Source organism: Saccoglossus kowalevskii, chromosome 21, assembly GCF_978046115.1.
Source record: "Saccoglossus kowalevskii chromosome 21, keSacKowa6.1, whole genome shotgun sequence".
In the NCBI taxonomy this organism is placed as follows: Eukaryota; Metazoa; Hemichordata; class Enteropneusta; family Harrimaniidae; genus Saccoglossus; species Saccoglossus kowalevskii.
This window is the reverse complement of record NC_140661.1, coordinates 17,408,093-17,480,181: the sequence shown is the minus strand read 5'-3', so window position 1 is coordinate 17,480,181 and position 72,089 is coordinate 17,408,093. Positions and strand designations below refer to the sequence as shown.

At 36.3% G+C, this 72,089-nt stretch overlaps 2 protein-coding genes and 1 long non-coding RNA gene across 3 annotated transcripts in view; 2 read left to right on the top strand and 1 right to left on the bottom strand.

The window, feature by feature from the left end:
- Positions 1 to 22,844: 22,844 nt before the first annotated feature.
- Positions 22,845 to 27,336, top strand: LOC102806259 (zonadhesin-like). The gene is made up of 8 exons (XM_006822819.3): positions 22,845 to 22,946; positions 23,579 to 23,597; positions 23,970 to 24,113; positions 24,240 to 24,381; positions 24,605 to 24,669; positions 24,904 to 25,148; positions 26,663 to 26,949; positions 27,076 to 27,336. The coding sequence occupies exons 1-8, from the start codon at positions 22,887 to 22,889 to the stop codon at positions 27,083 to 27,085; spliced, it is 972 nt and encodes a 323-aa protein (XP_006822882.1). The 5' UTR covers positions 22,845 to 22,886; the 3' UTR covers positions 27,086 to 27,336.
- A 27,426-nt stretch (positions 27,337 to 54,762) lies between these two features.
- LOC100366872 (uncharacterized protein F54H12.2-like) lies at positions 54,763 to 55,938 on the top strand. Its single transcript, XM_006821495.1, has one exon. It carries the CDS (start codon positions 54,763 to 54,765, stop codon positions 55,936 to 55,938), a length of 1,176 nt encoding a protein of 391 aa, XP_006821558.1.
- A 15,594-nt stretch (positions 55,939 to 71,532) lies between these two features.
- LOC146729672 (uncharacterized) overlaps positions 71,533 to 72,089 on the bottom strand; it is a 936-nt gene continuing 379 nt past the window's right edge. Inside the window, exon 2 of the long non-coding RNA XR_014928072.1 lies at positions 71,533 to 71,706. This is a non-coding gene — a long non-coding RNA (uncharacterized LOC146729672). The remainder of the gene's footprint in view (positions 71,707 to 72,089) is intronic.

The window sequence follows — 72,089 nt, the reverse complement described above, 5'->3', positions numbered from 1 at the left end:
ATAAATTATATCACAGTAATTTCCAACTCCTGGCTATATGTCGCACAAATTAAGCTGAACATAGACTGCAGGTCCCATATGGGTACAAGTTATAGGTCCTGTCCCAATATGTTTTAAAGGTAAGTGAACTGTTACCTTTATTAATTAAAGCATCACTTGATATTCTCTGCTTGTCATATTAGATCTGTTGAATTCTTCTAAAAGATTCCTCTCATTAGTATATATATATACTATTTTTATAGAGGAATCTTTCCAAATAAAAAACAATCTCAAATTTAAACACATAAGAAGTAGTCACTAAACCATGTACGTTCACACTCAAGCAAGAGAATAGACATGTTGGTGAACTAGCCTTGCACTGTGTTTTATTGTTTGCAGTCTGTAAAATACCATTTTTTTCACAAATAAAAAAACGAACTGCAGACCTCACTTATTTATATTTTTGAGTAGACCAGTCAAGTTTCAACATACAAAAATAAACATAATATTTCTATTTAATTTATTTTATTTTATAGTATTGTCACTGAATTCTTTAAAATAAATTTACCATTTACAAATTAATGTGTTGGACACTATATAAACTTAATATTTTACAATCCATATCCCTATATTCGAGTCTGTTTCAAGTCATTCGAAAAAATAATTTTAAAGGCATAACATTACAACGACTAGATTTGGTGTCACAGTTTGCCCCCAATTCATATTGAAATACTGCCAGCAATAATTAATAAAGCTTGTTCAGAATACCATTTATTCCCGACACAATACTCAGTGGCTAGTTCTCAGCATCTACAACAGTAAATAAAGACACAGAAATCATTTTGAATTAATGAAGATATACACTCACCTGAAAACTTACTATGGGATAACTTTTAACTTGTTCCTATAGATTTTGTAGCCTAGGCGCAGTGAATATATGTACGATGTATGTCCGAGGTAGTGATTTTGCTTTAGTTCTGAAATTAAAATAAAATATTAAAATTAATGCATTAATATTACAAGCAGTGAATATCTAGTTATGCTTTAATTAATGAAGGTATACAATTCACTCACCTGAAAACATACTATGGCATGACTTGTAACTTGTTCCTATATATTTTGTAGCCTAGGCGCTGTGAATAGTTGTGCGATATATGATTTCTTAGCTAGTGATTGAGATTTAGTTCTGAAATTACAATAACATATTAAAATGAATTCATGACATCTGTTCTATTTTTATAGAAGAACCTTGCCAAATAAAAGAAATTCTAAAATTTAAAAACATAAGAGATAGTCACTAAAGCATGTACTTTCACACTCAAGCAAGGGAATAGACATGTTGGTGAACTAGTTGCACTTCTGAGTGTTTTATTATTTACACTCTGTAAAATACCAGTTATTTTCACAAATAAAACAATTAAAAAAAAAGAACTTTTTTAGTGGGCAATCCATGTTTCCACCTACAAAAATACACATAATATTTCTATTTAATTTATTTTACTTAAAAAAAAGTCTTTTAGAAGCATAACAATGCAACGACTAGATTTGGTGTCACAGTTTGCTACCAATTCATACTGGAATATTGCCAGCAATAATTAATAAAGCTTGTTCAGAAAACCATTTCTTCCCGTCATCATATTCAATGGCTAGTTCTCAGGATCTACAACAGTAAATAAGTAAACAGAAATCATTTTGATGCCATGTTTTTAGACGACACTGCCATATCGCACAGGTATTCAACACCGCCATATCGAATTTGGTTTTGGACGATACCATTTCAAGCTGCAGGGTGTCTAAACAATGACTCAACAAACAATAAACACATCTTCCACCCACCACACAAATTTTAGCCACAATTGAACATCCAAGAAAGCAACAAATATCAGGCTGCATCTTGAAAACAACGAGATACCATGAAAACATGAAATCCTCCACCCCTCCCAGTGCACCCTACAGCATTCATAGTTCCTATACTCATTTGCATCTATGTACAACAAGCTTAGCCAATAGATGCACCTGAATCATCAAACTTTTGACCAACCACTCATTCTAAATATTGTTGAGTGAGGGCGCTATTTACTAATGAGAGGAATCTTTTAAACGACTTAAACAGATTTAACATTACAAGCAGTGAATATCTAGTTATGCTTTAATTAATGAAGGTATACAATTCACTCACCTGAAAACATACTATGGCATGACTTTTAACTTGTTCCTATAGATTTTGTAGCCTAGGCGCAGTGAATAGTTGTGCGATATATAATTTCATAGGTAGTGATTGAGATTTAGTTCTGAAATTACAATAAAATATTAAAATGAATTCCTTACATAATATTACAAGCAGTGAATATCTAGTTAAGCTTTAATTAATGAAGGTATACAATTCACTCACCTGAAAACATACTATGGGATGACTTTTAACTTGTTCCTACAGATTTTGTAGCCTAGGCACAGTGAATACATGTACGATAAATGTCTCAGGTAGTGATTGAGCTTCAGTTCTGCAATTAAAATAAAATATTTAAATTAATTCATTACAACATTACAAGCAATGAATATCTAGTTATGCTTTAATTAATGAAGGTATACAATTCACTCAACTGTAAACATACTATGGCATGACTTATAAGTTGTAGCCATAGAGGGGGGGGGGTCAGTCTAGCCAAAGTTTAAATATTTTAAAATATGATTTCTCAGGTAGTGATTGAGCTTTAGTTCTGAAATTAAAATAAAATATTAAAATTAATTCATTACAACATTACAAGCAGTGAATATCTAGTTATGCTTTAATTAATGAAGGTATACAATTCACTCACCTGTAAACATAGTATGGCATGACTTTTAACTTGTTCCAATAGATTTTGTAGCCTAGGCGCAGTGAATACATGTACAATATATGTCTGAAGTAGTGATTTTGCTTTAGTTCTGAAATTAAAGTAAAATATTAAATTTAATATACCTTCATTAATTAAAGCATAACTAGATATTCACTGCTTGTAATATTAATGAATTAATTTTAATATTTTATTTTAATTTCAGAACTACAGCTAAGCACTACCTGAGAAATCATATTTTAAAAGATTTCAACTGTGGCTAGACTGACCCCCCCCCCCCTATGGCTACAAGTTATAAGTCATGCCATAGTATGTTTTCAGGTGAGTGAATTGTATACCTTCATTAATTAAAGCATAACTAGACGAGATCCATATATATATCATGTTTAAAGTAAACATTTGAATTTTGAATTATCTTACTTTCTAATTTGTTTTGAAACGAAAAATTATTGGCTTTTGGATGACAAGCAAACATAGAAATAACTTTCTTGTGCTAAAGGCATGGGAGGCACGAATTACAATAAGAATTACAGTATATATTAGAAGCACATATTCAATTCACATAAAGCAAAAATTGTATTTATTGCATGGAAAATCATTTAAAAATGTCACATTTTGTCTTTGTCTGCGATATTAGAGTTATGCATAGTAATTAGGCCACATGACCATATATGGACACGTAGTATATCACTCATATATTTCCTGTCCACTGCCTTTATCATAGCAATGGTTGCATGTCTTCATTTGCAACAATGTTCAAAGCTTATGTATATTAAGAACTAATTTATACAAGGTTGTGATTATTATACATGGTTTTCAGCCCGAAAGTGGTCAGATCAGGGAACTATAAAAAAACACTTATGTGTCAATTTAGTACTCAAGATATCTGTGTAACACTTATAAATTGGTTAATTAATGCAAAATAGGTAGTCAGTAAACACATAATTTAAACTTAAACTATGTGTGGTTTATTCCAGAGAACCTATGTATCAAGTTTCATTGACAAATTTTCAATCTTGCATTCAATTCATGACGAAAATGTGAATTATTTCGGGTATTTGCTGTTTAATTTAATTTAATGCAAAGCCACACCAAAGATTTAACTTTTCCTCAACACGTTTCCCATGGACGTCGTCAGCTGATTCGCATATCTTGTTCACTTTCATATAATGTTTTCCTAGTTTATATATTATTCATTGAATTGTTATTTAGGTTTTGCTACTTATTTCTGTTTTTGGTGTATGTTCGTTAATCATCGTATTAAATTAATCTTCTTAAAACAAGACATGACATGGCATGTCACAGCCCCCGAACAGAAAATAATTCAAAACTGATATTGAACTGGGTTTGTGTCAGAGTGAATTTATCCAATATGAGCTGTACTAAAGATCCCTGCACCAACTTTGAACAAAACTGGATAACATATCTGAGACAAAGCTGGTGACGGCTAGAAAAAGTTTTTTTTCTAGATTTTTGAGGACAAAACAAGCCATGAATGACACTGCCTTCGCTTGTTGTCATCTGAAAGTTGCATGGACATAAAGTGATTTCTATGACATTTTCAAGTTTATAGCACTCTTCATCCGGGTCAGCATTATTCTCAGCAAAAAAAACACAATAAACCAGTACAACAGGTAAAATGACAAGGAAGTATACAAATCAGTATGTGTAAGCGTCAGTGTTGTGTCTGTTTGGATAAACTAGTTTGTGGCCCTGGATTAGTTTCAATATCTCTAGTATGGACAAGAGTACCTCTCATATGACATTGATACAAATAAAGTGCAAAAATCCAGAAAAAATATTATCAAGTTTTTATTATCATATATTAATATTAAAAAATCGTGTGAAATTTTATGTACAGCGAATTTATGCTTTGGTTGACAGCACTTCTCAACTTAATAATACAATTGTCAGACATGAAGCGAATAATGTGTTTTTGTAATACATGCATTTCCAGTGGCTTTGCTTTCTGAGAATAAAAATCTGGCTCTGCAGATGCAAAACAAACAAAAAAAAAACATTTAGTCCAAAGTAAGCAGAGGATGTAGCATATGTGCTTCTATTGGCTGTTAAATTTAATTAAAAAAAAATTGTGTACAGAGTCATTTTAGTACAAAAAATATTACTTAATATATTTATACCAGCCAGAAAAAAATTGCAGTTCTCACCGCGATATTTTAAACATGTTCTAGTCTAGGATGAATTAATTCACAAGTATGTTTCCACTCTCAATATTCACGGGATTCTGCAAAAAATATATGCAAAAAGCCAGACTACTTGTGTTTTCAATCTCATTAAAATCTGACCAGATACACGCAGGAAATTTCACTCAAGCTGAATAGAATGTATGCCAAGATATCTAGAATTGATATAGAATTGCATAACAAGCAGCCAGTCTGCTGAGATAGCTCCTCTGTTAGCAATGCACATTTCAATTAAAGAACATTAGATATCATTAGAAAATGAACAATATGTATAATATCAAAGCAATGGGACTTGCTGTTTTCAACAAGAATTCAAAAATATCACTTTTCACCAAAAATGCCAAAAATAATCATCAAAATTAGCTAATTGAAGATATCACCACGAAATTAACAAGTCTGAAAGAGGTACACATGTAGTACATGTACCTATATATGTAATATAAAAACAATCGGACTTGCGGTTTTCAACAATAAGTCGAAAATATCACCTTTTACCAAAAATGACAACAATATTGGGCAAAATTAGAGAATTGAAGATATCATCATGAAATGAACAAATCTGAGAGAGGTCCACATGTAGTACCTATATATGTAATATCAAAGCAATTTGACTTGTGGTTTTCAACAAGACGTCGAAAATATCACTCTTTACCAAAAATGACAAAAATATTCACCAAAATTAGAGAATTCAAGATATCATTACAAAATGAACAAATCTGAGAGAGGTCCACATGGAGTATCTATATATGTAATATCAAACAATCGGACTTGCGGTTTTTAACGAGAAATCGAAAATATCACTTGTTACCGAAAATGACAAAAATATTCACCAAAATTAAAGAATCAAATATATCATCACGAAATGAACAAATCTTAGAGAGGTCCACATGGAGTACCTATATATGTAATATCAAACAATCGGACTTGCGGTTTTTAACGAGAAGTCGAAAATGACAAAAATATTCACCAAAATTAAAGAATTAAATATATCATCACGAAATGAACAAATCTTAGAGAGGTCCACATGGAGTACCTATATATGTAATATCAAACAATCGGACTTGCGGTTTTTAACGAGAAGTCGAAAATGACAAAAATATTCACCAAAATTAAAGAATTAAATATATCATCACGAAATGAACAAATATGAGAGAGGTCCACGGGTAGTACCTATATATGTAATATCAAAGCAATCGGACTTGCCGTTTTTAACAAGAAGTTGATAATATCAAAATAACATAAATATTTATCAAAATTAGAGAATTTGAGATTTTGACATGAAATGAACAAAACTGGGAAAGAACCATCCAAGGTACTTGCATATCAAATTTGAAAAAAATCTGACTTGCGGTTTCGAAGAAGGTGTTGAAATTGTAAAGTTGACGACGACGGACATCGACGAAGGACGATTACGGACAATCAGTTATATGAACAGCTCCGCTCCGGCTAATTTGCATATTTATTTGCATACTAATTAACATATTGTAGTTGTTTAAATAAAGATTTACTGTATACAGTAAAACAAATTTAGAAAATTGAAATGGATATATTGCCAAAATTAGTTAATTATGTGAACTGTTTACAATCATATACAATAATATCTGGAGTTTAAACAAAAATTATGACTATTAAGTCAACATCATTAAAATTGAGGATTACTTGAATTTGACCCCCTCCCTAATCTTGTTTCTCTGCTCCCCCTAATACCTTCGCGCATGTGCTGGAAAAAGACAAGGCCGCGGTTAAGAACTATCCATCTAAAAATTTATTTTCCTGGTCATAATGGAGATTAATTAAGGTAGCTAAACATTGAAATTTCCACCCTGACTTAGTCAGTAGGAAAATAAGTAGCTGCTTGGAAAAAATGTGTCTCTGTTGACATAAGTTCAATTTACCGATAAATGTCAACACTGGTAGGACTAGGTAGTCATTCATGCTAAATGGATGTATCGGTCAAAGGTGTAGTAATTTCTCTGGCACTCTGATATCACTTTTACTTCAAAGTTAATTTAAAAGTGATGATAGATTCATTGATATTGAATTACAGTTACTTCTCAATTTCATCATTGCTTTCAAGCAGTCACGGTTGGCTGAATTTGACTTGTGTTTTCTTGATAATTCTAGTGCAATACGTCGTCACTAAACCAAGTTTCACACTTCCTTTTAACCTGCTAGCAAGTGCCAATGAACATCGGAAATAGCAATCGTGCATAACAGATTCACACTCAAATTATTAGATTTGATTATTCAAGGTGAGAGTTCTTTAGCGTTGCGGTCAGCTGATTAGCATTGTGTGCAAGCTCTCAGAGTAGCAACATATTTTTTACTTCGGCTATCGTGTGATCAGTGAATTACGTAAATAAACCAACACTTTCAATGAGTACATGCCGACCCAAATAAACTTGTTTATGGCTGTTTATGAATAGCTGTGGAAATCATAGACAATTGTAAATCCAAGCAACAATACCCAACTATAATCCAAACAATCAATGTCAAATGGCAATATTTACAAATCCGAGAACACACAGGGGACACACAAACAAAACAAACGGCACACTGTCAAATCGGTGAGAGAGATACATGGACATCAAGGCACAAACCAAGAGTTGATGTCAGGTGTCTCGAAAAGAGTGAGCACACCCTGCTCCACATGTGGCACCCGCCATATATCTCTCTGAGTCACAATCGTGAATTTTAGGTCATCCTCGTGCAAGACAATTGACATCCAGCGCTTCTATTACCAGCTGTTTCATAGAAACATGATACTTGTCCACCAGCTGATGATACTTGCCATAGAACTTTTTAAATGACAAGATCAGTCGTGCTCTTATAAACACTTGACTTAATAGTTTAAAGCAGAGAAGACGATGTCGTTGTAAAAAATCAGAATACATACTACATGTTCTGCCATAACGGATAAGCTGAGATATGTAAACGCCATAAGCAGGGGAAAGAGATATAATGCTGTTAAGGTTTGGAAAATTGATCATAGTGAAATTATTTCTTTTGTCATAAAGTATGGTAGAAAGATGACCATTGTTGTCAAATTCGAGGTAGATGTCAAGGTATGAGGCCGAGGAAGCTGATTCTGTAGTTTCTTTAATGTCTAGTTCTGTGGGATATATCAATGGGAGAGAATCACAAAAGTTAGGATTGTTGATGGAAAGGACATCATCAATATATCTAAATGTAAAATTAAAAGATTTAGTCGGCCAGCAAGGGAGCACAGTTGGTTCCCATTGGAATACCAATAATTTGTTGAAATATATGTCCTCCAAACTTAACAAATATATTATCTATCAAAAATTGAAGCATGAGGACAATGTCTTTTTCACTGTAAAAAGTGATGGCATTAGTTTCATTCTTGACAAATAAGTGGAATTGTAGTTTAGAACAATATATTTATATCGCTGAGAACCATTCTCATGAAAAAATGCTTGATGAACAATATCTATCAATCGTGATTTCAATTTACCATGTGGTATTGTCGTATATAACGTAGAAAAGTCGAATGTTTTAATAGACTTTATTTCAGATAATGATCTAGATCTGAGTTTTTCCAGAAGTACTAGAATTGTGCAATATCCACATGTGATTTACGCCACTCCTTGAGAAGACAATGTCACAGTACTTTTGAATTCCTTCTTTAATGGCAGACAGTATTGTAGTGAATGTTTTAGACAATTCTTTAGTTGAAAAATTAGAAGAAGCAACAACGAATCTTTCCTTGTATACAAGCGGGGAAAGTCATCATTCTCAACTTTGGCAGGCATTTTAAGAGAAACCATGAAAGACTTGTGATTCGCCTGGATTTCTTCCTCAGTCAAAGTGGTTTGTCTATAAGTAGGATTACCAGATGTATGTATTAACCCTAGTTCCTGAATAAGCCTTGTGTAGTAATACGACTTACAGATACAAATAATGTTGTTGGAAGCTTTATCTGCAGGAACAACAACATACCTGTCATGAATAGAAGACAAACATTTCAGCGCATTAGGATCTTTAAATACTGACATAGGTTTTCTATTCACAGAATATTTTAATTTTTGAATGCGTTTCAGTATCAATGATCTAATTGACTTAACCCATTCAGAAAGACTGTCAAGCTCGACTTTCTAAATTTTTGTCCACTTCCGAGCATATTCTTCAACAGAATAATGTGCGGGAATCAAAAATGGCGATAATGAGTTTGAGCGTTTGAGTCAGGCAAGCATGGCCGTTTCTCAGAGCAGTATTGCGGCGACACCACCACAACGTTTGAATGAGAGAGCACTTGAAGCCTCTTATATCATGAGAGAAACTTTCAATTCCCACAATACATAATCAGTTCTTACAACAATAATAGAAAGGCAGTTTTTTCTGGCAAAGCTCTCAGTAGGATAGCAAAAGTTTCTCATGATCACCAAACCCAAGACACAAACGATAATTCTAAGTGTATAAATACCATGATGAGCACAGTTTCTCGCCTTTGAAATTGATGAGACAGAATTTTGTCCATATAAGCGTTGCGAAATTACGGAATACAATATACTTACACGAAAATGATGGTACTTTCCACCGAGACGAGAATTGCGCATGCGTCATCAAAACTCGGACAATTCCGGGAAAAGGCGGATTTTCCAGCAATTTTGATGGTAAGATGTTAAAAATCAAAGAAAAACACAGTGAAACTTTGGCGAATCAAATAAAAAAAATAACTTGACGTGCACTCGTAACACCATCGATTCATGTATGAGAAAAAGCTGGTAACGTATACATGCACACACGGATGCATAGACACAACCCATATTATTAGCCCTCGCCCTGATCGCAGATCCGGCGGGGGCTACTACAACCAATGTTTCATGGGGTAGTAAATTTTCAGTCCATTTGAGAGAATCGTCATGCAAGATCAGTTTAGTCACATCAGATGCAATGGACTCCATATCATCTACATCATTAGATAACATGATGGGAAAAGAAAGATGGGTGGATGTCATACATTTGTTGACATTAGTCCTTATTAGTTCTGCACCAGGTTTAATTTCGGCTGTCAGTTTGTCAGTTCTCGGCGTCTTAAATCAGATAAACGAACGGGAAAAATATGATGGCACAGCGAATGTTTGGCTGACATTATTAATTCACTAGTGGTAACAGCCCTTGTTTAACAAACCTGTTCATCTTTTTTAATAGATGTTTCCATGGTTGCATTATATTCGCCAATGCAGCTATTTAGAGTAGCTTCATTTGCAATACAAAGTCCCGAACTAAAAAAATCAAACAAAATCAGATTATTGTGACAACCAGATTTTCAGTGATGGATAGATTTTGTGTTATCTTGAGATTAGACAGCAGTGATCACATCTTTTTTTTTCTCGATTAAGTTTTAGAGTTTGTATTTTCATTGATCTATTGGAAATGTCCTTGCAATTGCTTTGGATGTGTATTTTACACCCTAAAGTAGCCATACCAACATGAGCAGTGTCGGGGGCTTAGTATCATAACACGGGCCGACGCTCATTACCCCCCCCCACCCCTCGACCACAGCCATGCACAGTGAACATAATGCGTTAGATCTCCGCTGTCACTTTGGAGGTCGATATCAAAAATTAAGTTTTATCTTTTAAGGATGGATAGACATAAACTTCTGTTTTCTGTTTATAAATAACTATTCCGTGTTGTCTCGTGACTGATGAAATAATTTGAGTAATCTCGCGTTAACAAGTAGTCTTGAATGGAGTTGTTAATTTTTGTCTGTAATGCGTCATAAACAGTCGTGTTTCAATGCATGCCGATTGTAAACAAATCTACCGTGACTGCATATGGCTGCATGCTGGAGCAAACTCCGTTTGTTTGCTATGATCAACACCGCGCAATACGTAGGGCTAATATAAGTGGTTTTGTTCGGATGTTTCGTACGACAGAAACCTTTTTTTTTGTTTATAGTATCACTAGAAATCAAAGGGTCCACTCCCGACAGGACAACTTTAGTCGCACATACGGATGCTCAGACACAACCCATATTATTAGCCCTCGCCCTGGACGCAGATTCGACGGGGGCTAATAAAACCAGTGTTTCATGACATAATAAATTTTCAGTCCATTTGAGAGAATCGTCATGCAAGATCAGGTTAGGCACATCAGATGCAATGGACACCATATCATCTCCATCATCAGATAACATGATGGGAAAAGGAAGATGAGTGGATCTCGTACCATACATTTGTTGACATTGGTTCTTATTAGTTCTGCACCAGGTTTAATTTCGTATGTCAGTTTGTCAGTTCTCGGCGTCTTAAGTCAGATAAACAAACGAGAAAAATATGATGGCACAGAGAATGTTTGGCTGACATTATTAATTCACTAGTGGTAACATCCCTCGTTTAACAAACCTGTTCATCTTTTTCAATAGATGTTTCATGGTTGCATTATGTTCGCCAATGCAGCTATTTAGAGTAGCTTCATTTGCAATACAAAGTCCCAAACTAGAAAAAAAAAATCAGACTTTTGTGATAACCAGATTTTCAGTGATCGATAGATTTTTTTGTTATCTTGGGATTATACAGAAGTGATCACATCGTCTTTTTTTTCGATTAAGTTTTAGAGTTTGTATTTTCATTGATCTATTGGAAATGTCCTTGCAATTGCTTTGGGTGTGTATTTTACACCCTAAAGTAGCCCACCCAACATGAACAGTGTCGGGGGCTTAGTATCATAATACGGGCCGACGCTTATTACCCCTTCCCCACCCCTCGACCACAGCCATGCACAGTGAACATAATGCGTTCGATCTCCGCTGTTACTTTGGAGGTGGATATCAAAAATTAAGTTTTATTTTTTTTAGGATGGATAGACATAAACTTCTGTTTATAAATATCTATTCCGTGTTGTCTCGTGACTGATGAAATAATTTGGGTAATCTCGCGTTAAAAAGTAGTCTTGAATGGAGTTATTAATTTTTGTATGTAATGCGTCATAAGCAGTCGTGTTTCAATGCATGCCGATTGCAAACAAATCTACTGTGACTGCATATGGCTGCATGCTGGAGCAAAGTCCGTTTGTTTGCTATGATCAACACCGCGCAATACGTAGGGCTAATATAAGAGGTTTTGTTCGGATGTTTCGTACAACAGAAACCTTTTTTTTTTTGTTTATAGTATCACTAGAAATCAAAGGGTCCACTCCCGACAGGACAACTTTAGTCGCACAGACGGATGCACAGACACAACCCATATTATTATCCCTCGCCCAGGACGCAGATCCGGCGGGGGCTAATAAAACCAGTTTTTCATGAGATATTAAATGTTCAGTTCATTTGAGAGAATCGTCATGCAAGATCAGGTTTGGCACATCAGATGCAATGGACTCCATATCATCTCCATCATCAGATAACATGATGGGAAAAGAAAGGTGGGTGGATCTCGTACCATACATTTGTTGACATTGGTTCTTATTAGTTCTGCACCAGGTTTAATTTCGTCTGTCAGTTTGTCAGTTCTCGGCGTCTTGAAGCAGATAAACAAACGAGAAAAATATGATGGCACAGAGAATGTTTGGCTGACATTATTAATTCACTAGTGGTAACAGCCCTCGTTTAACAAACCTGTTCATCTTTTTCAATAGATGTTTCCATGGTTGCATTATGTTCGCCAATGCAGCTATTTAGAGTAGCTTCATTTGCAATACAAAGTCCCAAACTAGAAAAAAAAAATCAGACTTTTGTGATAACCAGATTTTCAGTGATCGATAGATTTTTTTGTTATCTTGGGATTATACAGAAGTGATCACATCGTCTTTTTTTTCGATTAAGTTTTAGAGTTTGTATTTTCATTGATCTATTGGAAATGTCCTTGCAATTGCTTTGGGTGTGTATTTTACACCCTAAAGTAGCCCATCCAACATGAACAGTGTCGGGGGCTTAGTATCATAATACGGGCCGACGCTTATAACCCCTTCCCCACCGCTCGACCACAGCCATGCACAGTGAACATAATGCGTTCGATCTCCGCTGTTACTTTGGAGGTGGAGATCAAAAATTAAGTTTTATCTTTTTTAGGATGGATAGACATAAACTTCTGTTTTCTGTTTATAAATATCTATTCCGTGTTGTCTCGTGACTGATGAAATAATTTGGGTAATCTCGCGTTAAAAAGTAGTCTTGAATGGAGTTATTAATTTTTGTATGTAATGCGTCATAAGCAGTCGTGTTTCAATGCATGCCGATTGCAAACAAATCTACTGTGACTGCATATGGCTGCATGCTGGAGCAAAGTCCGTTTGTTTGCTACGATCAACACCGCGCAATACGTAGGGCTAATATAAGAGGTTTTGTTCGGATGTTTCGTACGACAGAAACCTTTTTTTTTGTTTATAGTATCACTAGAAATCAAAGGGTCCACTCCCGACAGGACAACTTTAGTCGCACAGACGGATGCACAGACACAACCCATATTATTAGCCCTCGCCGTGGACGCAGATCCGGCGGGAGCTAATAAAACCAGTGTTTCATGAGATAGTAAATTTTCAGTCCATTTGAGAGAATCGTCATGCAAGATCAGGTTAGGCACATCAGATGCAATGGACTCCATATCATCTCCATCATCAGATAACATGATGGGAAAAGAAAGATGGATGGATCTCGTACCATACATTTGTTGACATTGGTTCTTATTAGTTCTGCACCAGGTTTAATTTCGTATGACAGTTTGTCAGTTCTCGGCGTCTTAAGTCAGATAAACGAACGAGAAAAATATAATGCACAGAGAATGTTTGGCTGACATTATTAATTCACTAGTTGGAACAGCCCTCGTTTAACAAACCAGGTCATCTTTTTCAATAGATGTTTCCATGGTTGCATTATGTTCGCCAATGCAGCTATTTAGAGTAGCTTCATTTGCAATACAAAGTCCCAAACTAAAAAAAAAAAAAAAAAAAAATCAGACTTATGTGACAACCAGATTTTCAGTGATCGATAGATTTTTTTGTTATCTTGGGATTATACAGAAGTGATCACATCGTCTTTTTTTTCGATTAAGTTTTAGAGTTTGTATTTTCATTGATCTATTGGAAATGTCCTTGCAATTGCTTTGGGTGTGTATTTTACACCCTAAAGTAGCCCATCCAACATGAACAGTGTCGGGGGCTTAGTATCATAATACGGGCCGACGCTTATAACCCCTTCCCCACCGCTCGACCACAGCCATGCACAGTGAACATAATGCGTTCGATCTCCGTTGTTACTTTGGAGGTGGAGATCAAAAATTAAGTTTTATCTTTTTTAGGATGGATAGACATAAACTTCTGTTTTCTGTTTATAAATAACTATTCCGTGTTGTCTCGTGACTGATGAAATAATTTGAGTAATCTCGCGTTAAAAAGTAGTCTTGAATGGAGTTTTTAATTTTTGTCTGTAATGCGTCATAAACAGTCGTGTTTCAATGCATTCCGATTGTAAACAAATCTACCGTGACTTCATATGGCTGCATGCTGGAGCAAACTCCGTTTGTTTGCTATGATCAATACCGCGCAATACGTAGGGCTAATATAAGTGGTTTTGTTCGGATGTTTCGTACGACAGAAACCTTTTTTTGTTTATAGTATCACTAGAAATCAAAGGGTCCACTCCCGACAGGACAACTTTAGTCGCACATACGGATGCACAGACACAACCCATATTATTAGCCCTCGCCCTGGACGCAGATCCGGCGGGGGCTAATAAAACCAGTGTTTCATGACATAGTAAATTTTCAGTCCATTTGAGAGAATCGTCATGCAAGATCAGGTTAGGCACATCAGATGCTATGGACACCATATCATCTCCATCATCAGATAACATGATGGGAAAAGAAAGATGAGTGGATCTCGTACCATACATTTGTTGACATTGGTTCTTATTAGTTCTGCACCAGGTTTAATTTCGTATGTCAGTTTGTCAGTTCTCGGCGTCTTAAGTCAGATAAACAAACGAGAAAAATATGATGGCACAGAGAATGTTTGGCTGACATTATTAATTCACTAGTTGGAACAGCCCTCGTTTAACAAACCAGGTCATCTTTTTCAATAGATGTTTCCATGGTTGCATTATGTTCGCCAATGCAGCTATTTAGAGTAGCTTCATTTGCAATACAAAGTCCCAAACTAAAAAAAAAAAAAAAAAAAAAAATCAGACTTATGTGACAACCAGATTTTCAGTGATCGATAGATTTTTTTGTTATCTTGGGATTATACAGAAGTGATCACATCGTCTTTTTTTTCGATTAAGTTTTAGAGTTTGTATTTTCATTGATCTATTGGAAATGTCCTTGCAATTGCTTTGGGTGTGTATTTTACACCCTAAAGTAGCCCATCCAACATGAACAGTGTCGGGGGCTTAGTATCATAATACGGGCCGACGCTTATAACCCCTTCCCCACCGCTCGACCACAGCCATGCACAGTGAACATAATGCGTTCGATCTCCGTTGTTACTTTGGAGGTGGAGATCAAAAATTAAGTTTTATCTTTTTTAGGATGGATAGACATAAACTTCTGTTTTCTGTTTATAAATAACTATTCCGTGTTGTCTCGTGACTGATGAAATAATTTGAGTAATCTCGCGTTAAAAAGTAGTCTTGAATGGAGTTGTTAATTTTTGTCTGTAATGCGTCATAAACAGTCGTGTTTCAATGCATTCAGATTGTAAACAAATCTACCGTGACTTCATATGGCTGCATGCTGGAGCAAACTCCGTTTGTTTGCTATGATCAATACCGCGCAATACGTAGGGCTAATATAAGTGGTTTTGTTCGGATGTTTCGTACGACAGAAACCTTTTTTTGTTTATAGTATCACTAGAAATCAAAGGGTCCACTCCCGACAGGACAACTTTAGTCGCACATACGGATGCACAGACACAACCCATATTATTAGCCCTCGCCCTGGACGCAGATCCGGCGGGGGCTAATAAAACCAGTGTTTCATGACATAGTAAATTTTCAGTCCATTTGAGAGAATCGTCATGCAAGATCAGGTTAGGCACATCAGATGCTATGGACACCATATCATCTCCATCATCAGATAACATGATGGGAAAAGAAAGATGAGTGGATCTCGTACCATACATTTGTTGACATTGGTTCTTATTAGTTCTGCACCAGGTTTAATTTCGTATGTCAGTTTGTCAGTTCTCGGCGTCTTAAGTCAGATAAACAAACGAGAAAAATATGATGGCACAGAGAATGTTTGGCTGACATTATTAATTCACTAGTGGTAAGATCCCTCGTTTAACAAACCTGTTCATCTTTTTCAATAGATGTTTCATGGTTGCATTATGATCGCCAATGCAGCTATTTAGAGTAGCTACATTTGCAATACAAAGTCCCAAACTAGAAAAAAAAAATCAGACTTTTGTGATAACCAGATTTTCAGTGATCGATAGATGTTTTTGTTATCTTGGGATTATACAGAAGTGATCACATCGTCTTTTTTTTCGATTAAGTTTTAGAGTTTGTATTTTCATTGATCTATTGGAAATGTCCTTGCAATTGCTTTGGGTGTGTATTTTACACCCTAAAGTAGCCCACCCAACATGAACAGTGTCGGGGGCTTAGTATCATAATACGGGCCGACGCTTATAACCCCTTCCCCACCGCTCGACCACAGCCATGCACAGTGAACATAATGCGTTCGATCTCCGCTGTTACTTTGGAGGTGGAGATCAAAAATTAAGTTTTATCTTTTTTAGGATGGATAGACATAAACTTCTGTTTTCTGTTTATAAATATCTATTCCGTGTTGTCTCGTGACTGATGAAATAATTTGGGTAATCTCGCGTTAAAAAGTAGTCTTGAATGGAGTTATTAATTTTTGTATGTAATGCGTCATAAGCAGTCGTGTTTCAATGCATGCCGATTGCAAACAAATCTACTGTGACTGCATATGGCTGCATGCTGGAGCAAAGTCCGTTTGTTTGCTATGATCAACACCGCGCAATACGTAGAGCTAATATAAGAGGTTTTGTTCGGATGTTTCGTACGACAGAAACCTTTTTTTGTTTATAGTATCACTAGAAATCAAAGGGTCCACTCCCGACAGGACAACTTTAGTCGCACAGACGGATGCACAGACACAACCCATATTATTAACGCTCGCCATGGACGCAGATCCGGCGGGGGCTAATAAAACCAGTGTTTCATGAGATAGTAAATTTTCAGTCCATTTGAGAGAATCGTCATGCAAGATCAGGTTAGGCACATCAGATGCAATGGACTCCATATCATCTCCATCATCAGATAACATGATGGGAAAAGAAAGATGGATGGATCTCGTACCATACATTTGTTGACATTGGTTCTTATTAGTTCTGCACCAGGTTTAATTTCGTATGACAGTTTGTCAGTTCTCGGCGTCTTAAGTCAGATAAACGAACGAGAAAAATATAATGCACAGAGAATGTTTGGCTGACATTATTAATTCACTAGTTGGAACAGCCCTCGTTTAACAAACCAGGTCATCTTTTTCAATAGATGTTTCCATGGTTGCATTATGTTCGCCAATGCAGCTATTTAGAGTAGCTTCATTTGCAATACAAAGTCCCAAACTAAAAAAAAAAAAAAAATTCAGACTTTTGTGTTATCCAGATTTTCAGTGATCGATAGATTTTTTGTTATCTTGGGATTATAATACAGAAGTGATCACATCGTCTTTTTTTCGATTAAGTTTTAGAGTTTGTATTTTCATTGATCTATTGGAAATGTCCTTGCAATTGCTTTGGATGTGTATTTTACACCCTAAAGTAGCCCATCCAACATGAACAGTGTCTGGGTCTTAGTATCATAATACGGGCCGACGCTTATTACCCCTTCCCCACCCCTCGACCACAGCCATGCACAGTGAACATAATGCGTTCGATCTCCGCTGTTACTTTGGAGGTGGATATCAAAAATTAAGTATTATTTTTTTTAGGATGGATAGACATAAACTTCTGTTTATAAATATCTATTCCGTGTTGTCTCGTGACTGATGAAATAATTTGGGTAATCTCGCGTTAAAAAGTAGTCTTGAATGGAGTTATTAATTTTTGTATGTAATGCGTCATAAGCAGTCGTGTTTCAATGCATGCCGATTGCAAACAAATCTACTGTGACTGCATATGGCTGCATGCTGGAGCAAAGTCCGTTTGTTTGCTACGATCAACACCGCGCAATACGTAGGGCTAATATAAGAGGTTTTGTTCGGATGTTTCGTACGACAGAAACCTTTTTTTTTGTTTATAGTATCACTAGAAATCAAAGGGTCCACTCCCGACAGGACAACTTTAGTCGCACAGACGGATGCACAGACACAACCCATATTATTAGCCCTCGCCGTGGACGCAGATCCGGCGGGAGCTAATAAAACCAGTGTTTCATGAGATAGTAAATTTTCAGTCCATTTGAGAGAATCGTCATGCAAGATCAGGTTAGGCACATCAGATGCAATGGACTCCATGTCATCTCCATCATCAGATAACATGATGGGAAAAGAAAGATGAGTGGATCTCGTACCATACATTTGTTGACATTGGTTCTTATTAGTTCTGCACCAGGTTTAATTTCGTATGACAGTTTGTCAGTTCTCGGCGTCTTAAGTCAGATAAACGAACGAGAAAAATATAATGCACAGAGAATGTTTGGCTGACATTATTAATTCACTAGTTGGAACAGCCCTCGTTTAACAAACCAGGTCATCTTTTTCAATAGATGTTTCCATGGTTGCATTATGTTCGCCAATGCAGCTATTTAGAGTAGCTTCATTTGCAATACAAAGTCCCAAACTAAAAAAAAAAAAAAAAAAAAAAATCAGACTTATGTGACAACCAGATTTTCAGTGATCGATAGATTTTTTTGTTATCTTGGGATTATACAGAAGTGATCACATCGTCTTTTTTTTCGATTAAGTTTTAGAGTTTGTATTTTCATTGATCTATTGGAAATGTCCTTGCAATTGCTTTGGGTGTGTATTTTACACCCTAAAGTAGCCCATCCAACATGAACAGTGTCGGGGGCTTAGTATCATAATACGGGCCGACGCTTATAACCCCTTCCCCACCGCTCGACCACAGCCATGCACAGTGAACATAATGCGTTCGATCTCCGTTGTTACTTTGGAGGTGGAGATCAAAAATTAAGTTTTATCTTTTTTAGGATGGATAGACATAAACTTCTGTTTTCTGTTTATAAATAACTATTCCGTGTTGTCTCGTGACTGATGAAATAATGTGAGTAATCTCGCGTTAAAAAGTAGTCTTGAATGGAGTTGTTAATTTTTGTCTGTAATGCGTCATAAACAGTCGTGTTTCAATGCATTCCGATTGTAAACAAATCTACCGTGACTTCATATGGCTGCATGCTGGAGCAAACTCCGTTTGTTTGCTATGATCAATACCGCGCAATACGTAGGGCTAATATAAGTGGTTTTGTTCGGATGTTTCGTACGACAGAAACCTTTTTTTGTTTATAGTATCACTAGAAATCAAAGGGTCCACTCCCGACAGGACAACTTTAGTCGCACATACGGATGCACAGACACAACCCATATTATTAGCCCTCGCCCTGGACGCAGATCCGGCGGGGGCTAATAAAACCAGTGTTTCATGACATAGTAAATTTTCAGTCCATTTGAGAGAATCGTCATGCAAGATCAGGTTAGGCACATCAGATGCTATGGACACCATATCATCTCCATCATCAGATAACATGATGGGAAAAGAAAGATGAGTGGATCTCGTACCATACATTTGTTGACATTGGTTCTTATTAGTTCTGCACCAGGTTTAATTTCGTATGTCAGTTTGTCAGTTCTCGGCGTCTTAAGTCAGATAAACAAACGAGAAAAATATGATGGCACAGAGAATGTTTGGCTGACATTATTAATTCACTAGTGGTAAGATCCCTCGTTTAACAAACCTGTTCATCTTTTTCAATAGATGTTTCATGGTTGCATTATGATCTCCAATGCAGCTATTTAGAGTAGCTTCATTTGCAATACAAAGTCCCAAACTAGAAAAAAAAAATCAGACTTTTGTGATAACCAGATTTTCAGTGATCGATAGATTTTTTTGTTATCTTGGGATTATACAGAAGTGATCACATCGTCTTTTTTTTCGATTAAGTTTTAGAGTTTGTATTTTCATTGATCTATTGGAAATGTCCTTGCAATTGCTTTGGGTGTGTATTTTACACCCTAAAGTAGCCCATCCAACATGAACAGTGTCGGGGGCTTAGTATCATAATACGGGCCGACGCTTATAACCCCTTCCCCACCGCTCGACCACAGCCATGCACAGTGAACATAATGCGTTCGATCTCCGCTGTTACTTTGGAGGTGGAGATCAAAAATTAAGTTTTATCTTTTTTAGGATGGATAGACATAAACTTCTGTTTTCTGTTTATAAATATCTATTCCGTGTTGTCTCGTGACTGATGAAATAATTTGGGTAATCTCGCGTTAAAAAGTAGTCTTGAATGGAGTTATTAATTTTTGTATGTAATGCGTCATAAGCAGTCGTGTTTCAATGCATGCCGATTGCAAACAAATCTACTGTGACTGCATATGGCTGCATGCTGGAGCAAAGTCCGTTTGTTTGCTATGATCAACACCGCGCAATACGTAGAGCTAATATAAGAGGTTTTGTTCGGATGTTTCGTACGACAGAAACCTTTTTTTGTTTATAGTATCACTAGAAATCAAAGGGTCCACTCCCGACAGGACAACTTTAGTCGCACAGACGGATGCACAGACACAACCCATATTATTAACCCTCGCCGTGGACGCAGATCCGGCGGGGGCTAATAAAACCAGTGTTTCATGAGATAGTAAATTTTCAGTCCATTTGAGAGAATCGTCATGCAAGATCAGGTTAGGCACATCAGATGCAATGGACTCCATATCATCTCCATCATCAGATAACATGATGGGAAAAGAAAGATGGATGGATCTCGTACCATACATTTGTTGACATTGGTTCTTATTAGTTCTGCACCAGGTTTAATTTCGTATGACAGTTTGTCAGTTCTCGGCGTCTTAAGTCAGATAAACGAACGAGAAAAATATAATGCACAGAGAATGTTTGGCTGACATTATTAATTCACTAGTTGGAACAGCCCTCGTTTAACAAACCAGGTCATCTTTTTCAATAGATGTTTCCATGGTTGCATTATGTTCGCCAATGCAGCTATTTAGAGTAGCTTCATTTGCAATACAAAGTCCCAAACTAAAAAAAAAAAAAAAAAAAAAAAATCAGACTTATGTGACAACCAGATTTTCAGTGATCGATAGATTTTTTGTTATCTTGGGATTATACAGGAGTGATCACATCGTCTTTTTTTTCGATTAAGTTTAAGAGTTTGTATTTTCATTGATCTATTGGAAATGTCCTTGCAATTGCTTTGGATGTGTATTTTACACCCTAAAGTAGCCCTACCAACATGAACAGTGTCGGGGGCTTAGTATCATAATACGGGCCGACGCTCATTACCTCCCCCCCCCCTCGACCACAGCCATGCACAGTGAACATAACAATGCGTTCGATCTCCGGTGTCACATTGGAGGTGGATATCTAAAATTCACTTTTATTTTTTTAGGATGGATAGACATGAACTTCTGTTTATAAATTACTATTCCGTGTTGTCTCGTAACTGATGAAATAATTTGGGTAATCTCGCGTTAAAAAGTAGTCTTGAATGGAGTTATTATTTTTTGTCTGTAATGCGTCATAAACAGTCGTGTTTCAATGCATGCCGATTGCAAACAAATCTACCGTGACTGCATATGGCTGCATGCTGGAGCAAAATCCGTTAGTTTGCTACGATCAACACCGCGCAATACGTAGGGCTAATATAAGAGGTATTGTTCGAATGTTTCGTACGACAGAAACGTTTTTTTATAAGTATCACAAGAAATCAAAGGGGCCACTCCCGACAAGACAACTTTAGTCGCTGGCTTATCTTGTGCTTCAACGCATCAACGTGAATTTTAAAATCTTTCACGATGACAATAACAGTGCACACTAGCTCAATAGGCTTGTTCAAATCGAGAAAAATAGTAACACTTCCATTAACCCTAGAAGCAACAATAATATTACGCGGATCAACTGTATGGACAATACCTTAAATATTAAAATCGGCAATAGATTCATAGTGGACTTCATATTTTAGGGGCAGTCCTCCAAACAAATTGAAACGTGAAGAGCCCATAGTGGGGGCCGTTATATTGAACACGCGTTATCAGGGGCCGGAAAAGGCTCACGTTCAAAAACAGCTGAAGACGTCTAAAATCAAATGAAACGTACCAAACAGCGTGGAACAGTTTTATACTCACAAGAGTAGCCAAAAAACAATATTTCTTGCAGGAGCTGTTTTGTAACATGTGTATGCAAATACATTTATTTTGACTTATCAAGATAACGTATACATGGTTGCCAAATAATGAAACAATTATGAGAACAGAATGAACAATTAATTTCTAATCACTCAATCTAGACACAATGTTCCCATAACATATACTGTATTAAAAGCAACCCTTAGCACGAAGTGATATGTACCAATGTAGTGTACGAGTATGTCCGCTGTTTTACTCAGTAGTGTGCATTACTCAGTGCAAGCCATAGTGTATTTTCTCAGCTACCAACCATTCCCAGCAGTCGCCTATCAAGGAATGAAACAGAACATGCGCAAATAAAGTCACTTACGGGTGCAATATTTTATTTGGCCAATAGAAATGCTTCCAAATGGAGTGATTATTTAACACGCGCGTCAGCAAAAAAAATCTTTAAATTTGGACGAACGGATCAAATCTATCAGTTGCATGATTGTTTGTCTGGAGTCTCCATATAGCATTTTATGTTGAAGAGTATTGTAGGAAATACATAAACAATGTTACGTTTGTTATTGATTCTTGTGGTTACTAGTTTGACTCTAGCAGTCCCGCACGAGGTAGGTTTACTCTCTTATTAATCTACGACGTACTGTGTATTCTCACTTATCATCTATTCACGTATATTTCATTCTGTTCGTTTGATATATTCTGAATACAATTTAAAATTTATATATTTGTATCATTAAATCAACGACCGTAGTCTATTCTTTTCACACGCGAAAAGACAAAAGCTTAAATGTCATATAGGAAGGTGATATCATTACTATATGGAATTATATTTCAGCATTTTCAAACAAATTTGTTTCTAATACATGTATTATGGGCTGTGCAAAATAGTTTATGATACATTCTAGCGTACACATCTAAATATTTTATTTTGGCACCATTGTTTTGACCAAACAAACGTTTTAACAATGTTATGTACATGTCTTAATGTTGTGTTGGTTATTTTCGGTTTCTAAAATCTAAAAATTTTATAGATAAATTCTTCATTATACATAATGTCCTTGAAAACACGATTTTTCTCTTTGAAAATTGCCATATTTCTACAACACAGTAGCATAGTCAACATCTATCGAAAAATATGTAAAGTATTCCATCGCCAATGAAGAATTTACTGGTTCGAAATTACACTGGCCATTTGCCATTAACACCTAACATCTCAGCTGTATTCTTTCTTTTTATGCAGAGACTGCTTGCGCAGAGGAGTAAGTACACTCTCTTTATTAGCAAACCACTGACAATGCCATATCAGTATGTTAATCAGTAACTATGAACGTGTTATCACTATCAATTACTAAGTTTACAACAAAACATGTTTAAATGTACTGAAAATGTGTACACGGTTTTGGAAAAGTGTTCAATGCTTCAATTTAACTGTTGGGATCTATCGTGTGGTTGTTCGTATTAACACTGTTACTGCATCACTTAGTAGCAAGACAATTACATTGGTTTTATATAACACAGTTTGAAATTGTATCAAACTATTCAGCAGCTACACCGAATATGTGCCTTTTTAGTTGCTAATGGATATTATTTTATCGGTATGTTATTAACCGTTATCCCTGTGTGATATGCAGGTTCGACGAGCATATACAAACTTGTGGACAGCCCAGTAAACTGGTATGAAGGTAAAGAAAGTTGTGAAGCTATGGGTTGTGTACTAGCACAACCCAAATCTGAGCAAGAATACAACGCTATATTTGCTTTACTCCCAACATCAGGTACAAATATGTCGTAGCAAGTCTAACCGCTTTCTATTAAGGATTTTAATCATGAAACAATGAAATCTTATTATATGTAGCCCAGTAATTGCTTGCACTTGCCTGGTTTTATTTTGAATTCACTAGAATTCTATTGGATTGGGGTGACCGATTTAGACCACGAAGGGCGATTCACTTACGACACTGATAATCAAGACATTGTTTACAATAATTGGGATTTAGAAGAGCCAGATAATGACAATGGAGAGGAGCATTGTGTTGATATTAGGTAAGTAATGTTAATGTCGCTTTAAACATAGATCGGTCACAGTTAAGATTAATAATGACAAATAATTGTTTGGAGTGACTGTTTGTATTGTTTCTGAATTACAATATATTAAATCAATAACCGACTGACCACGATTGATCCGATTTCCAAATGACGAAAGATGGTATAGTAATTTATTGTGGCTTATGCAGTTATATTTTAGTCAATGAACTTATATTTGTAGTTTTAGCAACACGTATTGGTATGACTACAACTGTAACCTTCAGGACGATGGTGCAGTCTGCGAATGTGAGTATAGTGATTGATCTGTCTTCTCCATAATATCTGGTGCACTACCATTCGAATGTATTGATGGTAATTCACGTCCTTGCTAAATAAATTATTTCTGTAACATAAATTGATTGATGACTGTGAACAATTAGGATATAAAGAGCCATTTTTTTGTGTTTCTCCACTTTTATTTCTCGTGATGTACAAAAGCAGAACATTCATACATAACGTGTGAGTTAATGTTTTTATTAGGCCCTCCTGATGGTGTGAGAGGTGATCCTCATATGAGGACATTCGATAGTCGTGCATATACATTCCAAGGAACAGGCTGGTACATTCTCCTAAAGGACTGCACCAACAAGCCTCGTTTTGAAGTCACAACTAAGTTTGAACCAAGAGAAGACAGTACACCAGACCAAGTTAGAACAATAACTACCACATTCAATATAACTGTTGGAAATCAATATGCGGTCGTTAATGGACTGGATGTTACAACAGTGAGTTGTAGTATTGTGATTTTGTAAACAAAATCCCCTTTTAATTTTTTTAACTCCCGTGTGTGAAGCACACAATGGGAGTTTTTTCAGTTACCCTGTCTGTATGTGTCTGTTATGGGTGTGTGTGTCTGTCTGTCCACTGAGAACCGTGAGAACCGTGTGTTGGTCTATAGATGCTCTGGGCTAATGCGCAGATTTGATTAGATTTGGGTTGAAATTCAAACATATTAATTACTTCATTTGCATGATAATTACTTAATTTCCAGCTGTTCCTTGACTGTTCCACTAATATCTAAAGAGCCATTCATTATATTTTAATGAAACTTGGTACATAGATGTTCTGTACTAATGCACAGATGTGATAAGGTTTGGGTACAAATTTATGCATATAATTAACCTAATTATGATTAGCTAATTATAAGTTAGCTAATAATGATTAGTCAATTTTCGGATTTTCACTGATATCTCAGGTACTAATCATCACATTTCAATGAAACTTACATAGTACATAGGACGATGCACAGACGGATATGTGAAATATTAATTACCTAATTTGCACAATCAGTCAATTTTCAGCTTTTGATATTTCAAGTAATATTACTTCATTAGTTTTCAATGAAACAATCCAAAGACCTGATTAATTTTAAGTAAAAATGTGTGCTTATTAATCAACTAATTTGTATAATTACCCAATTATCAGCTTTTACGCTGATATCACATGTACTAATTATTCCATTTCAATTAAACTTGGTACATTGATGCTCCAGAACAATGTACAGAACCGCTCAGTTTTGGGTTAAAATCTGATCATTTTAATTACCTAATTTGCATAATAAATCATAATGTTAGGCTCTAATCACATTTCAATGAAACCTCGTACATAGATGGTATGTGACAGTACTTATCTTAATTCAATGAATCTTGGTACATATTTACTATAACACACTGTTTTAGGTTAATATACATCTATAAAAAATACCTAATTTGCATAATGATTTATTTTTCAGCTTTCCACTAATTTAGTTAGGATTAATCATCACATTATAATGAAACTTTGTACATGTGCACCCTGGAACAATATACAGAGTTAAATCGATGCATAATAATTAATTTGGCTTATTGAGGTAATCCACAGACATACATTTTGATTATCTATTAATAACTCATTTCTGATATCTAAAAAATGAATTCATTGTGGAGGTACTCTGGAACTAATTAATGTATTATATTTTTTTGTAATTTGAATTACATTTTTCTCATGTTATGCATCTCAAATAGCAGACAAAAATTAGTTGCCAAGCTTCCTGTTTGAAAAGCAAATCTTAAAATTTTGAATTAATTTTAATGTGTCTCCAATACTCTCAGCACACGAGAGTTCTTTCTAAGATTTTATTGATTTAATGAACTGGATGTTACCAAAGTGAGTTGTAGTATTGTGTTGTTGCAAACAAAATTCCCTTTTAATTTTTTGTATGAATATAGCCATCATAACAATATTCTGAATAATTTCACAGGGAAGTACAGATGGACAAATGACTGACGATAAAGTTATAACAATCCAGGAAGAGGATAAGAATATTAAACTGTACTTCACTTCGAAAGACACGACATTCACTTTTAATTGGACTCTGCGAAATCATGCATTGGATGTATCTTACAATGGTTCGTTTTACAATGGGAAGCTATGCGGTCTGATGGGTAATGCAGATGGTGATACTCGCAATGACTTCCAGAAACCAGATGGTAGCATTACCAAAGACGTTAATGAATTTGGTGAAAGCTGGAAAGTGAATGACAAAAAGTAAGTTGTTTGTATATTGATGTATATTTTTATAAATGTTTGCTAAATGATATTACAAAGATACTTTTTATTTCAGTATTTGACAATTCATTAAGTTAAACCATATTTTTTATTCTTATGTTATAGACGTTTCTAGGAAATCTTCAACTGAAAAGAACAAACATGGTTACACCCCGATCAGTTTTCAGAAATCTAAATATTTGGTCATTTTCTGGTGATGGTTATATGTGAAATACACAACAACATGATATTTTTAAGTTAAGCAGCATGAGTAATATAATAAATAACACAACATGTGATTGACCACAATCTTTGGGAAATTAGTAGATAAGTAAATGTATTGTATTGTTCAACAAGGTTAGTTCATTAAAAATATGTGGAAAAGCAGACGTTGAGTTCCATTGTATTGCAAATACGAGTGTATCTTTGAGTGAAACGTGACATTCAAAGTACATACCGCGAATCTGAGTATCAGACAGTATGTACTGCATTATCGTCGATAAGTTTTGATCCGAACACAAAAGTTGAAGTCACACTGCTTCTGGTGCCACTGATATACAGCACACTTTTGAAATAAAAGAATTCACACCATGCCATTTCAAATCTCCGTTTGGAACCTCCAAATCAGAACACAACTTTGTTATATAATTCGCACACAAATACATTAAAAATGAGAATAATACTCAACAATATATCTGTATAGGGAAATGTAGGCCCAACAATGTAAATAAATGACTGACCGCAAGCGACAAAAAAATCCCCCAGAACAAAAGAACTGATATATACTCGACATAATGTCAAATTAGTAAGCGAATGATGTATAGACATCATGGTGTACATGAAGTTATGCATTATGATTTAGCACTTCATGTTCCTCATGTGTCACCCATCACTTATCGTTCACCTAATAGTCAAATCGTTTCTGTATGAAATTATACATCACACAAGTTGCACTGATGTTAAATGAAATTTAATTTGTATTAAATCAGTGTTGAATTATATTTGTGTTATTGTAAATACCTCCAAAGTGGCAAAACAACTTTCGATTAAACTATAGTTCTAAGACAATAAATTCTGTTTAGATTGTGTAGCTATATATACAATAACTTAAAGTTCGCCCTTCATGTCGCCTCATTATACGAATCGTGTAACAATAGGTGTTTGCCTCCTGATCAACAATTTAGCAACAGTTATTTTGGAATTGTTACTATTATTTCGAGCGGATACAGATATGTGCCTTTATTAATATTTATAGTTGAAGAGTAACAACAAACATATTTTTCATTCCACCTCCATTGAACAACATTGCGAGTCGGAAATTTAAATGATGTAATCTTCATAAAAATGACGAGAACTGATCATAAGGATACAAGAATTTCTTTCACATACAATGAAATAATATTTATGAAATTACAATAGGAACTAATTATTGAGCCTTGTGCAAACGGACATTTCGCGATTCCTGGGATATGTTAGCTAAGTATTTCATGACGTTTAAAAATGTAGGTGTTGAACCAAATACATAAATGAAAAAATGAATAAAATACCAGTCATTTTTACCTTATAGAGTAGTTGATCAGTATTACAAAGCAAAGCAGATTGATTTTAACAAATGCCAGATTGATTTTAAAGTAGAATGCTACTTGTGATATTTTGTGTGAACGTCTTTGTTTCACTGTCAAAAATAATATACCTAAAATGTCATTTCAGCAACGGTTTATATAGACCAGAGTGTGAACATATTTCCACAAAGGAAATCTACTCTAACATTGTCATTTTTAAAATACTTCTAGACATAGAAAATATTTGTTAACACTATATAAATTTGTGTTCACCTTATGGCTCCGGGCAAAACTTTAATATATAAAAATCCTCAAAACGGACAAAACATGTTATTTTCACGCTATTATTTACCTCGATTTTTCTTACCTGAGTACGGTGACTTCATATTATTATTCCATTCTCTCTATTTTCATAAAATATGTAAAAAAAAGATTACAATATTTTCATTTCTGTCTATCATTCCGCCTTAAGTCGAATCTGGAGAAAATTATGACTAATTAGAGATGGCTTGCAATGTGTCGCTGTCATTGTAAAAGTTTTTCTGACAATATTTCGGACCTCAACAGCCATCATCCACTACGTTAACAGTTTCCCTTAAGGCAGTGTATATGTGATGCAAAGTCGCATGGCCATGTTTTTTTTTTCAAAAAAAAATTGAGCAATGCGTGCAAAAGTTGAAAATATTGGGTGCACTTACACCACGTAATGAAACATTGACATCGCCTCGCTCTTTATATTTAAGTTGTCTAATAATTGGTTCAGTGGAAAATGAAATGTTGAATGACAAACAATAAAATTTGACAGTGTCAGTTTTCTTGAAACATGTCGAAAACGGTTATAAAATGCATTAGCAATCGCATTCATTTGAATCTTTAGAATTGTTCATGTTATCGCGGATGCAAGTAGTTTAATTATTATGAATACAACACTCTGAACGTACTCACTGGTGTTATATATAAGATTAATGCATGTTTTAGATCTTAGTCGGGTTGTCTGCATTACAAGCAGACCCATATGCAAATTACATAACAAATCTCTACATTGGCCAAGATCTGACAAAAAATCAATAAAATAAACGTTTCCTTGTTTATCATTTTTACATTACATAATATCAATGAAGACAGTAAAAATCAATTGTGTGACACACATTAGAAACTGGTAACGATGGGGGAACGTTCACCAATCTATTAATATCTGTGTGACAAAAGTCCAATGCAGTTGGTGTCTTCTTGTATCTCAGACTAACATAGAACAGTTTAGCAATGCCGACTGTTGTAAGTGTGAATTGGGGATTACGCCCGTGGAATGCGTGCCTCGGCACACCTTGCCTGTAGTTTATTGACGCACGTTTGTCCTCTGAGTCTAAAGTTAGCCTGAAGATTTCCGAAGGCACTCGCATTTACCTGCTTCGTGTGTTTTCGTAATATCATTATAATGCTGAACACACAAATCTAATGGAAAATAAATCTCTGAGTTTTAACCTTTGGATCGTCACCGTTTCTGTTCAAATCAGTCAATTTATGTATGAGTTACTTCAGTATGAATTTTTCCTACTTCCGTCTACAATATTTATGAATACATAATGAGTGAATTTCTAGTAACATTTCTCATTATTTTGACTTTTGTTGAACTTTTACTATAGGTAGCGGTGCGATTTCCATTCTCGTTTGTTTGCATGATTAAAATAACATGGGGAATAAATAGAAATATATTTTGTCGCATTTGTCAAGATTATTCAACCAAGAAAAAATGACAATAAACTATTAATAATTACTATGTACTTCTCGCGTTGTTTGATAATATAATGACATCGCGTTACATGTTATAGTCGCGTTAGTTAGATTAGTTTGTTTATTGGATAAAGTTAAGCTCCAAAACAAACGTGGCACGCATCTGACCAAAAGAAAAGTCGTGTTGCTAGTCTGTGCAGTATTAGTTTGAGCTTGTATTAAGTAAACAAAAAATTCAACGGAGTTGCCGCTAGTCAGGTGTGGATGTTGATAGTTTTTCGATTATTTTTTGCAGTAAAGAAATGTACATATTGAACAATGAGCACGTGAGAATTTGTGATGTGAGTCAAACGATATATTTTTGGAATGGGAAATTGAAAAGGTATAATATATGATTAATATAATCTTATTCAGCATACTTTTATTTTGTTTTCTGACATCATATTCAAAGGCTATAGTTCTCAGAATTTAAAAAAGTAATAAATACATATAAATCATGTTAATATCATGTTTTTATTAGAGGGCTCCATATCAAAATATGATTAGAGCCATACAATTTCAAGTTAAACCAATGATCAAACAACCAAAAAACAAATCTTCCTCTCTCAACTGAAATTGTATCTACACTTGAAATTCACACCTAGTGTTCGAATAAATATTCAATATTAAAAATTACCTGAAACAAGGCATAAATTGCTGTTGTCGGTATCACACTACACTACACTACACGGTACGGTACGATACGGTATGGTACAGTACGAAACAGTACAGTACAGTACATACATATGACATACATTGCTGCTGAGTCAGTTTTCAGCACACCATACCATCTGCAGACAAACGTTTCGGGAGATCGAATAATCTCTTCTCTGAGTTCCCCTAGTCCCAAGTTAATGAGCAGTTGATGGTGCTCTTTGAAGACTTCCCATGCCGATTCTTGGTGTGATTTGAATATAATATGTGGTGTCACACCCACTTTAGGGTAAAAGAGCTGGTGCTGAATCTCTGGGTAGGTTGTTGATTAGTGTTGCAATGGGTATGTATCGTGGCTTCTACGTGGTACCTGACAGCATCCACAGGTGTTCAAATTGTGCACGCGGAAAATGTGAAACTAAAAGATGATACAACAACGGTATTGAACTGGCTATGCACGGCATGTAACACTAAATGAGTGTCCGCTTCTTCATGATTGGCTCACAGATTTGTCAACTCTGTTGTTGCCTTCGACGATCTAACTTCAAGTTCCTATCTAAACCCACCAGCAACTGCAACCTCCTTATTGGGCGCCTGAGCACCCAGCTGTTCATACAGAAAATTAGTGAGATCTGCTTTATTGTCATCGAGTGACAGAAAGTTTGTCAAATTTTTTAAAAGAGGCACATCACGACCCACAACAAGTCGTCTTATTGGTCGAGCTGCTTTCGTACGTATTGACCTGGTAGTACCCTTGATTGTTCCTTCCCTGTATCTGTCAAAGACAACATCAACCCGTTCATGGCTAGAAGCGGCCTTTAGTATTGTTCTTAGATATGTGTCAACAAAATCTCTGAATGCCTCTGCCTTGTCAGGCCTTCCAAGGGCAACTACCAGTGCTTGTCTTTCATTTATAAGGCAAGATGATCTCCCATTAAGTTCAATTGCATCAGAACAGATAACACCTTCGATTAACTTGTCTGTCAATGCCGACTTGTTTCCTGTACGAAGTCTTCTATTCATTTCGGCAAGTGATACGCGGACTGGCAGAAGCTCATGCTGAAGGACAGATGGCAGGTCAACTGGAATACCTGCCTCGTAGGTGGTAACAAGACGTTTAAGGATGTTTCTATTCACCTTTAGGATCGTTAACTTGTCTTCAACCACTTCATAGAGCGATGAAAACTTGTTTGCGTAACTCTTGTGTAACGGTGAATGGATTTGGAAATCCGGCTTGCCGCCTTGGTCTGGTACAATCAACGAATGTGTTCACTTCTTCCTGTGCAAGATCTTTGGCACAAAGTAACGAGTTCGGGATAGCCTCTTTTGCCAGATTCTTTGTTGCCAGATTTTGCAATAAGTCTGACCAACCTGATGCAAACACATTGAATCCCTGGAAGACAGAAAGCAACGAATCCTCGTCGTCATTATCCCGCTTCTGTAGTGATTTGGTAGCTTCCTTATGAACACGTTTACTGCCAGGACCATGGTTGTACATTGCATGCTTTTCTAATGCGATTTGAGACCTCAGGTTGTAAGAAAGAATCCATCTACAAAGTGCCTATATTGTTTTCGTATTCTTTCTATCCAGTGCCATTTATCCATTCCATGGCTGGCTTGGTCGGAATCTACTTGATTGAACTTTTCAGTTGAACGTTTGACAAAGAAATTGCTATTTTGGAACTCCGATAACACAGGTTCTGGAAGTTTATGCATCTCTGCTATATACACCGGACCCCATCTTGTGTAGTTCAAATGGTCATAACGCATGAAGTATGGTAACATCAGACTAAAGGAGTGGAGGTTGAGGTGCCAGATTCTTTCCCGTTGCGCGCGAGTAAACGACAAGATTATGGTCACCATGTTCATGTAGTCCCACCAGAAGATGAATTTCACATCAATGGATTTACTCTCAACAAAATTCTCTAGAAGCTTTTGAAACCCTTCAAACTTTAGTGTTGCTATTAATTCTGGAATGTATTCTATATCTTCACCAGAGACCATTGCAGCTACAGCATCAAAACAATTCTTGTCCAATTCTTCAGCAAATGAAAGAAATGCTGACAAAAGAACCCTCCACAAAGCTTGCACAGTAAGCTTGCGAGCTCTCATTGCCTTGTTGTATGCCTTTCCTGAAATGAGAAGCTGTATGGCACCTTCCCCTAGTATACCACTTTTCAGCCACACTTCAGCTAATCAGTCATGTGATCTTCTATTGCCTTCAGGAAGTTCATTGCGGTATGTAGTCCACCAAGTCGAGGATAAAGTTTATCCTGGTATTTCTCAACACACCATTTCAGTTCTATGAGTTTTCAGAATAATGCTTGATCTACTGTTAGGACTGTATGCTCCTGATCGAAATGTGCAGCTATTGCAATGTACCTATTAACAACTGTATTAAGTGTATCTAACTCTGGAGCTGGAGCAAGGATTATAGGAAAATATCCTACTGCAATTTGCTCTGGCTCCGTTGATGTGACTGACTCATTGAATACTGTTCAAGACGGTTTTATGTTGGAATCTTGACGTCGTTGTCATACTACCATTTGTGTTGCATGGAATGTTTGTTTTCCGTCAAGGATCTCATCGATGAACTTGTTTGCTACAATATCCTATGGAATAACAGCCTCCGTTGCCTGGTCCATGAACTTAAGGGTATGTTCAGCCAATGACGTGTCTATTTTTAACACCTGTTCATAACTCGGACAATGACCAGCCTTTTTAAACAACCCCACCAGATCCTTCGATCGTGTGGCTTGGTGCAATGTATTTGCTAGACCAATGTGTTTTGGGGTTCATTTTTTCGCACCACTGACACAATAAACTAGATCCTGCGCTACACTCAATACTAAGCTTCGGCCAAGTTCTTCACTGTTTTCATAACCTCCATTTTCTAGACTAAGTACCTCTTGTCTTTTTTAGTATGCACGGAATTGCTTCATCCTCACTTATAGAGAACCATTTGTTCTTATCATAAGGCTGGATGAAGTTGAAAATGTCACCCAGTTGTGACTGTAACTTTTCCTTGAATGTTGTTCTCCTTCTATAGTAAGACGGCTGGATTGCAATAGACATTCATCAGCTAGCTCCGTATACCTTTCCCAGACATCATTCAACTGGACAACGTGTTCTTTATCTGCTGACTGATGCAACTCTTTGCAAAGCCATAGCATAGCAATGTCTGTCTTGTTTGTCTCCTGTTTCGTTTTGGTGGTAGATCTTGTGAATGTACTAAGACATGCCAGGTGGTATTTTGTGATAAACACATCTGCCGGAAATGAACCTTGCTGCAACTTGCTTCTGCTTTTCAATTCACAGTCTGCGTCTCATGCAAATGTTGTATCTTACTTTTGTCCATGACATAGGCATAGCATATTTTGTGCCACACAAGATTTGAGCGTCGTCAGTATCTAAGACATTCTCAAGACGGTCGATGAAATTGATGTTTTATTAGTCCCGAAGCTTTCGTTTACTACTAGCGGCTTGCTTGACAATTGCGAGTCCATGGTCACTTGCTTTACTAAAAACAATGATGTTGTTATAAGTTTGACAGAATATACACACACTGTAATCTACAACTGAAGGTCTTTTTAAGCTAACTACTGTATCCATCATAACCTGCAAAAGTAACAATTATTAACAGGGTGACAGGTCAACATGTGTAGTAACTCAGTCCTGAGGGCACCTCAACTGGCTCTCTCAGGACTGAGGTACTGCACTTGTTGACCGTGTCATGAAGCTAAGTCACAAATGTCGGGGTCATTAGTAGTCTGAAAAGGCCCTACAATTTATAGCAAATTAGAAGTTATCCTATCCCTCAGATTACTAAAAAAATAGAACTGGATAACCTCTGTCTGCGTCTCGAGTATTAATCGATTTGAGAAAATCTGGCTAATTCAACTCATCATCAAAACCAATGAGTAACCACTGTAAAGCTAATGGGAGGGCACTGAAGGTAGCATGTCAATATTATGTCATAGCTAATCATAGCGCATCAGGTGAGAAACCTGATTCAGTGAATCTCTTTGCAGAAATTGCATTAGGGAAATCCCCTTTTCAAACTTGGATTATACAAGTGCTGGCTTTCTGATTCACTAAATCCTCCTTTACTCAGCCTGAGTACTTATTACTCATTTATTTGCTCTATAGATGTCTTTAACATATTCCCTGATCCTGAAAACCTAGGTAGAGGCACTTCATTTGACGTGTGTGCTTATTTAGTTACAGAGATATAGGAGAAAAACGATTTTTCAGTAATGGCGGCAGCTAATTTGCATATTTATGAGTATTGTGTTATGTTGGTTATATCAAATATGCTTTCATCATATTCCTTGAAAACATAGGTACGGGCACTTTATATGTCATGATTGCTTGCCTAGTTACCTACATATGGCAGAAAATTTGGCGGCCATTTTGTTTATGGAAATTAGACATTTAAAAAACGCTTGGGAACCGGGCTTATCGGATTCAGCACACCTCAATTATGCTAAAAAGTCTGGTTCCCGACTTTTACCCCAAAATGCCCCTAACATGCACATTTCCATGAAATCCCACTAGAATATAGGGACCACCGTAACCGACGATGACGCAGGATGACTACACGTTTGACACAACATGCAAACCATTCTACGTCAGATTCAACCTCTGATTCATACACTAGTCAGTCTTCTGACAAAATTGTCCAAGTTAGACATGACCCGATTACAAACAGCACAGACACTATGTTTGAATTACAGGAAGAAGCACATGTTGCAAATGAAAGAAATACTTTACCTGATAATGATCAGACTGACTTGATTTGAGCCATACACAATAGCTGTCTGGTATAGCAAACCCACCCGCTCCTTCAACATTGGCAAACCCTGTTGATGAGAGTGGCCCATCTATCGCAAATGCAGCTGACATGCCTAGTTCATGTGTTGCAGACATTGCGGCATCTGCAGCAGATGGTATGAGTGACAAGTTACAGTCTTGAATACCTGATGTCCATTCTACCAGAAGCCATACCGACTCTGTGGCTGGTGGCTCTGATCAACTTCAACCAGAAACCACATCAACCGCCCTATCTGATAATGCGACTTCCAGTAAAAGTGGTGCAGAAGCCAAGGAAGTAAATGAAACAGAAACCTTAGACTATGGTGAAAATGAACAAGAACCTAACAACATTTGTGAAGAGCCATCTTCACCAATTGTGAAAGAAAGGCGTAATCCCTTACAGGAACGACGAAAAACCAAATATTATGGATTTTCCAACAAACATACATTTGTTTCAAAAGTACTTGATGCGACTGCGAAAAAGTTGTTATTAAGCCAGCTGACAAGGGTGGAGCAGTGGTGGTTTGGCGTAGAGATTTGTATCTGGTGGAGGCGGAGAGGCAGTTATCGGATACAGACTCCTACCAGGCACTTGATGTGGATATAACTAATGAAATACAACGGGAAATAGGTGATGTGGTTAATGGTTATATTGCTAAGGGTGATTTGCCGAAAGAGGCCAAAAATCTTATAGTGCGCAGACCACGAACACCAGTCTTTTATCTATTATCTAAGATTCACAAGGTAAACAATCGTGGTAGACCCATTGTCCAGCAAGTAATTGTCCGACTGAGCACATAGCTCGATATTTGAATTCAATGTTGAGACAAATTGTTGCGTCACAGCCTACGTATGTTTAGGATACTAATGATGCACGTAGGAAACTAGAGTTATTTCGTTTCACGCCGGATATACCCAGATTTTTATTTTCTATGGATGTAAAATCACTTTATACATCTATCCCGCACACTGATGGACTGTTGGCTTTACAGCATTTTCTGAATAAAAGGGCAGTTAAGGATCCTCTTACGTTTGTGTTGGTGCGCCTAGCGGAATTAGTTTTGAACGGGAATTGTTTTTTTAATGGTAAACATTATATACAGAAACGAGGTGTGGCTATGGGCAGTTGTTTTGGTCCGAGCTATGCATGTTTATTCATGTCATATCAAGAGGAGTTAATTTTTTCGTCCTTTGAAGGCACTAAACCTGAGGTACATTGATGATGGCTTTGGTGCCGTGTCAAGCAGTCGGGATGAGTTATTACAGTTTATTGACTTTGTTAACAACTTTAATCCCGCCATACAATACACACAATAAATACAATAACACTACCATTTCTCGATATTTCTACTAAGATAGATGGTGATCGGATTTCTACATCAATTTAAACAAAACCTACTGATTCACATTGTTATTTACAGTATGAATCATCACATCCTACTAGAATGAAGGACTCCACACCTTACTCAGAGTTACTCCGGGTACGTCGTATTTTCAGCGATGATACTGATTTCCGTAACCAGGCGAGGAATTTATGTGATTATATAAAAAAACGGGGTTATCCTCGTAATGTCACTGGAAAAGCATTGGCCAAGGTTATGTCAATGTCAAGAACGGATTGTATTGGATCAACGGTTTTCCGTGGCAATCAGGATTGTGTAATTTTGGCACTTACGTACCATCCTTTAAATGTCAGAATTAAAAACATAATGTACAAACATTTTCAAATTTTACAGACCAGCGAGGAGACAAGTTCTACGTTTCCGCTAATGCCTACTACTGCCTGGCGCCGTGACACCAATTTAAGGAGGTTATTGGTGCATACGGGTGAAAGGAGAGACCCTGAGAAATATGGTTCTGTCTCTTGTAATCGTCCTAGGTGTAATACTTTATTACAGACTCTAATCGTATATTTGGTCCCAAGGGAGATGTTGAGGTCAAATATCCGTTGTATTAACAAAGCTTATTCGTGATCAGATTCATTACCTTTAAATCGACAAGAGACCAGATGTAGCTGCCATGTATTTGTAACACATGCCACAAATTCTCATCAGCTCATTATTCAACATATACATTGTTGTAACGCATTTTTTTATCGAGACATTGTCAACATCCAACCCCCTAGAAGAAAATCAGTTTAAATGTTTCGTTTACTTGACACAAGAAGGCAACAACTGTATTGGACTTTTATCGCTCAGATTAGTAGATTGGTGAAAATGTACCCGTCGTACGTTATTTTCTTATGATATGTTTCTTGCTAAATTTGATTTGACTTGGTAACTCTTCATTTTGACATGTTGTGGATGGAGGTTACTGCCTTTATAAACAATAAAAACGTATTTTTTGGGGGGATTTTATTGGTGTTTACCCAGACCGTAGTTAATGTAGAGAAGCGCTATGTACCTTACAAATGGGCCAACTTGTAACGCGACTAATACATGCATCAATCTTATTTATGTAAACAGCAAATACATACATGATGTCTGTATTCACAGTAATTGAACTAAGTTACAAAAACATGACCAATTCCAAAGATTTGAATAATTCTTCAATGTTACAAATGAGAAACTTGTATTCAGTCACAGTGAAATTGCTCATGCGTTTTATAATCGTGTTCCAAGGGCACATACATTCATGTAGCAACACAAATATCATCGCCAGAAATGAGTGGACAAGATGGCCGACTTCCGTCCTGGCCAGTGTTCCCCAGTCAAATAAATATCACAGGATGTGCCATAGAGAATGCATTGCATAAACATATATTAAAACAAAATTTAATTTTGAGTTTATATTTTTCATTTCTTCACTTTTGTGTGCTTCGTAATAGACAGGTGACGTTCCAAGCTTTCGATATGTTATAGATGTTTCCATTAAAACTCCACCATTAAATGCCCAACTTGCCGTAAAACCTGATGATAAATTCTACACTGGCCCAGTGTATTACCAATGGATGATATGTAATTGTGTACTAGACTCTATTTTTAAAAATAGGAAAATGCAGTAACGCAGGTGACTGTTCAAGTTTGTTTGCTTCATTCTGGCTTCATTCTGGATACTCTCTGGTTCAATGAACACGGCGATGCAGCTGACGCAGTTGTAGAAGCAGTATTCGCTGCCCAAATTAGAGTTAAAATTCATGCATTTTTTACACAGATGTACGATCCAATTGTTAGCAAATATAACTGTTTTAATCCAATTAACAACAGGAAGTAACCTAAATCAAGATTTATTTTATGTCTGTTATTTCATGTTAAAAATTATCACACTTTTCGAACCACTATCGCCATACTGCTTTTGATGCTGAAGGTCAGACCACAAGATCAATATAGTGTATCGGCCGTTTTTCCTCTTTATAAAGAAGGGGTTTCATCACACTGTCTGTCCGTGAGTTGTGTATTATTCCACGACAGTCTCGACTTTTGTCTTGTAATGCATCAGACAAACGTAATTTGCATACCAATCGTCGTTGACAACCTCAATGATATTTACAAGATTAGTCTGTCCACATATTTTTGTATTAAGTATATAACAGGTGACTGTCTTCAATGCCATCTTAAGAGTGTACCTAAGGGTATATTGTCTTCTGGTAACCACAACCATTTATTACATGGCTTCATATCAGCTGACAAATACAAGTAGGCACAGAACAAATGAAACAAAAGATTACCTCACTTACTATTGTTTCCAACCCCAAGCTGTGAACTACTTAACATAACAATATACTCTCAATTAGGCTAAACAATAGACCTTTGAAGTATATGACATCATCGGTTGTCTTGAATAATTTTGCATGTAATTATAGTCACTGCAATGGGATAGACAGGAAATCTCTACTTGACCAGATTCTATTGTCTATTTCTGGCAATGACAGGGCGTGGCAATGCCAATGTGTAATTACTTGGTGTATGTGCGCCCAATATTTACATGTACTATTAATAAATCTTTTGATTGTTCATTTTTTCAATGTGAACGCATTGCCACCCTGTTGAAGAATACAGGTATCAGTGATCTGTTTTTGTGATCTGTGGATTTACCTGCTATCTTGATTGTTTTTGAAAAAAACACGGCCTTATGAATATAACATAATTTCTTTTCAAGGGAACAGTAAACACGGTGTATAGTGGCTGTCGAAACATTACATAAAATAACTTTCACAACGACAAATTGCAGGTCACGTCTATTAGTATAACAGTGTAAGTTCCATTCCTGTGGTCGGGTTAACACATATCGACGTTAATGCAATACATACTGTCTGGTAGTCAGCTTTGCGGTGTGTAGTTGAAATGTTGAGCCCACTCGGTAGATACACAAACCTGTTGATTCCGTTTAATGTTCTTTTGTTAGGGTACAAAGCGATTATTTGGCGTGTTTTTCGAATGATCAGTGGATTGTTGTGATATGACTGTTGTATACCAAGCGTTATGGGGAAACCATCAACTTGCAAATGCTGAAAGTCAACTTGCAATTGGCAATTGTTGACTCTAAATACATACCATTCTATTTGCAGCATATTGAAACTCATACATCTGCTTTTCCACATCTTTTAATTGAACTAACCTTGTTTATCAATACATGTTTTACTTATCTACTAATTTCCCGAAGATTGTGATCAACCACGTGTTATAGTGTCATTAGGTATAATACTCATGCTGCCTAATTTTAAATAGAAGTATGAGAATTGTTGTGTATTTTTCATATAACCATCACCAGAAAATGACTAATCTGGCTGTATCCACGCTTGTCCTTTCGTCAGTTGTTGAATCCCTAGAAACATCTATAATAAGAGTGGAAAAACAATAATAGTTTCATGAATTTTGAAATAAAAATTATCTTTTCAATATCTTAAATTAATGTTTAATTAATATTCGTGGAGCAAACATTTATATTAATATACTGAAATAAACTTACTGTTTGTCATGCAGTTTCCAGTTTCTCCAAATTCAAGAACCTGTTTGGCAATGTTACTGTCTGGTTTCTGGAAGTCATTGCGAGTATCACCATCTGCATTACCCATCAGACCGCATAGCTTCCCCTTGTAAAAAGAGCCATTGTAGGATACATCTAATACATGCTTTCTCAGAGTCCAATTAAAAGGGAATGTTGTGTCCTTCGAAATGAAGTGAAGTTTTATATGTTTATCGTCTTCCTGGATTGTTATAACTTTTGCGTCAGTCATCTGTCCACCGGTACTTCCCTTTGTAATGAGTAAGTATATTAATTATTCAGTATTTTATTATGCTCGCTAAATTCATAAATAAATGTAAATTGACTTCACAATATCATAATACTACATATTGACAACTTACTGTAGTAACATCCAGTTCATTAACGATCGCGTATTGATTTCCAACTGTTACGTTGAATGCGGTAATTCTTGTTCTAACTTGGTCCGGTGTACTATCTTCTCTTGATTCAAACATAGTTGTGACTTCAAAACAAGGAATGTCGGTGTAGTACCTAAATAGATGATACCAGCATGTGCCTTGGAATGTATAAGCACGCCCATCGAATGTCCTCATATGAGGATCACCGCTCACTCAATTAGAAGGACATAATAAAAACATTAACGCACACAATTTGTATAATTGTTCTGCTTCTGTGTCCGACACGAGTGGAAAAACAAATTAATTGCTCTTTATTTTAGATATAATTTATATATATATATATATATATATATATATATATATATATATATATATATATATATATATATATATATATATATATATATATATATATATATATATATATATATATATAGTGCCGTAAAATAGAATAAATGAATAAATAATAAATGAGTAAATAAATCCCAATGTATGTTATAGAAATGATATAATTGGCAAAGGCGTGAGTTGCCACTATCACATTCGAATGACAGTGCACCTGATATTATTGTGGAAACAAATCAATCACTATACTCACACTCGCAGATTGCGCCATCGTTCGTATTATTACAGTTATAGTCTTTCCATGTTAAATCGCCACTCCTGTGTCAAATATAAGTTAATTGACTGAAATATAATCGCGTAGGCCACAATAAGTGTTTTTTAACAAGATTGCCTTCGTGATTTATTGGTTATTGATGTAATTGAGTGTAATACAGAAACAATATCAACAGTTATTCCAAACTATAATTTGTCACTATTCTTCTTAGCTATGACATTAACTTTACATTACTTTTAGGTGACAGTAACTTTGCTTACTTAATATCAGTACAATTCCCATTTCCTCTAAAATTGTTTGGCTGTTCATTATACCAATTACTGTATACAATGTCTTGATCGTCAGTGTAGTAAGTGAATTGCCCTTCGTGGTTCAGATCAGTTATGCCAAGCCAATAATAACCTAATGAAATGAAAATAACAAAAAACGCAAATAAAAACAATCACTGGGCTACAAATATAAGCAAACAAATTAGCAATTAGATTCAATTGTTTCATGATTAAAAACCTTAATAGATAGCAGTTAGGCTTGCTTGCTACAATTACGGCATAATTATGCCTCTGAATATACCTGTCACTGTTACTGCATTTATACTGCAACCCATAACTTCACATTTATCTTTAGCATCATACCAGTTTATTGGGCCATCCAAAACTTTATATACGCTCGAGAGACCTGCATAGCTTAAATGCTAGATGTTAATCGCAAGTGACTATTGTAATTCCGTATCATTAAATTATCCATTGCCGATAAAATAGTTTACTGAAGGTATTGTTCATTGAGTATTAACTAAGGCATTTCCAGAAACATCATCGTCTGAGTTTCTTGTTTAATTTTTAAATATTTGTGTAATAAACATGTATGTAATCAATTTGCATAAATTTGTATCTTCTGTTGTAGAAATAATATCATGTTTCAAATAGGAAGTAACGTGTTATCGAGAACAGTGTGTCAAGTATTTATGTATATGAATTATGTATAAAAGTATTTAATACAAAACCGCTCGTTGAAAATTAACCAACATAACATTTAGACATAACATTGGTAAAACTTGTGTTTAATCTGAAGAATGGTGTTTAAGGTAGAGATGCACGTTGAGAGACTATATTTTTAATTGGCTTTAATTATTGAATTACACGAGTAAAATATATCTTTTACCCATTAAGTTATAAATCATTTGAAAGAGTTTTATTTAAACTTTCGAGTTTTATGGTTTATAATAATGTACTATGATACCATATTAAGTGGTGTTGATTTTGGTTTAAAATCGTGCATTTTTTGTGAAAATGCACTTAAAACTATTTAACTTTTGAATGTATACCCTGATTTTGATTTAAAAACACCCTTTTTAATTTAAAATAATATAAAAATGATAAAAACGAATCATTCGCTTCATATTCATATATACACCATACATCAACATTTTCTGATATTAAAATTTCAGGTAAGCGACGAGTCGGACTAGCAACTACCGACGTCAACTACACCACTGCCATGAAACTACTCGAAAACCGGTATGACAACAAACAAGCTATCATCAACACATATATGACATCACTATGAGAACAAGTATGTTAGACATTCTTTTGAATTTGTAGTACATATCAAACTAAGCACTCCTATTCTAGACAGTCATTACTGCAATAAAATCATTATTTTACAGTCATTATGCCATTATAAGAGCATGACAAAAATTGTGTGGGTCATGTCACAGAAAGGTTCGAAAATATCAATGTTTAGTACTACAGTTTACAAAAAATAGAGATTTATTTGCATGTTCCAAATTTCTCGAATTTAGACAATTATATCAACCAAAAAAAATTTGCACGACTAAATCTCTGAAAAAAATATTTCACACTGTGCAAAAAAAAAAAAACTTTCAGCAAGCTCATAAAAAATGTAAAAAGGAAAAGCAAATTTTGTGCACAGTTTCGATTTAGGCGATTAGGTTCCGTATGCGAGCGTCGATTTGAGTCACGAACGCTTAGTTTGATTTAACATAATATTTTCCATGCTGTTTATTCAATATCACATACAGAGTTCCTAGTGATTCACCCGTTGAGTTTTCATTGAACAAAAATAGACAATACTACGGCGTCCTTTAATTCCAATATACTTGTTAAAAAGTTTAATAACTGGTTCCATTAAAGTAGTTTAGGCGACACTATATGTACAACCATGAGGGCGCTGTTCAAGAGACGACGTCATAACGATGACGTCATATTGGGATGACGTCATCACACCCTAATATGACGTCATCGTTATGACGTCATCCCATGAACAGCGTCCTCATGGTCGTACCTATAGTGTCGCCGGGATGACGTCACAATAGGATCGTGTGAATAAATGAACATAATTAATGACGTCACAATGGGGGTCGTGTGAATAAATTGGCATAATTAATGACTAAACGAACTGTAGAGGGCGCTCACAACCAAAAAACGTCACGAAAGAATTTTCTGAACGAACGACAGAGGGCGCTCACACACAGAGAAATAAATACACGTCATTTTGAAAACTAACGAAGATTATTACACAAAAGAATAATATAAACATTAAAAAACATGACATTTTAAAATGGTTAAAATACGTAGGGTATACATTTTGACAAAAAACTAGTAAGATCAGTTACATGAAATATATATATATATTTTTTTGTGTTTTGTTGTTTTTTGAAGTAATTAATCATAAATTTAAATGGTATACATGTTCAAACGCTGTTAAGTATTCACACTGAGTAATATAAGAATGATATTATTAGAAGTAATATAAGAATGATATTCTTAGGAGTAATAACATTTTTTAAAAAAAAGGTTGAAATATGTAGTATACATTTTCATACGCAGTAAAGTATTCACACTGAGTAAATAAAATGGTTATACATGACATTTAAAAAAATGATTGAAAATGATAGAAAACTAAATTGAACTAAATGGAAAAGGGTTAGGGGTCAGCAGAAAACTCACCAAGTTTCCTACATTTCACTGTGCTATAGAGAATGTTTATTCTATATATGCTTCTGTATGATGTCAAAGATTTGGGAATCCATTTCGCGTGTTGATAACATGATTTTACAGGAGGGTAAGCACAATTCAGGGGTCAATTTATACAATGGAGCAGCACACGATTATACCGTCTAGAATATTTTCCGACCAGTTCTGGGTGAATGCGTTGAAAGGCATCATAACAAGTGGCAATGTTACGCACAAAGCTTGATTAATGTATAAACGAATTTTGCTAATCTGACTGGTTTCATCACAGAATCCGTAAGATAAACAAGCGTGTCGTATTTGTGAAGGATGGCCTATTTCACAAGCTAGGCAATTGGATTGAATGATGCGACGCACCTGTACACAGATAAATTCAGTGACAATTTTTTTTCATAATCAGTGTATCCAATGGTTTCCTGTTGCCTGTGAAAAAATACAAAAAAATATCTCTATCAACAGTCTCAAACGTATAGGTGGGAAATCTGATTGCAATGTTACTAACGAATTGGCTGACTGCTTGTGTTTTGATAGTCGCGTCATTCTGAACGAACCGATATAACAGCAATAGGTGGGAGGTGTTCACCACAGCTTACAAATAAAATAACTATAATCATTGATCAATGTGTTATTTGCATGTAAAAAAACGTACCTGACAACACTGTTGATTTGGGGTAATATTTCATTGAAATTTGTGTACTGTTCCATTGTTAATGCTACCCCGCGCTTCGTTGGGTACCCGTTATAATATTCACGAATATGTACATAACGTTTCCCACGGAATGAATTTATCATTACGTACAGGTTCTTGATGGGGCACAACAGGTGAGTAAAGATGTTCTCACCTTTCGGAGTGATAGTGGGGGATTTACCAGCCGCTGCACTGATGTCAGGTGCTACCTTTTTAGAACATTCACAAGTTGTTGGACACGTTGCCTCGTCAGAAGATGTTGTAGCCAGCGAATTAACGGCCCAGCGTTTCTTAGGACGACTCGTCATGATGCTATGTTCAGAGGTTGGAGATGGGGTCAAGACGTATTGAGCTAGAGAGCCAGCGAATTCGTGTAAATATGTGTTTAGCTGATTCATCTTGAAGCAAGGCTGCTATCTGAAGGAATGACGAGAATCACTAACTCCTCGTGTTTTAAATTATAATGCTCGCTTGTTGATTGGATTATACATTATATTTATATATGTGGTGTAAAACAGAATGTATGAATCATCTTTTTATTTTCCCACAGATACAACATTGTTTGAGACATTAATCTTGGTGATGACGTAGGTAGACAACCACTACTACAAGTATAGAACTGGTAAGAGCTGGTAACCAAATTTTTATTTCCCACACAAAATTACAACATTCCTCGGAACCACTTGCCCGGTGTTGAACGATGAATGCGTACAACTGGTGTCCTGATACAATTGTATCAAGCCAAAACAGACCACAAGGACACGGTAAATATCACAGCTGACTATGATGTTGAAATATGAATGTCAGAGTTGGTGTGATTCGTGTGTTATACTAAACAAGAGGACATTTACGCTTCACGCCACCTAACTTTCAGCAGGGTGTCTAAGCGATCTCTAGAATTGGATGAAATGGATTCCACTGTTAAAAGGTAATCGATTCATTTTTATTTTTGTTTTCACGTTTTCAAACACTAGCCAATAATTCAGGATATGTGAGTTTTTTGTTTTAAAAAAACTATTAGTTGAAATCACTGAGGAAAAATTGACACAGAAACAGTGAGAAATGTCAAAAAAAAAACATCTCAAATATGTAAGTCTAAGTAGTCAGAATGTATAATAATGGAGATTTGTTTACAGAAAAGGAATACTACAATGTTTTCAATTGATGTCCTATCTCTCATTCACAAAAAATATTTGTGAATCGAATCATTGCTTGAACTCAATTACCGAGTGTACCCCTCAGCTTTAAACAATTATTATGCGTGGAGTTACATTTTCTAAATTACTTAGGGTGTCTTTTCACTAGACATCACCTTGGTTTGTCATGTAGGTCACTACACTAACTCCCAACGCTCACTTGATTATATCTTTTGTTTTTTTGTATCGATTTCTGTTTTCCGGTCTGTCTTAGAGAATCGACCATAAATGCAGGCCCTCAATGTGTGAGTATGTTGATTTAAAACTGTTTTCATTTTTCAGACATATAGTAGAATATGACAATTCAGATGATGGGTAACTTATATTTATTGATTTATTGATTTATTTATGAGCATTTTGAAAGTTTTATGTGAGGGAAAAATAAAACATGTTTCTTAACTTCATCTACAGGAAGAATTTTACACAACTTCAAACTTTGTCAGACCTAGAACATAAATGTATTATTATAAGCAGGTGTGTACTCGAATACTATACATATAATTCGTTCGGTATGCTTGTGAAGATTAGTAAACAATATGAATATGAATAATAAAAATAATATAACATTTATTTTTTCAGTGAAGACGACACAGTTGAGCAATCACCTACGAAAGATAATGTTTTATTTATTTATTTATTTATTTATTTATTTATTTATTTATTTATTTATTTATTTATTTATTTATTTATTTATTTATTTATTTATTTATTTATTTATTTATTTATTTATTTATTTATTTATTTATTTAATTTTATTAAAGTGATACTGACACGGATGATAGTGACGCGAATATCACCGACAAGATTAATTTCAATCTTGTCAGTAAGAAAAAACGTTTTGTCAAAAAGTTTAAGGTGAGTGGAATGGATTGGTTTGTAAAAGTTTCGCATCCAAATGCCAATACGTTCGATGAAGTGCATAACGTATTACACACAACCTGTTATCAACTGCTCGAGCTGATTCTACAATCTTACCAAGATATATCCCTTGAGGAAAACATCACCATCAGGACGGTATCTGTTGAAATGCCCCTTGGTGCTGGAAAAACACATGGGAGGAAGCGACAGTTTGATACGAAGATTGCAGACAGGTTGAAAAATTCCAAATCTGTCACTGAAATCGTTTCTGATGACCAGATGTGTTGCGCTAGAGCGATCATGGTCGCCTTGGCAGACGCCACAAAAGACGAAAATCCACCATCGGTGTGGAATACTATGAACAGGAAAAAACGGCAAACTACTCTATGCAAACCGTTTGAGCTAGAGAACTTTTACGGAAAGCCAGAGTCGAACAGGGACCATGTGGCATCGAGGAGATTACAAAATTCAGAGCGTGTTACCCGATTTCAGAATACACGTATTGTCGCACGATCATTTTGACTCCATCATCTTTGTTGGCGATGCCGCAGAAGGTTCCAAAGACATATATCTGTTTCTGAAAGATAAACACTACAACATCATCACAAAAATGATAGGTTTTCTGGGAAAGCGGTACTATTGCACTAGACAATTCTTATTCTCACCGTTATGGTCACATGTGTCCGACCGGGTGTTTGAGTTGTGGAAATCAAAGGGACTACATGGTTACACGATGGCAACAATGCGGAAATTGTCACAGATTTTTCAAGAACGAAGAATGTTTTGAACGGCATCAAAAGTCAGTTAATGGGATAAAAACACTCTGCCAGTCAGTTCAACGTTGCGAAAAATGTGACAAACTCCTCAAATATCGTGATGGGTCTCACAAATGTAACGAAGTTTACTGGAAAACCTGCAAGTCTTTTCAGACGTACGACCACCTGTGTTACATTCAACCACTCACTGATAGAAAAAAGAACCAAGAATCTGACGATTCGATGGAAGAATTTGAGGAGGAGGATGACTCTGACAACCATGGTAACTATGTCTTTTACGAACATTGCACTCATATTCCAGAATTGTGCATAGCGAGAATTCCACCAAACACGAAGAAAGTGTTCAATGGTCCACGTACCTTGGAAGATTTCTGCGAGTGGGCATTAGAAAAAGAGCATAATTGGATGATTTTCATCGCACAAATGGGTACGATGGAATTATGATTCTGAAATACTGTCACGATCACAATATACTACCCGAAGTCATCATGAATGGTTCAAAAGTCATGCAACGATACATCCGTCGTGCAGATATCGAATTAATTGATAGCTTGAATTTCCTGCCAATGGCTCTATCTAAACTTCCTAAGACCTTCGGCATAGACGAGTTACACAAGGGCTTTTTCCCCACCTGTTTCTGAGAACCGCTGGAGACAGTTACAGAGGACCGATACCCAGGGGTCGTTATTTTGTCCCAGATGGTATGAAGGAGGAGGCTAGAAAGACATTCTACACATGGTACAATGGAGAAGTAGAAAATAACTCTGTTTGTGATTTACGTAAAGAACTGCTCAAGTACTGTCGAAGCGACGTGTGCATACTTGAGGAGTGTTGTTTGGCATTTAGATCAATGATGATGGATCTCACCAAAGTTGACCCTTTCAGCCGTTGCAACACGATCGCCTCTGTGTGCAATGTCATATTTCGAAAGAATTTCCTGACTCCTGATACAATCGGAGTTGTGCCTGAGAAAGGTTATCTCAGCGCCCAGAATCAATCTTACAGATGCTATAAGATGGATGGAATACGAGGCACACGTCAATAACACGCGTATTCAACATGTTCGTAATTCCAGAAGGGAGATGAAAATTGGACCTTATCACATAGACGGATATGATGCTTCTACCGAAACCTTGTATGAGTACAGATAACTACGGTTGTTACTTCCATGGTTGCCCAAAGTGTTTTCCCAGAAGGAATAAAACGAATCGCAAGAATGAACTCAGTATGACCTCCCTCTATGAAAGGCTACTGGCGAGGGAAGAGTGGTTGAAATCGAAAGCATACTCGCTAGTTACCATGTGGGAATGCGATTTCAAAAACCTGATGAAGAACAATCACAAAGTCGAGATGTTTGTCGGAAACTTAAATCCTATCAGAGGCAGGGAGGCTTTTCTCGGCGGTCGTACTAATGCCCTGCATCTGTATTACGAAATCAAGGAAGGCGAAAAGATAGAATATGTTGACTTTTGCAGCCTCCACCCGTACATCCATAAGACCTCGCGATATCCAGTTGGCCACCCGACAGTCGTAACTAAAGACTTTATCGTAGAACCCCTGGACTATTTCGGTATTATCAAGTGCGATGTTTTACCTCGGAGTAGATTGTATATACCAGTTCTACCTTTCAGGGTGAACAACAAACTGATGTTCCCACTCTGTTCCAAATGCGCGGAAACCATGAATCAAGATGCCAACTGATGGGTGTTTCGTGCACTCCGGAATTGGAAAAGGCTGAAGAAGTAGAGTATCGCATCTCCAAGTTATAAGAAGTTTGGCATTACAATGAGTCGGCAACCTACAACTCTGAGACTGGAGACGGAGGGTTGTCACTGAGTACATCAACATGTTTCTTAAAATTAAACATGAGTCTTCCAGTTATCCAAGTGGTGTCGCACCGACGAAGACCGAACCATGTACATCCAAAGATACCGTGAAAGAGAAGGTATCGTCTTGGACAGAAGCAAGATAACCCCAAATCCAGGCTTCAGAGCTCTCGCCAAGCTAAACCTCAACTCATTCTGGGGAAAGCCGGGACAGAGATCAAACTTTGGACAGAGCACGTATGTAGAAACGGCCGCCAAACTGTTGGAAATGTTGATGGATAGTACAAAGTATGTCACAGATCTTTTTATTGTCTCTGACAAAATGGTTCTTGTCCAGCACTGCGATAAAGAAGACTACATTAAATTACAAAGCAATATCCAATACGAACGTTGTACTGGCTGCCATGACAACGAGCTATGCCCGACTTAAACTCTACAGTGTTCTGGAGAAATTAGGTAGTACAGTCCTGTACTTTGACACAGATTCTATCATTTACATCCAGCGAGCTGGAGAATGGGATCCACCAACGGGTGATTATCTCAGAGATTTGACGAGAGAAATAACTCGTGGATAATTACATCACACATTTCGTATTGGGAGGACCGAAGAATTACGTGTACCGACTACACAAACCGGACAAAAGTGGGAACCAAACGGTGTGTAAAGTGAGGGGGTTCACCCTCAATTACCGAAATCAACTGGAAATTAATTTTGACTCCATGAATTGACTCGTTCGGAGAACAAGCGGTCCTCTACATGTTAAAGACCCTGAATAATAATGCGCAAGGGAGGTATAATATTCCATAGAGAAGTTAAAACATACAGTTTAGTGTATGACAAACGGGTGATACAAGATGATTACTGTACCCTCCCATACGGCTTCTAAAAACAATACATAACGAGCGATAACGAGCGAGGTCCTATTATATCGTCATGGATGCAAGATTGAAACACCACCAGACGTTATCTATTGGTGCTACGGCGAGTTTCAGCCAGCCTATTTGGAAATGATGAAGACAGTGCCTCGAATTCGTTTTATCGAAGGGATACCTCCAGTTATTGGTAGAATAATTGACCCGTCTAAAAGAAACTTGTTGGTGATAGATGATCTGATGACAGAAACGGGTTACGATAAACAAATCGCCCAGTTCTTCACGAAGGGTTCTCACCATCAAAATTTATCCGTGATACTGATTTTGCAAACTCTCTTTCATGAGGGCAGGCAATCGAGAACCATCAGTCTCAGCACGCACTACATTTTTCTGTTTTTTCCAAGGGACGCATCACAAGTCAACGTTCTGGCTAGGCAAATGAACCCTGGAAACATTTAGTTTCTTCAGGAGACATTCACCGATTCCACCCAAGAACCTCACGGTTACCTCCACCATCAGTCATTTCATCATGTCAACCCGCATGCGAAAGAATGCTGATTTTCTCTCTGTATTGCAAAAGGCCAACTCGAAACAACAAAAGGGGATAATTGATGGAGCCTCTAGTGACTTGATACAGTGTCTGTGCGAATGCTCGCTCAATGTGTTGAAAGGGAACGTCCAGCTATCACCTAGTCAGCGAAGAAAATTGGCATTGTACATGAAATATCTCCGAGCACTGTCCAATAAGAAAACACCAGTCAAGAAAAAAGAAAAAAAATCTGGTTCAGAAAGGGGGTTTCCTGACCGCCTTAATCGCTCCCTTAATTTCGAGCATACTCCCACCCCTACTCGGTCTTAAATAGATGGAATCCGTGAAGAAGATGGCTTTAGTCCCTGCTGAGCTATTATCTACCATGCAAAACTAGAATGCTCAAATGACGAGACCTGTGGTGAAATCATTGACTTTGCTGGATAGAGACGTGAATGACACAACGCAAATGGAAGAGTTGCCTGAAGACGAAAAAGTCAAAATGTACCAACAAGTTCTGCGCAAATACTTGTTGTTGCGGGAGAAAAAAAACGGACCGATTCCAATCTCCATTACGCAGCAATTACCCAGCGCTGTCGCTGTAGACGATCGAGAATCTCAACCCGACAAAGACAGTGTACCAGATCAAATTACATCCGAAGTCTTACAAAGTGGTCCCAAGAGCATGCAGAGAAAAGCGAAGCTTCTACTTCAGAAAGTTAAACAGAACCAACTGGTCAACTGGGGTGAAAACAATGAATTAATCATTGACGAACAATCTGTGCCAGGCACACACGCGATTGATTTAGTCAATGATTTCTTACATAAACGGAAGAATCTCACTCCAACAGGTTGGAGAGAATTTGCCGAAGTTATGAAAATGTCAAATGTTCCTCAAGACCTTGTTGGATCGGTGGTCTTACATGCATAGCAACACACTCAAGGGGAGAGTTCCGCAGAGACATGGACCCCATGTGGTTTCCACTCCCATTCATCCTTGACACACTCGGGTGACCTATTAAATATAACGCATCCCCTCAATCTCACTTTGGTGTAGTCAGTCATGATGGATCCATGTCCCTCTTTGCTTTCGTTTATCGAACGTATCCACTGCCTCTGCATGTGTGAAATAAATAATGATGAAGAAGACAGGTACCATCCTAGACGAACTGTTCTACGATGTCCAAAGTCCTGGAAGATACAGGGGTTTGAATTCCCTTTACGCTGCCATAAAATAAAACAAAGAGAGAAAAAAAGATAACCAAGTCGGACGTAAAGAAGTGGTTGAGTAAACAGGATACATATACTCTGCAAAAACCCTCTAGACGGTCCTTTAAAAGAAGGAGGGTGGTGGTTTTCAAAGTTGACGAGCAGTGGGAGGCCGATCTATGCGATCTCTCCTCGATATCCAGATACAGCAGAAGATACAAGTTCTTATTGACATGTATCAACGTTTTTTCAAAATATGCTTTCATCGTACCTCTGAAAGACAAGAGAGGGGGGAGTTTGGTCGAGGCATTTTGGAAAATACTTAAGAAGGGGCGTCGCCTCGACGTTTTGCACACGGAAAGAGGAATTCACCAACAGACTTTTTCAAAACTACCTCAAGAGCGAAGACATTAAGTTCTTTACTACAGGCAATGAGACTAAAGCCAGCGTTGTGGAGAGATACAACAGAACCATCAAGGGAAAAATGTTCAGATATTTCACGAAGAACAACACGTTGACGTATCTGCCTGTATTAGATGACATGGTACATTCTTACAACAATACTCATCACAGAAGTATAAATACCAAACCCTCACTTGTTACCTACGCAAACCAGAAAAAGGTCAGATACATATCCTATGGTGATTTAAGCTCAGAGAAAAAGGGGAGGAAGAAGATTTATAAACACGGTGACTGAGTCAGAATCAGTAAAACCAAACACGTTTTCAAAAAGGATACCTGCCCAATTGGACCAATTAGGTATTCACGATTGTTGGATGCCTCAACACGCAACCACCTGTTTACAAAATTTCAGATTACAACGGTGAAATGTTGGAAGGTACTTTCTACGAAGAAGAACTTCAGAAAAAAAGTAAAGGACGATGATGCATTGTATGTTGTGGAGAAAGTACTGCGCAAGAGAAAACGTAAAGGCCTTATGGAATATTTTGTTAAGTGGGATGGGTATGACGATTCGTTTAATTCTTGGATCAGGGACTTGGAACGTTTATAAATACCTTTCACACACAAGATGACCTGATACATTTCAAAGATCATCATGTCGGGGCAGGAATTCTTTTTGACGCTCCCTGGTAATGCCTCGCTTGACAAAATACACTGTCAAACTATCAAGAACGCTTTAGTTAGATGGCAATTGGGAAGTAGCATTGGCCAACATCCACTCCCCAAATTCATGGTACAACGTCGTACATGGCGAAAATAGGATCTTTTACGATGCCTCACCCAGTCTGAGAGATCACAGAAAACTGAACTTGAATCCGGGCTACTACAACTTGATCGAAATGATTTTAGACGTGATTCGAGAAAAAGGTCTGCCAGATGAAATACTGATGACATATAATTCGAGGTCTAGGAGAGTGACCATAGTGGTCGAAGAAGAAGCTTGTGTAATCTTGATGGGTGGATTGGCCGAACAGTTAAGATGGTCGGTGACGTTTCCGTACCTCTCTTGAAAATAGTCAATGTTGAAGGAACCCACGGAGATAGCATCAATCACACTTACGACAAACCATACTTTCTTCCGATTCGAACGTCAACATTCGAGACTGTGGAGATTGATATAAAGTCTGATACGGGGGAGAAGTTGCCATTTCAACGTGGGCGTGTGATCGTGACGCTGCGTTTTCGCAAAGCTCATCCTTCGCTAGTGTGAAGAAAAAGAAAATGAACAGACATCGACCTTACACTCCTCACGTGGGGGTTTATAGAAATTACTACATGAATCAGATTGGACGAAGGTCTGCATTTTCTGGCACAAGACTGCAATGCGGATATGGAATCGGAAGTATGTTTTTTGGATTGGCGACATCGACTGAACCTCTGTTAACACAAGGTCTGAAAGCAGTGGCAAAACCAGCGCTCGATGCTGGCTTGGGTATTCTAGGTGATGTTGTACAAGGGGAAAACCTTTAAAAAAGTGGCTTCGAGTAGAGCAAAGACTGCAGGTAGTCAAATTACTTCTTCAGTATTGAGCAATTTATTTGGAAGACCCTATCAAATGGGGCGAGGGCGCACCATCAAAAGGAAGAAGACAACAACGAGACATGTCATTTCTTCCAAGGCTAAGTAGTGGAGAAGATCTCCGGATATATTCGACTGAACACCATGGCTTTTGTACACGAACACTCCTGCGAATGTGCAAAGACAGAACTCGATCTCTTTACTATTCTCCGACACGGACAAGTATTGAAAAAAGAAGTTATAAAAAAGGTAAACCCACTCACGAATATAGCTGATGGTCTGATCGAATTCGTAATACCTTCGGCCAGAAGTGACTACATCAATATTGGTTCTATGCTTTTGCACATCGAGGCTAAAATCACGAATGCCAATGGGAGTAATTTGGCTGCGGACGCCACTGTAGGGCCTTCACACTTTTGGTTGCATTCCCTCTTCAATCAAATCGAAGTGTACCTAAATAGAAAACACATTTCGGACGCATCTCCCACCTATTATTACAGAGCCATGATTGAAACGCTATCGAATTATGGAGGGGACGGCAAATCAATGCAGATTGGTGCAGCAATATTTGAGAAGGACACTGCTGGAAAAATGAATGTCGCAAACCCGAAAGCCGATGATGGTGACGCTAACATGGGACTCAATTGTCGATACACGTTTACATCGCTGAGTAAGACGGTTGACATGATCGGACAAATACACGGAGACATACTTTTTCAACCAAAGTATTTACTCAATGGGGTGGAAGTTAGACTGAAATTACATCGAACTAAAAATCAGTTCTGCTTGATCAGTTCAACCGAAAACCCCGCATTCAAAGTAGTCATCACCAACGCTACTCTCCTGATGAGAAAAGTCAAGTTGAGCCCCAGCATACAACTGGTACACGTCGAAGCATTGAAACATGGTACTGCAAAATACCCCATCCATCGATGCATTATGAAAATCGCTTCCATCCCGGCTGATACAATGTCATTAAACAAAGATTTGATATTCCTCAGTCAGTTGCCCAAAAGGATCATCCCGTGTCTGGTTTCTAATACGTCTTTCAACGGATCCTACGAAACCAATCCATTCAACTTCCAGAATTACGGTATCACATCACTTGTCCTCAATGTTAGAGGCGAGAAAGTTCCCGCAAAGCCATTGAAGACGGACTTCACGGCGGCTGGTGGCAGAAGTTGCATCATGGCTTATTACACTCTATTTACTGGTACAAATAAAATGGGTCAAGACCAAGGCAACGGCATCACTCGAGACGAATATCCCGAAGGGTACACAATCTTCGCATTTGACCGAGCGAATATCACCTCAATTTGATACAAGAAGGAAAGATTGGTCTTGAGATTCAGTTCAGATAAGCATTGACTGAGACTGTGTCCGTTTTGATTCATGTTGAATATGACAACGTTATCGAGATTGACAGAAACAGAAACATATTGACCGATTTCGAGCTGCGATGGACACGAATCAACTGAATCATATTCTGTCGACTAATCCGTACACTAGAAATGTGTTCTTCGGCGTTTATGATAGAGATCAACTGCCTAAGGCAAAAGTGTTGGAGTATCCCACAGCGTTGTATCAAACATCCCTACCGCGGAGAATATTTTGACTCGTACGGTTGTCAACCTTATTACGTGGAATTTAAGAGATTTCTCGATAAAAACGTTTGTACATGGATCTACAATCATCTAATACTACAAGCTCCGTTCTCTACAGTGTGTGGTCAATACGTCCTGTATTACTTGCTGCGCAGATGTCGAGGGGAACCTATGAAGTCCGTAGCCGACTCTTTTACGTGTGATAGACATTTGAATGACATTTATGTGAACAGATATATCGAAAACGTGACCGGACTCAACCTCCCTATTTATGACAAATATTTTTTTCCCATGCAGTTTTACTAGATGACTTATACTTTTGAAATTCCACATGTATATATAACTTATACCCTCTTTATATAATTGTCGATTTCATATTATTTCTCTTGTTTTCTTTTTATCACAGATGAGCGATTATCATTCTGATTAGAAAAAAAAGTGTATTGACTTTTCGATATTATGTATTTCAATGTATGTATGTATTTCAACCTTTTTTAAAATGTCGTTTTTTAATTCTCATTATTACTCCTAAGAATATCATTCTTATATTACTCAGTGTGAATACTTAACAGCGTTTGAGAATGTATATCATTTCAATTTATGAATAATTATTTCAACAAAATCAACAAAAAACAAAAACAAAAAATATATTTTATGTAACTGATTATACTAGTTTTTTGTCAAAATGTATACTCTATTTCAACCATTTTAAAATGTCATGTTTTTTAAAGTTAATATTCTTCTTTTGTGTAATATGTGTGTGTGTTTGTGAGCGCCCTCTGTCGTTCGTTCAGAAATAACGATGACGTCATATTGGGATGGGATGACGTCTACATCACATCACATTCGAAATGCCAGTGTTATAATTCTATCCTTATATTTATGCTGACTTGGCTGCAGCCTAAAAAAACAATTCATTGCACCGACATGCTGTTGTTAGAACTACAAATTCTGGCGTCCTGTCAACAGTTATTTGTTATTAAATTATTTTGAGGAAAATCTCAACCGAATATCAATGTTGAGACACTTTCGTACCCATTGCTGTTGAATTTCTGCTGCAGTGATGTATTTTTTACTTGTCATAAATGTATTTGTTACATAAAAATAGGGAGGTATTTTATATGTTTCCACTTTTGTATGTGGTTTATTATCACACTTTGTTTTTATTTTCATGTTTAAACGTGAAACCACATAAAGCTATAGCTGTCAGCTAAAAGTGTGAAAGAAATAGGGCGTTTTCTTATAGTTTCATATGCAATAGTATTATATATGATGTTATTTTCAATTGTCTTTCTCATTTTCCAAAACTGACATTAATTTAAAAGTTTTCGCTGTACTTTCTTCGTGCATACTACTAAATATTATACAGCATAAGTACACTCAGCACCTACTGGTTGATGTAGTTGGTGACAAAGTCTAGGACACCACTGATACGTATTAGGTGGCACAGATGCGGCTAGATTAGTGAATTATATTACACAATGTAGCACAGAATTGTTGGAACAAAGGTTCAAATAACTCAAGGAAAAATGTCAAACCCATCAAAATAGTCAAAAATGATGTAAAGTTGATTTTCTATCAACAGATTCGTTAACTTATAAAACTAGCTAGTAATGCTGGGACAAAACACTCATCTAAACACAATAGCAAGAACTGCATATAGGCAGCAAGGTTGTTCGTATAACCTCTTATTTTTTATATTTATAGATGTCAACGTCATTCGTTTTACATGGCTGTTAAGAGGATTAATATAAAAAAAAACATTCATTTCTTTTCACATTTTTAACATTATATAATGAGTGTGCTTCAAAATAGAACAAGTAGAGGTTTTTTTCAAAGCAATTATGTTTGCGAAGGTTTTGCTTTGTTAATATCTGATTTAGATTTTAGCATGGGAACATAGACGAGATTTGTTTAAACTAATACTGGTCAAACTTGAATATGTTGATGTTATCATTCTATCCACATTTTCACAGTTAATTATTTTGTATGTTTGCATTATTTCGTAGCTTATTAGTATTAAACTGTAATTCAGTTGTTTAAATTCATGATTGAAACCTGTGTCCCAATTATTTCATGCCAACCACAACCCATTTCAGCCAAATCCTAGCCCTGGTAAGTGTATTATAATTCCGGAGGACTGGTTCTTGTCGCTATACGCCTGTCCGACAAACCTTAAACTTACTCTTTCTACATGCACTGATTTCCATATCTACAATCATATCACACATCGAATTTGATAAATAAATGGCAGTCGAGAGCAACATCTCTTTAAAATTATTCATTATATTGTCGGCGTTGTGTACACGAGTGTCAGACCAAACAAATATTTGACTTTTAATCATTACAATGACGCTGAATTGGACGAGCATAAAATATTAGTGATTTGTGATCGGATACATGTTGTTCATTCACCATAGCAAAACATTAAAACGAGCTAAATTGTCAACACTTCGTAATCGAAAACGTGACCGGACTCAACCTCCCTATTTATGACAAATATTTTTTTCCCACGCAGTTTTACTAGATGACTTATACTTTTGAAATTCCACATGTATATGTAACTTATACCCTCTTTATATAATTGTCGATTTCATATTATTTCTCTTTTTTCTTTTTATCACAGATGAGCGATTATCATTCTGATTAGAAAAAAAGGTGTATTGACTTTTCGATATTATGTATTTCAATGTATGGATGTATTTCAACCTTTTTTAAAATGTCGTTTTTTAATTCTCATTATTACTCCTAAGAATATCATTCTTATATTACTCAGTGTGAATACTTAACAGCGTTTGAGAATGTATATCATTTCAATTTATGAATAATTACTTCAACAAAATCAACAAAAAAACAAAAACAAAAAATATATTTTATGTAACTGATTATACTAGTTTTTTGTCAAAATGTATACTCTATTTCAACCATTTTAAAATGTCATGTTTTTTAAAGTTAATATTCTTCTTTTGTGTAATATGTGTGTGTGTTTGTGAGCGCCCTCTGTCGTTCGTTCAGAAATAACGATGACGTCATATTGGGATGGGATGACGTCTACATCACATCACATTCGAAATGCCAGTGTTATAATTCTATCCTTATATTTATGCTGACTTGGCTGCAGCCTAAAAAAACAATTCATTGCACCGACATGCTGTTGTTAGAACTACAAATTCTGGCGTCCTGTCAACAGTTATTTGTTATTAAATTATTTTGAGGAAAATCTCAACCGAATATCAATGTTGAGACACTTTCGTACCCATTGCTGTTGAATTTCTGCTGCAGTGGTGTATTTTTTACTTGTCATAAATGTATTTGTTACATAAAAATAGGGAGGTATTTTATATGTTTCCACTTTTGTATGTGGTTTATTATCACACTTTGTTTTTATTTTCATGTTTAAACGTGAAACCACATAAAGCTATAGCTGTCAGCTAAAAGTGTGAAAGAAATAGGGCGTTTTCTTATAGTTTCATATGCAATAGTATTATATGTGATGTTATTTTCAATTGTCTTTCTCATTTTCCAAAACTGACATTAATTTAAAAGTTTTCGCTGTACTTTCTTCGTGCATACTACTAAATATTATACAGCATAAGTACACTCAGCACCTACTGGTTGATGTAGTTGGTGACAAAGTCTAGGACACCACTGATACGTATTAGGTGGCACAGATGCGGCTAGATTAGTGAATTATATTACACAGTGTAGCACAGAATTGTTGGAACAAAGGTTCAAATAACTCAAGGAAAAATGTCAAACCCATCAAAATAGTCAAAAATGATGTAAAGTTGATTTTCTATCAATAGATTCGTTAACTTATAAAACTAGCTAGTAATGCTGGGACAAAACACTCATCTAAACACAATAGCAAGAACTGCATATAGGCAGCAAGGTTGTTCGTATAACCTCTTATTTTTTTATATTTATAGATGTCAACGTCATTCGTTTTACATGGCTATTAAGAGGATTAATATAAAAAAAAACATTCATTTCTTTTCACATTTTTAACATTATATAATGAGTGTGCTTCAAAATAGAACAAGTAGAGGTTTTTTTCAAAGCAATTATGTTTGCGAAGGTTTTGCTTTGTTAATATCTGATTTAGATTTTAGCATGGGAACATAGACGAGATTTGTTTAAACTAATACTGGTCAAACTTGAATATGTTGATGTTATTAGTGACATGATGTGACCCGACACGACCTATATGGCCCCTGACCTCACTGCGCTTCTTTCTTTTCATTCTATCCACATTTTCACAGTTAATTATTTTGTATGTTTGCATTATTTCGTAGCTTATTAGTATTAAACTGTAATTCAATTGTTTAAATTCATGATTGAAACCTGTGTCCCAATTATTTCATGCCAACCACAACCCATTTCAGCCAAATCCGTGCCCTGGTAAGTGTATTATAATTCCGGAGGACTGGTTCTTGTCGCTATACGCCTGTCCGAAAAACCTTAAACTTACTCTTTCTACATGCACTGATTTCCATATCTACAATCATATCACACATCGAATTTGATAAATAAATGGCAGTCGAGAGCAACATCTCTTTAAAATTATTCATTATATTGTCGGCGTTGTGTACACGAGTGTCAGACCAAACAAATATTTGACTTTTAATCATTACAATGACGCTGAATTGGACGAGCATAAAATATTAGTGATTTGTGATCGGATACATGTTGTTCATTCACCATAGCAAAACATTAAAACGAGCTAAATTGTCAACACTTCGTAATCATAATCAATTACACCGCCCATTTATAATTAATGCATGTAGAATAATGATTGCAATCAACATGAAATCAAATAAATGTAATTGACAATACGCATTTTAGTACAGAAATTTGGTAATACATGACCATACAAATCACCCGAATTATATATTTAAATCAATATTTTTCAGGATTATCAACATGATAATTGTGTTTATTGCATCTGCTAACAGTGTTTTCATGTTTCACTTATTTCAAGACACGTTTGAGCTTTTGTTTGTCAAACATCGCATTAACAGATTGCGGAAATATGCGAGCTCCTTTAGTAAAATCTGCATGTTTTATTTTAACATTACAATTATTTATTTGTAACTCATCATAGATAAAATGGCGTACCTGCACATGCGTATTGTCAAATGTCGCCTTGTCTGACTGTTTGATTCCATGGTTATACAGGTTATTGTTTTAAGCTGACCACATATTTAGTAACAGACTATTGAACCCTGTCAAGTAATTACTTTCTGATGTCTTTGCTGACCTTATGAATGTTATCGCCACGAGAGATGTTGACAGGGAATTCCTAGAGCACTGCCCAACGATAACAGGGCAGCGTTTAGGGTCGATGCACTGCTTTGACACTGCATTACGTGCAGGTAAGTCAACGAGCATAATATTGAAAGTGTTCGATCAGTTAACATTCTTTGTTTTCCCCGTATGGGTAGCATCAAACAGCAAACGCACAATTTTCTGTTCAGGTTAAGATATCCAGGTAATTTCAATTGCCTGCCTATGTTCGCATATCCTTTGTTCATGGTCTTCTACACGTAACAGTAATACACACATACCTGTTTTCATCTAAAGCCATTGCTGGATGTATATTTTACTTTTATACAGTCTATAGTACTACATTTGATGTAAAGAATCTCGCAATGCCAATTAATACGTGATAAACATGTCTTGCCCAATATTGCACACATCACTGTGCTTGCCCTTTTATCGTGCAATAATAGACAATAATACGGCGTCCTTTATTTTCAATATACTTGTTTAATTCCATCATACAATTTAGAATTATTCTCTTAAAATCATGAATCTAATTTTGCTAATTATACACATGGAGTGAAATAAGGCTCTACATCACATTAGAAATGCCAAACAAACCATTGTATACAGTCATAGACAATAGTTGATATAATATTATCCATATGCTGACTGGGTTTTAATGCACAGGTGCATCCTGAAAAAACAATTCATTGCACCAATATGTTTCTGTTAGAACCACAGATTCTGGCGTCCAGTTAACAGTTATTTGTTATAGAAATATTAATGATCTTTTAAAATATTTTGAGCAAAATCTCAACCGAATATCAATGTTGAGACACTTTCGTGCCCATTGCTGTTAAATTTCTGATGCAGTGATGTAATTTTTACTTGTCATAAATGTATTTGTTACATAAAAATAGGAAGGTATTTTATATGTTTCCACTTTTGTATGTGGTTTTTTATCACTCATTGTTTTCATTTTCATGTTCAAACAAGAAACCATATAAAGCTATAACTGCCAGGTGAAAGTGTTTTCTATAGTTTCATAGAGGGCGTTATGCGTTGATCACTGTCTCCTGTCAGCTCCATTATTATCTACGATTTACTGGTTTATCCTAAAACTTTGTACGGTTATTTGTAAGTAATCTCTTTAGCTATCTGTCGGTTATATGAAACAATGGGAATTACGTTAGAAGCTTACAGATCCAGAATCGGTTGTTTCTCTGGTGTGAGTCAAAAAACATCATGGAGTCATTTTGTTCTACTTCTTAATTTGCATATCAACGAACATCGCATACTATTCAAGTGTATTCACCTAATACTAATGTTGTTATTTATGAGCGGAAACGTCGAATCCAACCCAGGCCCTGGTCCTAACACCCGTTCCCAAAAATTGCCAAGAAAAGATATCGACGCGATACTGAGCTCTTTAGCCGACATAGCAACAGATTTGAGAACCCGATTTACTGCTATTGAGAACCGAATGGACAATATTGAAGACACCCTACATGAAATTCAAGAAACTACTATCTCAAGCGCAAAGAGAATCGACGAAGTTGAAGCAGGGATTGAAGAATATAAAAATGAATTGAAACTATGTAAGAAAGAATTGTCTGAATTGATGGGCGAAGTGATAACTATGCGGGAACAAAATGATGACAAAGATAATAGGGACCGTAGGTGTAATCTCATATTCCGTGGAATAGAACAAAAGAATTCGTCTGAAGATTGGGATACGACTGAGAATATAGTCAAAGATTTGATTAGGGATAAACTTGGCATAGTCAAGGAAGTTATATTTGAACGTGTGCACAGACTTGCCGGAACCCCGTTCTCTCGTGCTGGACGTCCAATCATTGCAAGATTCACTTTTTTCAATGACAAAGATCATGTCCTACGTAATGCCTTTAATTTCAAGACTTCTCTCCAAGAATTAGAGGAATTCCCAGTAAATTACTAGCAAAGAGACGTCAAATTCTAGCTTGTGATAGCCCCGCAAAAGTTAGACCCAGGTTTGATAATCTTATTGTAAATTCGGAGTTGGGTAAACGCGTTTATATCTATGACGACGAGTTAAACGTCGTCAAAGAGTTAATAAGCATTAACCAACCACAAAGCTAGGGGAACGGCCGGCCCCGACAGAGTGACAAGCCACTGTCAATATTTTCATGGAATTGTCAAGGATTGACGAAACAGCTCGGCAACATTGATATCATGTCGTTAATCAACAATTATCCGATTGTGTGTTTAAACGAAACATGGGCAATATCGGAGAGCGAGTTTGAAAATGCTATCCCCATGTACAAATGTTTTTCAACATTTAATGTTAAACGCAGTCGTTTTGGTCGATATTCTGGCGGGGTATGTATATTTGTTGCCGACTATATAGCTCCCCATGTAAAGCGAGTCTTCGAGAAATCCAAAAATGTAGTTTCAATTATTCTAGACAAAATTGTTTTTGGTTCAGACACAGATATTCTGTTAGCAGCTGTGTATATACCGCCAGAAAACTCCCAGACGTACGTGTTGAACTCTCTTAATGGTATTGAACAATTAGAATTATTTTTAATTGATGCATATTCTAGTCTAGATGAATTTAATTTAATTATTGTTGGTGATTTTAACGCCCGCACAGGAAATATGCCCGATTTTATTGTACAGGACAATGATTCTTTTCTACAGCCTGGTTATCAAACTGATGTCTTGGATTGGCATAGAAATTCAAAAGACAAATGTGTTAATTCATATGGAAAATAACTTTTAGATCTATGTAAGAAATTAGAATGACATATTGCGAACGGTCGTTTTCCTGGGGATAAAAGCGGTGATTTCACGTGTTACGCTAACAATGGCGTCAGTGTTGTTGACTATGGCATTTTATCTTCAGAGTTGTTTCATATTGTTGACGACATGTTTATTATTACTTTGGATGCATCTGACCATCTTTCAATCTGTCTTAAATTTAAACTCACTCATACTAACTCGCCCCAAAATAAACCGGGAAGTGTAATGAAAACTACACCCAGGTGCCGTTTCAACTGGAAAATCTCGGGACTTGAATTATTCATTAGTCGTATGAATGATGAGTTCACGCAACAACAGCTTGCACAAGCCTCTGAATATATCACACTGAATAATCACGACCAAGCCATACATGTACTGGGTGAAATATTTGACCATTACAAATAGAAAAAAATTGTAGGGAAATTGCCAGTTCATTAGTGCTGATGCAATATCATACATCATTGCCAATTATGATATAAACGCAAAAATATCTGATTTTCTGATTGACTGACATCATCTATTTTTGTGTTTATATCATAATAGGCAAACCCGAATTTTGACCCCAAGAAATTAAGTCACTGTAATATTGGAGGCATGCACTCCACATAATGAGGGACTGGGTTATGTATGGCATTGCATATTGGAAGGTGAGACTGGTGTACATTGTCACTGGTACAGTTGTGGGGATCACATAAGGTAGATGATTAGATGACACTTAGATTGACACGTTGTGGGTTTTTTCTTTATACTGATATTTATCAGTTAAATTATTCCAGTGGGCCGGCCATCAGATGCACATGGCTTGTGTCTGAAAGTGAAGGCGCTTTGACTGTCCACATAAAGGTGTGATAGAGACCTAAACCACAGAAAACTTCATTTAGTATATCTAATGATTGTTGGTCTATACCCCATTCTGACATTTTGGGAGGCTCACATTATTTGTGATTGCAGTATCTAATTTAGCTTTAGAAATTCTTCCTCTACTAAATATCATACAGCATAAGTACACTCAGCACCTACTGGTTGTTGTAGTTGGTGACAAAGTCTAGGACTGATAGATATTAGGTGGCACATATGCGGCTTGATTGCTGGATTATAGTATGAAAGCACAACATTCAAGCAAGAACTTTGGTGGGATTCGTTCAAATTTGAAAGAAAACTACGAACATCAGATTCCACCAAGCACAATACAATTAAATTTAAATTATTTATCGTACAATATAGATGACATACTGTTACAAAAATGAATGTCAGCCTTGTTTTTATGGGTAATTATTAATAAATAAATGTGATTCTTACAATGGATAACCTTAGCGAACTATTTGCTCAGAATAAATGTGATCTCAATAGGTATCTGCATATCTATTTCTAAGGTTAGTGCAGAAATGTGTTTAATAACACCTGGAAATTCTCCACTAAGAGAGGGAGATTTAGATAGAGTGGTCATGTAAACTCATTAATTATGCACATGTCTAATAAACTGATTTTTGTAGGTGGCAGCTAATTTCATTTATGGGTATATTGTTTATACATGTATACACATATATTGTGATTCTAAGATTTGACCTTAATGTGTAACTAAGTATCGGAGCATCCCATGAAAAATTGTGTTGTTTATTGCCGTTTCTGGTTTATTGTGAAAACATTGACAGTCCCATTTTTGTCGCAAAAATAAAAACACAGAAACTTGTGAGACATGTTTGAAGTTATTCGATACCTCCATATAGTTATAAACTGAATATACAGAAACACATTACTATGATGTTGACCTTTATGCCCTTATCCCGGAAATGTACCCAGGTATTGAGAGCGGCGTGACGGACCTTCGTAATTCATTATGTAGTCATAAAAAAACTCGCATATATATATATAAATATATATATATATATATATATATATATATATATATATATATATATATATATATATATATATATATATATATATATATATATATATATATATACGTAAAACGTTCTACAGCATTCCAGTCAGGCAGTAAACTTACATGTTTGAGACAAGTATTTAAGAATCCCAATACGATTTTTGGCCTTTGACCTCTAAATTAAGTAAACAAAGTGATGGCATGATATCATTATACACATGTTCTAAGTTACCCTTTATTCTGTTAGAAATAAACAGTCCACACATTAAACAAGTAACACTAATGACAATTAACATCATCTGCCTAACATTGACAAAATTGTTCAAAAGAAACTATTGAATGTTTCAGTTATCTAGCAATATTCAAACTGTTTAGTTTAGTTTTGAATTAAATTGAATTTAATTGCGAGTTCGAAAATTGCGCTCGCCTCTAAATATTTAAATAACCTATACTACATACCATATACACTGGGAAATATTGACCCCACAGAAAGAGGAGACAAATTAGAAATGGAGTTGATCCTTATTACACACAGGGTTTGTATTATCAATGATCGGATGATCGTTATTATAAATAACGTTGTATGTATTACCAATTTTGTCGATTGGGGTTATTTAAATTGTAACTTTGTTGCTCCTGATTCCATACATTTTATTATGTAACAAATTTTTCTGAGCAAAAAACTTATATTTTTAAACTTTGCGAAATGTCCAAGGGGTTTGCAGAAGGCTCATTAATTATTTATTGTCTTATTTGTAAACGCATATAGAATCTACTATATCGAGTGTTATACCCGACTCCGACGGTGGCTTATTGCTATTATATATCAACTTCATTTCTGTAGCATTTTCGGCACTCTCGACCTTTTTACAAAATAAGAAAGAGTAGTTTTCGAACGACGTGTAATGGGCATCTGCTGCATACTGGTCGACACGGTGATTAGATGAAATGGGCACTGGAACCAGTAAATTTACATATGCTAAATTTACATATGAATAGCTGTCAATAAATTATCATCAGCAGAAATTACAGGCAGCGCGCACTGTGCGCCATTTTTAAAAACATGTGCTGTGGACTTATTATCGTTGTCGAATTTTCTATTTTGTGTTTGTTATGTTGACATTAATTGGTCCACTAAAGGTGCAGTTATGAAACAAAGCAGATGCTGCATGTGTACTTTGATTGTGGATATTAGAAATAGAAGCGGTGCCAGATTCTGCGGCAGTTGGTCAAGACGCTACTATGCCGGTGTTCTCTGGGGTACGGATGACGTTGTCGGAAACACCCGCTTCGGTTGCTACGGTCACTTTTTTATCAGAGGATTTGTTTTTATAACCCAAACTGCGAGACAGGATACTGGACATTCCTTGACTCTGATTATTGGCGAGTTCGTTGGTGTAGGACCGAATACTAGCTTCGTTTTTATGCGCTAACACAATGATTTGTATAAATTGTCAACAAATTTGCTGCTATCGAAATCTCTTTCGTCATAGATCCCAATTTATTTTCACCAAGGGGTGAATTATAATACCAGACTGTGTCAGTTGGTGCTGCATTTACACGGGGCCCCTGAAACAACGCATTTTGCTCAGGGTGCAATTTGGACAAATACATTTGAAATGCTGCAACGGGACAATTTTTGCTGCCGGTAGCATACATTTTAGCCTGTGTTTCGAAATCGTCTTCAGGGTGAGTTTTGGTTTTTTCAGAATATGTACATTCCACATACCGGGTTTCGTTGTAGCTGTCTTGGATGCGATAGCTATATTTTGTCAAACTTCGAAATCCCTCCCGACCCTTGCGGCCAAAATGAAAGGTCAAATCAAACCAAATTTTACGTAACAGACTCAGCGGGTCGCTAGTTGACATCACCCCACTAGACTTTAACTTTCTCAAGTCGAAGGTGGTAATTGGGGTTTTATGACAAATTTTATCCAGTCAGTCTGCCTTGATCTCTTTATTAACGCAGGAAAGATTTGAACTCTGTGTCGTGGATTATATTGATATTTCGGTGGTATTGTGGCGAGTTGAGGTATCGATTGATGGCTGCACGCATTCCCGATAGGCTTGATTTGGAGTACCGCTCCCCATCTCTGCTTCTAGCTTCGGCGTAGAAACGGCGTAATATAGCCGCTATTTCATCAGGTGGGAGAAATTCAAAATTTGAATCTTCGTTTTTCTCGATCAGCCATGCTGGGGAAAATGATATGAACGATTTATTTGAAATTATATCAAGAGGTCAAACCAGCAATGGTTTGTTTGTAAACAAAGGCACAATGTCAAAGTTGTCACTGACATTTCAAAATGTTTACTCCCCACGCTGTTTGCTTTGTGGTTGCTTTCTCGTCTTTTAGCAACTAAATGTCAAGGTCAATTTCATTAACATTAACAAAGCGTTTTTTTCTCTCCGTCTGGACGAATTCTTCGGTTTCTGCAAGGAAATCTTGCTCCGGTAGCTCCCGGACATGATACTCGGCCATGTTTATGTTGCAGACAACGAAATAATGTCGCATTCACAAATTGTAGGTTGTACAATTTTTGTTATTTAACCACTGCTAGAATAAAATATGTGTATAATATCTTCATACTATCAATATTACCCCAAAATTTCCCTAATATTTAAATGCCCTTTATTTGTTTACACATTAAACTTGTATTATATTATACCAGTGTATCACAGCCATCAATGCATCATTGTGATTGGTTGGGAGACTGTTTTAATTTATGCAAGCCATGGTTAAATAGAGCATAATGCACAGTTATGGTGTTCCAAATAAGGCCCCAGAATATGAATGAAGTTCAATTCGTAAACAAATAAAGGGAAGAGCATTTACATTTTAGGGAAATTTTGGGGTAATATTGATAGCATGAAGATATTATATACAAATTTTATTTTGGCAGTGGTTAAATAAAAAAAATTGTACAACCTACAATTTATGCATGCTATTCTTTGCGACATATTTTCGTTGTCTGCAACAGACATGGCCGAGTATCATGTTCGGGAGCTGTCAGAGCAAGATTTTCTTGCAGAAACCGAAGAATTCGTGCAGACGGAGAGAAAGAAACGCTTTGCCAATTTTAATGAAATTGACCTTTACGATTTCGAAACACAGGCTAAAATGTATGCTACCGGCGGCGAAAATTGTCCCGTTGCAGCATTTCAAAATGTATTTGTCCAAATTGCAAAATGCGTTGTTTCAGAGGCCTCGTGTAAATGTAACGCCCACTGACACAGTCTGGTATTCGTGAAAATAAATTGGGATCTATGATGAAAGAGATTTCGATAGCAGCAAATTTGTTGACAATTCATACAAATCATTATGTTAGGGCAACTGCGTGCGCTGTGTTAGATTCGGCAGGAGTTGAACCCAGACACATTATGTATTTCACGGCACATAAAAACGAAGCTAGTGTTCGGTCTTACACCAACAAACTCACAAATAATCAGAGTCAAGGAATGTCCAGTATCCTGTCTCGCAGTTTTGGGTATAAAAACAAATCCTCTGACAGAGAAGTTACCGTAGCGATCGAAGTGGGTGTTTCCGACAACGTTATCCGTACCCCAGAAAACACCGGCATAGTAGTGTCTGGACCAACTCCCGCAGAATCTGGCACCGCTTCTATTTCTAATACCCACAATCAAAGTACACATGCAGCATCTGCTTTGTTCCATAACTGCATCTTTAGTGGACCAGTTAATGTCAGCATAACAAACACAAAATAGAAAATTCGACAACGATAATAAGTCCACAGCACATGTTTTCAAAAATGGCGCACAGTGCGCGCTGCCGGTAATGTTCTGCTGATGATAATTTATTCACAGCTATTCATATGTAAATTAAGCGTTGAGCTTGTTCAGTTTATTCAATTTCTAATTATTTGCTAGTTTCTTGCGTCGTAGAAATAAACTTCCTTTGATTGTGATGATATCTAAACTTGATGTTCTGTGCGTTTCTGTGTACTGAGCGCGAGTGTGTGATAAAAGATTAAATACTGGTTCCAGCGCCCATTTCTTCTGATCACCGTGTCGACCAGCCGATGCTCATTACACGTCATTCGCAAACGACTCTTTCTTATTTTGTAAAAAGGCCGAGAGTGTCGAAAATGCCACAGAAATGAAGTTGGTATAATATAATAGCAATAAACCTCGATCTTGCACAATTCACTCCATATATGCACTCGCTACCGCTCGTGCATATATGTCGTGAATTGTGCAATATCTCGTGGTATACCCGCCTCCGGCGGTGGGTTATTGCTTAATTCGTATTCTGGGGCCTTATTTGGAACACCATAACTGTGCATTATGCTCTATTTAACCATGGCTTGCATAAATTAAAACAGTCTCCCAACAAATCACAATGATGCATTGATGGCAGTGATACACTGGTATAATATAATTAAGTATAATGATAGGCACATTTCCTTTCTGATCAAATGAAACATACAGCCTGCATCCAATTCTAATTTAGAAATGGTAACTGCTACTTAATGTGTGATAACAGAGCTATTTTACAATAAGCTACCTATACGTGGCAAGTGGACTCAATTGACATTGTGCTGTGCTGTATGCTTATCATGAAAGAAGATTGCGAAATAGTTAATATCCACTTCTACATTATTTGGGCGTTGGATACTCTTTGTTTTATACCATTGTTCACAATCGGTTTTCTAATTAAAATCCGCGGCTACTTTGTTTTGCCAGATACATAATCCATTTGATTATAACACACAATGAAACAGCTTTCATCATTGCGTACCATATCTTGTTGTCACACAAGTTTCCTCGCGTACATATCAGTTATTTTGTTGTGATGGATTTTGTCGATTGCTCTCAGTGATTTGTTTTGGCCTTGTTGGACCTGCAAATGTCTTTATACACATTTTTCTTTAGATATGTATGCAAATCACATCATACAATAGTGACGTGATGCCATTTGCGCAGGAGCTTTTGTATGGCATGTTGTGAATTGTTCTTATCTCAAAAAGTATGCTATATGTTGACTATTGCGATCTGTTTCCCACCCATGCAAAACATATAGTCAGACCCGCTGTCAATCTGATTAAAATCTGATGTAGTGTACGGGCTTTAATTATTTTGGCTATAAACTTATTTTAATTTTATTTTTTTATTATATTTGTTATTAATGCCCTTTTATTTATTATTTTACTTTGATTTTGATTTTGTGATTTTTTTTTAATTCCGCCCTACCTACATCTGATCCGACGCCTATGTAAGTCCCGTTCAAATCTCGCGTAAGTAACAGCCAATCACAGCCCCCCTTTTATACAGGCTGTCGGTTGCTTACTTTTCAGTGTATACGGGCAATCCTTCTGTACATTATATTTTGCCCACTTGAATAAACCATTAATAGAAAATTACTAGTATATTTTTATTTGCAAAAGAAATTCCACAGCATTTTACAATTTTTGTCATTACATTGAATATTTTTTTCACTTCCAACAAATGTGTACACTTCCAGATACATCTTCGCCAGCCAAGGTTCGTTCATTCAGTCATCGCTTCAATTTTACATCACTGAGCATAATTATCTAGAATGGAAGCAAAAAAATAAGTAAATCGTAATGATTAGAACACTGTAAACAGCTATAGTAAACAATGCAAACTGGTTTTAAATTGTATAACGGTCACCGGCCCACGGCATCGACGCAGAAAATTGGAGCAAACAAATATTTCCTGATCAATTGCGATGTGTTCCAAATAAAAAATATTTTATTCCAGTCCAAATCAGCTCAATTACTTTAATAAAGAGTTATTGTATAATGTACAAAATGTTGATACAATTTGATGAATATTTACAGCTTCAATACCGTAGACGATTTTCGCCCGATCGTCAACAAAACATCACCCGTCTCCAGGGCAGGCGACTGGAAAAAGACACTGGTTCGGTCGAAACGGTGGAAACAAAATCGTC

Coding starts and splice junctions, on each gene's coding strand:
- LOC100366872 (XM_006821495.1), top strand. CDS start 54,763: ATGGCTTTTGTACACGAACACTCCTGCGAATGTGCAAAGACAGAACTC.
- LOC102806259 (XM_006822819.3), top strand. CDS start 22,887: ATGTTACGTTTGTTATTGATTCTTGTGGTTACTAGTTTGACTCTAGCA. Junction 24,670..24,903: donor CGATGGTGCAGTCTGCGAAT/GTGAGTATAGTG, acceptor TGTTTTTATTAG/GCCCTCCTGATGGTGTGAGA. Junction 25,149..26,662: donor ATGGACTGGATGTTACAACA/GTGAGTTGTAGT, acceptor ATAATTTCACAG/GGAAGTACAGATGGACAAAT.